At 40.9% G+C, this 72,089-nt stretch overlaps 1 protein-coding gene across 3 annotated transcripts; it reads right to left on the reverse strand.

Moving 5' to 3' along the window:
- Window positions 1–12,072: 12,072 nt before the first annotated feature.
- On the reverse strand, window positions 12,073–35,552 carry LOC121444269 (E3 ubiquitin-protein ligase RLIM). 3 transcript variants are annotated; one of them, XM_041646098.1, is made up of 6 exons: window positions 35,341–35,552; window positions 33,494–33,556; window positions 33,028–33,137; window positions 20,978–21,167; window positions 20,095–20,181; window positions 12,073–18,870 (listed from the first exon to the last, which is right to left on the reverse strand). In XM_041646098.1, the coding sequence occupies exons 4-6, from the start codon at window positions 21,141–21,143 to the stop codon at window positions 17,309–17,311; spliced, it is 1,815 nt and encodes a 604-aa protein (XP_041502032.1). In that variant the 5' UTR covers window positions 21,144–21,167; window positions 33,028–33,137; window positions 33,494–33,556; window positions 35,341–35,552; the 3' UTR covers window positions 12,073–17,308. The 3 variants fall into 3 exon arrangements, with proteins under 3 accessions (XP_041502032.1, XP_041502031.1, XP_041502030.1); XM_041646097.1 differs by lacking the exon at window positions 33,028–33,137 and adding an exon at window positions 34,359–34,414; XM_041646096.1 differs by lacking the exon at window positions 33,028–33,137.
- Between the last annotated feature and the right edge of the window lie 36,537 nt (window positions 35,553–72,089).

The raw sequence follows: 72,089 nt of genomic DNA on the forward strand, positions 1-72,089 counted from the left end.
GGAAATGCAGAGAGTAGGGTCAGCTGTTTATTTCTCAGCTGTTCCTTGGATTTATTAAGCTTTTATCTCAATTTCTGGCTCATGAGTTCTATTAATACTAGAACAATTAAGGTAAATACATTAATAATTACTGAAACACAAACTGTGGCTAAGAACACAAACAGGAAAATAATACTAATATATTATCTATGACCAAAACATACCTCTCAATAGTAACTTTAAAACTGGGGGGATTTATTAAATTTTAAAGTGAAAATCATGGCATTTATTAATTTGTACATACAAAAATTTCACAAAACAGTACATTCAGAATCTTGATTTGTTATGCTGTCTTTGAGGAAAGTTGGAGGATTCAATAATGTATACTATGTTTTTATAATTTTTTGAGATTATAAATTAATTACATCATTTCTCCCTTTCTCTTTCCTCCAGACCTTCCTGTGTACCTCCTTGCTTGTTTTAATTTATGACCTCTTTTTCTTTATTTGTCACACACACACACACACACACCTGCTCAGTCTGTAAAATGTTACTGACTATTTGGCATTGGATAACCAATTGGTGTGCTCTTCCCTGAGGAAGACTATTTTTCCCACTCTGAACATTCCTTAGTTGCCTGTATTCTATGTATAGGAATGAGGCCTGTGAGTTTTTCCCCTTCCACATTCTTTTTTCTTTTGCAGCTTCTAATACCATTTCTTCATTTTGTATACTTAGTGATTTAACTTTTATTTGCTGTGAGACATTTCTTTTCTAGTCTTGTCAATTTGGTGTTTTGTGTGCTTCTTGTATTTGTATACTTATGTCTTTTCTTAGTTTGGGGAAGTTGGTTTTCATCTATGATTTTTTTGGAAGAGCTGCTCAATGTCATTGACCTGGGATTCTCTCTCGTCTGTTTTGATAACTTTGTGCTTTTGTCTTTTCATGATTTCTCGTATTTTCTGAATGTACCCTATCTGTGTTTTAAGATTTTTTTCATATTCTTTGCTTATCTTACCTAGATACTCTATCTTTGAGTTTGATATTCTCTCTTCTGCTTGAGTCATTCTATTTGTAAGGTTTTCCTCTGAGTTTTTCAGTTACGTTATTGGATTTTTGTTTGTTTGTGTGTTTGTTTGTTTGTTTTGAGTCAAGGTTTCTCTATGTAGCCCTGGCTGTCCTGGAACTTTCTCTGTAGACCAGGCTGGCCTCAAACTCAGAAATCTACCTGCCTCTGCATCCCGAGTGCTGGGATTAAATGTGTGGATCACTATGTCTGGTACACACACACCCATAGGCATGCACACACACACATACAAACAGCCAAAACAAACTCAACCAAATAAATAATTAAACAAACTTAATGAATTCAGAAAAATTAAATGAAAATCCATGTATCCTATCTGCCTACAATGTAGCAAAGCTTAAAATTAACAGCAAATGAATCTCTAGAAATTAGACAAATTTATGGAAATTAAAGAACACATTACTAAATGGTGAATGGATCAAAGAAGAAATAAAGAAAACAATAAGAATATTCCTGGAATTAAATAAAACTGAAAGCATAACAGCAAAAACTCTGGGACACATTAAAAGCAGTTCTAAGAGGGAAATTTATGGCTCTAATTGCCTACACTAAAAAAATATGAAAATGTTGTTTGCAGGCCGCTTGTTCGTCCTGGCTGCCCAGAACCGAAATACTCAGCCCAAGAGAGAGAAGTGCGTTGCAGTCAACAAAACTGAAAGAAATGGAAGATCTGAAGAGCCATCTAAGCCCTTTGACACTGGGCAGACAGCTACAAGATTTGGAGTTTGCCCTGCTGGGTTTGGTCCTGCTTTGATCCAGTGTTTACTCACTATGTTCCCTTTCTCCCTTTTGGAATGGTGCTGTGTATATTCTGCGCCATTATATATTGGAAGTATGTGATCTAATTTTTGATTTTTCAAGGGATTAGAGTTAAAGATACTGTCTTGAGTCTCAGAAGAGACTTTGAACTTTTAAACAGTATTGAGACTGTGAATGACTATGTAGACTTTTGAAGTTGGGCTAAATGAATTTTGCACTGTGATATGGCTATAAGCCTATAGGGGCCAGAGAGTGAAATGTGGCGGTTTAAATGAGAATGGCCCCCATAGGCTCTTATATTTGGATGCTTGGTTTCCAGTTGATGGACTGTTTATGAATGATTAGTAATAGGTGTTCTGTACCCTATAATAGGTTTCTCTGCTGACACAGCAAGCCAAATTTAAAAAACTTAGCCAGGAGGTGGTGGTGCACACGTTTAATCCCAGCACTCACGAGGCAGAGGCAGGTGAATCTCTGTGAGTCTGAGGACTACCTGGTCTACAAAAGCTAGTTCCAGGACAGGCTCCATAGCTACTGAGAAACCCTATCTCTAAAAACTAAAATAAATAAATAAATAAATAAATAAATAAATAAATAAATAAATAAATAAAATAATAGAAAGTAAAAGACCAGGTTTATTCTGGGCAAAGCAACTCCCGGGTAACCCTCCAGCCTCCAGAAATTGACGCAAGAGAAGGGGCAGGAAAAAATCATATGGCCTAACTGAAGGAGTGACCTTAAGGACTCTGTACGCATGGGATGATGATATGTCCTCTATAAGGTGGGTTTGTGCCTAATTACAGCGCTTTAGGCAGGGATTGGGCAGCTGGCAGCTTCAAGGGAGGAGCTGCCACAACTGGCAGGAATGCAGAACTGGACTTTTTAGCAGTTTTTCTGAAAGGGCGGGGTTTGGAGAGGCGGGAATGGGGCTTTAGCAGGGGTCAATCTGTTCCAGCCCAACAATTAGGAGCTGAGGTTTTGTTGGAGGAGGTGAGCTACTAGCAGTCGAACCCCAGTATCTCTCTGTCTCTGTCTCTCTGTCTCTCTCTCTCTCTCTCTTCCTCGTGCTTGCAGATCAGGATGTAAACTCACAGGTACTACTCTACTATTATGCCTGCCATGATGATGATGGCCATGAAACTGTAAGCAAGTTTCTTTTCCTTCCTTCCTTCCTTCCTTCCTTCCTTCCTTCCTTCCTTCCTTCCTTCCTTCCTTCCTTCCTTCCTTCCTTCTTTCCTTTTGGTTTTCCGAGACAGAGTTGCTCTATGTAATAGCTCTGGCTAGAAGCAAGTTTCTTACAAAGGCAAAAAGCACAAGTTTGGTACCTCCCATTGATGGAGTTGTGATGGCTCTTGGCAAGCATGACAAGGATATGCTCTTTTATGAAACTGTAAGCAATTATATACTTGAGGTGTCCCCAATATTCTTGGGTGTTTGATTACTTGGTCCTTAGTTAATAGCTAATTGGGGAGGCTTAGGAGGTTTGGTGCTGCTGGAGGGAGAATGTCACTAGGGGTGAGCTTTGAAACATCATTTAGAGTGTGCTATCTCCAGATGTGGATGCTCCGCTTGAAGCGTGAAGCTCCAGCCACCACGTCTGCCACCTGCTATCCTATCATTACGCACATTAACACTTGGCAACTATAAGCCCCAAATAAACTTTCTTCTCTAAGTAGTCTTGTGTTTCCACAACAATATAAAGGTAATTAATACAAGTCAGAAAGACAGATGTTTCATGTTATCTTTTGTGATTCCTATTTCTGAAACATTTTATGCTTACTTACATACATATAATACATACATTAGTGTTTATGTATACACACACAGGCACTCACAAATAAAGTTACTCCTCCAAGCATGAGAAACTTCCCTTTGAGTTGCTCATCAGAGGAGTTCAGGAAACTTCCTAAACAATGTTAACTGTTTTCATTGCCCTAAATTATCTCCCAAGACTTGGATGTAAGATCCTCTAATTGTGAGGTGGTGGTGGTGCACACCATTACTCCCAGCACTTGGGAGGCAGAGGCAGGCAGGTGTCTGTGAGTTCGAGGCCAGCCTGGTCTACAATGTGAGTTCCAGGACAGCCAGGAGCTACACAAAGAAAACCTGTCTCGAAAAACCAAAAACCAACAAAGCAGACAAACAAAAAGACCCTGTTGCTGAAGATAGCAAATAATTCAGATACAAGATTTGGAGAAATTGAACTGGAATTGAAATGAGAAAAATCTACTAGCTAAATCCCGCCCCAGCCTTGGGTAAAAACTGAGGTCAGCCTGATCCCCCACCCCCACCCCCTCGGCACTTAAGGCACTCACAGGAACTTTTGCTAATCTGCATTTTTCTGCTTCTGGAACTGCAAGCCTTTCTACTCCCCAATCAAACAGAAACACAATAGTGACACAGCTGTGTCCTCTTCTTATTAAAAGCTCATATCCTGTTATGCTTGTTAAGAGCCATCACAACTCTGTCAATTGGAGGTACCAAATTTGTGCTTTTTACCTTTATAAACCTCCTGCTCTCTCAGCTAAGACTTGTGCTTGCCTGCAGGTGGATGTGCCTTGCTCAATAAAAACTTCAGATTCATAAAGTTCTTGTCCTGGTCTCCTTTTCTTGGGTGAGAACAGCCCAGCTATAACAGAACTGACCTGGAAACCTCCTCCCAAGGTAGAGACCTCTCATGTGTCTGAAGGTACTGTGCAACCTGCCAAGGGATGAAAGTAATCATTACCCCTACCCAGTGGTAAAACCTGAAAACCACAACAATGACCAGCATGGCACGCTATCCCCAGTGGTGCTATCATGGTTGGTTTTAATGTCAACTTCCTACAAATTATAGTCACCCCAGTGGGAAGACTTAATAGAGGCTGGATGACCCACCCCAGTTATGAGTAACACCTTGTTGTAGCAGTCCAGATAAAAAGTATACAGCAGAAGGAAGATGACTCTCACTTTGCTCTCCTGACCTTCCCTCTTGCCTATGGCTTGATCTACTCTGTTGCTGCTGCTGCTGCTGTGTCTATCATGGCTATAAGAACCAGCATTTCCAGGCTCCTATCATGGACTATGGACCAGTGGCTCTCTAGGGACCCTCCAGAGGTGTTTGCAGATGACACTTAATTCTCAGGGACAGGTTCCAGAAAGATTGTAAGAGCCCGAGGACTAGGACATAAGTTGTGAGATGTGTCTTCTATATATAATAGAAAAACTGCATTCATGAAACTGTCACCTAAACAAGATCTACACAGTGATAACACCCACTGACGTGGCAACATGGACAAGGAAATCTCACAAGGCCCCATCCATATAGATGAGGAGCTACAGAAAATTAATGGCTTCTGAGAGAGGAAAATTCAGTATTCTCTAGGGATGTAAAACAATAAGACAAAGTTATGAAAGGGAGTAGGAGAGACACAGGATTTGGAAGAAAAGAGGCAGGGGGAGGAACTGATGTTAATACAATGCTCATGTGCTCATGTACAAAATTCTCAAAATAATGAATTAAAAAGTTAAAACTATTCTTCTGAACACACCTCCCCACAGAAGACAAAAGAGAGGACAGGGCCAGGGAAAAACAGAACAAAATAATTTCCCTCAATTTGGGCCTTTAGTATAGAGAGGCTATACCAAAGATTTTGAAGAGGGGAAGGAAGAAAAGGAGGGAGGGAGGGAGAAAGGAAAAAAAGAAAGGAAATCTGGGTGAACAAGAATAAAGCTTTTCTTTAAAAAGCAAAGTGTGGAGCCAGTGGTGTGTCCCTCTGGCTTCTTGCTAAGCAGTCAGATTCCTATGGGGAGAGGTTGGAGTCACCTGTACTAGAACTCATCAATCCTCCACCACAGAAACTGTTTCTAGACACCTCAAAAAAGTCCACAACAAATGTTATGACATATTCACATACAAAATATGAGTAAAAGCAAATGCATCAGTCATGTGGGATTCCCCTCTGTATTCTGTGAATGCCATTGGTTAGTAAAGAAGCTGTTTGGGCCTATGACAGGGCAGAATAGAGTTAGGCAGGAAAACTAAACTGAATGCTGGGAGAAAGAAGGCAGAGTCAGAAAGATACCATGTAGCCTCCACAGGAGACAGATGCCTCCACAGGAGCCCGCTGAAACTTTGCAGGTAGGCCATGACCTTGTGGTGATGCACAGATTAATGGAGATGGGTTAGTTTATGATATAAGAGCTAGCTAGCAATACACTTAAGCTATTGACCAAATAGTATTGCAAATAATAGAGTTTCTGTGTGAGGAAACAGAAGCCAGAACATTGCCTGGTAAGCCACAACCTCGTGGCAATACACAGATTAATAGAAATGGGTTAATTTAAGATATAAGAGCTAGTTATCAATACTCTTAAGTGATCAGCTAAGCAGTGATTTAATTAATATAGTTTCTGAGTGATTATTTCAGGTCTAGGCAGTTAGGATACAAACAAGCAGCCTCCGCCAACAAATCAGCCTTTTCCAAACCTCAGTTTCCAAAGGCTTTCTTCATATGGCTGTTAATATTTCACTCCATGTTGCCAAACAAAACAAACATTCAGCAATGGCATCAAAGAGGTTTGGTGTTGGGAAACACTCTCATCAGGGCTGAAGTCTGGTCTGGTAGGTAGCCTTTACTCTCCTGTTGTCTCCTTACCCTGTCACACCCCAGAACACGCAAATGGATAGATCACCACTTACTAACTAAAGTTGAAGGACATTGTAAATACACACTTGCTATTTCTAACAATGGCAAGAATGTTCATCTGTAGCTATTTTATTATTATTATTATTTGTATGGTTTTCCCATCAATTAGGGAAGTAAATCAAGAGGCTCTGAAAAAATTTCAAGTGTCTATTTTTTTTTTTTTTTTGGTTTTTCGAGACAGGGTTTCTCTGTGGCTTTGGAGCCTGTCCTGGAACTAGCTCTGTAGACCAGGCTGGTCTCGAACTCACAGAGATCCGCCTGCCTCTGCCTCCCGAGTGCTGGGATTAAAGGCGTGCGCCACCATTGCCCGGCTATCAAGTGTCTATTTCTGAGGGAAGTGTGACAGCGCTATTGATTAGCTGTCACATTGCACTACAGTTGGACTGGGCTTCCTTAACTGGCTAAGCTCTTTTTCTAATCTTTTAAATTTTCTGTATTATTATTACTAATTATTTTTATTGTTATTACTGTGTGGGTACATACATGTATATGTGGAGGTCAAATTTCCTTACACAATGTTGGTCCCCAGATCAAACTGAGGTCATCTGGCTTGAGTGAAGTCTTGAGTAAATGTGTATTTTGACATGGGCATGGACTGCCAGGGACTCCAAGACATATTGGCATATGATGAATTGGCAAAGCCATTACCCATATGGGCCAGGTTCATGAGTGATGTCAAAGCTTTCCTATGTAGTGTTTATGAACAAACTGGTCAATGTGTGCTAAGACTAACAACTGCAATTTCATTCTCTTGGATGTTTACAGCCTGAGACTGCTCACTTATGGAGACCCTGCTACAGAAACTAGCTAATCTGACCTCCTGTGCAGTATAGAATAAACACACTGAGGTTCCACGTTGCAGTTGTACAAGTTAGAGAACTCCACCTGATCCCAGCCTCGCTATGTCTCTGTTCTTTTTTCATCCTCAGACAGGGTTCCAGGACCCAAACAGAATTAGTGAATGAATCCCCTTAAACTATTTGGTGTTGGTTTTCTTTCCTTGGCTGGGACCTCCTTGGTGCTGATGTGGCCTCTGGGAAATCCTGAAGAATTAGATTTACTTGGCCTTGCATACCCTAGGCATTAATGACTAAGCCTATGTTTATTATTTGCTTTCCTGAACAGACACATTTCTTAGAGAGAGACCATACTAAAAGTTAGATTTTGTGAAACATGAGAAGATAAGGATCAGAAATTTTGTAGATGAGATTGATAGAAATATATATATATATATATATATATATATATATGGAAGGCACACTGAGACAAAGAGAAGATGAAAGGGTAAATGAACCACTGTATCTGTCTACACAGAGGAAAAAAATAGAAGGCAGGGAATAGTTTTAGAAGTCTGGCCCCAAGCAGTTAACTCCATCTGAGCTTTCTGCTGGGCAAAACTTGCCCTCAAGTCATAGTCTTCAAAATTTTAGTGGGCCTGCCTCTTCAGGAACAGGTTCTACAGATACAAAACCCTCTCCAGCACTTGCTGCCTCTCTTTGGAATGTGAGATACATTGAAAATTTGGTCTAGGATTAGATAATGTGATATCTACATTAGATAATGTGTCTAAAGGTTTCAGCCAACTGATGACATACAATTAATAAATACTAAAACACAAGATGCAGGTGGGGCAAATGGTACTTTTAGAGGTTTGGCTGGACATTCTAAGCCAACAGCTTTGGTGTACAAGTTAAAAATGAGGCTTCCTGGGGCTGGAAAGATGGCTCAGTGCTCTTTCAGAGGACCTGGGCTTCGTTACCAGATGGTAGCTCACAACCATCTGTGACTTCAGTTCCAGGGGACCTGACAACTCTTTTCTGACCTCTGAGGGTTCCTGCATATACATGGTGCCCATAAACTCTGGCACACATATATATGTAAAATAAATATTTTTCAACAACCCTTAGCATCGCCTCTGTGAAGTTTGAAAGTTGGTTTTTTAAAAAAATCCAGATAAATCCAGAGCAGGATTTGATAAATCCAGAATGATTATTGACTCCATTTCTTATCCTTTTTAAAAATATATTCCTTTACACTTCCCTCCTATCTGGGTCCACTCCCTTTCTGTGTCTCATTAAAAACAAACAGGCTTCTAAAAAATAATAAAATAAAATATAAGATAAAACAAAAACTTCACTCTTAATGGTCTATTTTGTGTATACATCTTGGGAATCGAATTAGGAGCCTTGGGCATGCTAAGCAACTTTCCTAACTCTTATTCAAAAGGTTAAAACTGGGCTGGAGAGATGGCTCAGTGGTTAAGAGTGTTGCCTGATCTTCCAAAGGTTCTGAGTTCAATTCCCAGCAACCACATGGTGGCTCACAACCATCTGAAATGAGATCTGGTGCCCTCTTCTGGCCTTCAGGCATACAGGCAGAAAGAATATTGTATACATAATAAGTAAATAAATATTTAAAAATAAATAAATAAATAAAAGGTTAAAACTATGAAGGCCAGGTTTTGGTTTCATTCAGGCCCTTGAATACAGTTAATCTTAGAACTTGCAGATAGATTACTAATAGCCATATTACAAATGGATAAGCATTTTCAAGTGTTTTATATTAAGTACTCTATAAATTCATATCCAGTGAGGTGGGCATATTGCCATCCTGCAATCTAGCTGAGTTATAAACACTGACTAATTTGCCACGGGCCACAGGACATTCTACAGTATTTCAATTCACATCTTTGTTTCTGAAGTTCTTCCTTGGACTCTTAATCCTGTTTCTTTATGACCTCATTTATTTTTCAGTATTTCTTCCAACTTCTAGGCTAGCTTAATTGTGAGGTATAATTTCCATAAGACAAAAATATTGTTTTTGACTAGTTTGCCAAGGAAAATTTTAAAAGGACAAATCTATATCCATTTATATGAATTAAGGGATATAAATACCATAAATTTGTTAAATCACTCTGGACATTTCCAAATACACCTTAGGAGTTAGAAATTAAATCAAATGAACATTCGTTTTAGCATGTTAATATGTTTTGGAATCAGTTTTAGGGCAAGTATTTTCCAAAAGTCTTGGAAAAAGTATATATACATATATATACATGTGCCTCTGTATATGTCTACATATATGCATATGTATATATGTGTACATCTATATATATATGGATTATATATGTGTGCATATGTATGTATGTATAACAGGTTGGCCTCCAACTCACAGAGGTTCTGCCTGTGTCTGCCTTCCAAGTGCTGGAATTAAAGGTATGCACCACCACTGCCCATTCATGTTTTGATTTTTGAGACAAGGTTTTTCAGTGTAGGTTTGGCTGTTCTGGAACTTGTTCTGTAGACCAGGCTGCTCTTGAACTCCGAGATCTGCCCGCCTCTGCCGCCAACAGCTGGAATCAAAGGCATGCATCACCACTGCTAGGCCTTATCTGTCTATTTGTTTTTAAACTTAGCAAGAATATTTAACATGGGGCTGGAGAGATGGCTCAGCGGTTAAGAACACTGACTGTTCTTCCAGAGGTCCTGAGTTCAATTCCCAGCAACCAAATGGTGGCTCACAACCATCTGTAATGAGATCTGGTGCCCTCTTCTGGGGTGCAGGTATGCATACAGGCAGAACACTATATACATAATAAATAAATAAATAAATCTTTTTAAAAAAAGAATATTTAACATGGTCTCCAGATACCTTAACACAATTTTGAGTGTATGGAAGAGTCCTAGTTAAGATCAACTGACTATATAAGAACAGCATTGTTTCCAGTCTTTCTACTGAGGTTAAAGGTGTACACCACCAACACCCGGCTTTTTTCTGTATTTGAGTCTATGAAATTTGGGCAAATTTTGATGGTTCCAAGAATTGAATCCAGAGCCTTGTGCAGGATATGTAAGCAGTATACCTTTGAACACCACTAGCAGCCCAAATTGAGCAATCTTTAAGGACCCTCTTAACTCTAATATGAAATAACTACAAAGGATTTCAGTCAACTTTTTAGTATGCCAGTCAGTTTACCAGCATCCAAGCAGATGCCCTTTTAAGTCGGTTGTCTAGAACTGCCATAGGCCGTTGAAGAGTGTTGTCATTGTTTAGAAGATACTTGTTTAAATTGCTTTTGGGAACACCAATAAAGCTTATGAGCACCAATAAAGTAACCCTATTCAGCCGGTTCACATGCTACCTTTCTGGTCAATCTTGGCTGTTTCCAAGAATTACTTTTATCTCAATAGATTTTTAACACTTAAGCAAAACAGTCTAAAGGCAAGTGCAAACAAATCATTTCCAAATAATAGGTCAAGCAGTGTTTGGACTAAGTAAATGGCTATTGAGGAGAGGACTTGAAGATCATCATGTCTCATTCAATGTGAAGCACCAAGATAAAGAGCTCCCATTGTAAGCAATCAGGCTTTTCAGTAGGAGCTGCCTAAGTAGATACTAACAAACCTTAAACAGATGTGCCATAATTATCTCCATTCAAACACATAGCTGAGAGCTCACATATTTGAGTGGAGTAGAGAAGGATATGGGGTGATCAAGGACTCATCTAAATTTCCAGTTTCCTCAGGAAGTAACCATCTCTATCTTAAGCAGTTTTTGAAGAGTGGGTCCTGAAGTCTCTGAAATCCTGCTGAAGTCTCATCGGATGGCCTGACTGCTACAGCTATAGTAGGTAGTGACTACTGTATTGCCCAGTAGAGTTCTAGAATGAGAAGTAATTAAAGTGGGTAGGATGCAAATGGCACCAAGTTTTAAAAGTTTACCTATGGCTATGCAGGCATACCTTGTCTGCTGACCCATATTACATCACAACTAAATGTCTTGTTGAAAAGCGCGCTCGCGCACGTGTGTGTGTGTGTGTGTGTGTGTGTGTGTGTGTGTGTGTGTGTGTGTAGCTCACGATGAGTTCTGAACACCTGGTAATGCAGGTCTATAATCAAAGCGACTTACAGGCTGAGGCAAGAGAATCACCAATTCATGGCCAGCCTGGGGAACAGTTTCAACATTAAAACAAAAATACAAAAAGGTCTGGGAAGTCAAATTTAGCACTAGGGCGCTTGCCTAGCATGCATTGAGGTCCTGGCCAACACACAGTTTCTAATAAATAGAATCACCACACTAAAAGCCCTAGATAAGTAGTCAGGCAAAGGGCCTATTGAATCAAAACTACACTGAGGAAGTGAGTTTGATTTATCAGTGGAGCACTCTGCAGGTGCCACTGCCAGCTCAAGGAGTATAACAGGGAAAGTCCACCCACCTATCAGTGATGTGCTCAGAAAGAGCCATCTGAATGAAGGACTTAACGTTTCAGAGACGTTAGACAAGATGGAGGACAGACACTCCACAAGCCCACATGCATACCCACTCTGAGGTCAAGGGAAGTCAGCCAAGGCAGCAGACACATCTACTTCAAATGTTAATCACCTCTTTCCATCGAAGATTAAGCCGTTCAACAAGATAAAAAACCTTGGCCAAATAATGAACCAGTTGCAGTGGAATCCTCGACTCTAAAAATTGCCTATATGACTGGACTAAGTAAGGTACTAGAACATTGATTAGCACCCACCTTTTAAAACCCCAAAGATGAAAAAGCACAAATGATCACTTCATGCATTTTATTGATAGTCTATATTTTAAGTCTGCAGTATGACATTGTACATAGGGAAAAAGCTTCTTCCTAAAAGATAGCTATTAATAATCAAACCAGATTTAATTAATGACCTTTCAAGGTCTTGTTCTGCATTAAACAAGTTAAATTTTAGCAGGTGTAAAGCACTGTACAAAAAAGGTTACATTCTCAAAATTTAATACAGGGCTTCCCAACCAGGAGTTTGTTGGATCAGATACCGGAGAAGGGTGTTTCATTCAGATTTAAATGGTAAGAAAATGAGAAACCAGACAAAGCAAGCCAAGTAAATTCACTTCCCTTTGTGCTCCTCTGTTGCTTTCTGAAAATGGATTCTGGGTCAGGAAGCCCTGCTATGGCCATCACTTTAGTCTTTACACAGCATGCACACATGTGCTTCATGTTCAAAGATTTAAGGTCTGCCCTTTTCAAAACCTTTCAGGTTCTTATGGGCTTCAGCTTTCCAGGATTGCTGCCCAGTTCCTTACAGGCACTCAAGTAAACATCTGTACCAAAGCAGCTTTTCCTGGCAGAAGACAGACATAGGTCCAAAACCAGGCCAACTGCATACCTACTCCCACCGGGACACTCACAGGGCCCTATACCTTTAAAAGCAGCACCAAGAACAAATGGAGCCATCAAGAGGTAAAATGCAAACGCTGGACAGTTTCCACATATAAAAACCAATCTGTTAAAAACATTAGTAACAGGGCACTGAACAGAGTTAAGGCTGGGCAGCTGGCCTGACTACAGATTGGAACTGGAAACAATCAAGATGAGAAACAAGGCACAGTGGCATGGCAGGCTCACTTTCACTGCGCGTCTCTAGACAGCCGCTCATCCAAATGACACAGAGCAGCTGTGGGACTTTAGCACACAAATCCCTTCTGGGTGCGGTGACACACCTGTAATCCCAGCAATCAGGAGGATCACCAATTCCAGGCCAACCTGGGCTACAAAACGAGACCCTCTCAAAATACCAAAACAAAAAAGTCCCAAGTATCTCACCATAGCTCTGAGATTTGAATCCAGACATCTACATGGACATAAAAACAATCATAAAACTGATACTTAGAAAAAAAATTCCCGGTAGCAATTCTATTCTATGCTGTAAGCTTTCAGATCTAAGGTATGGTGACTTACAGAGGCCACTCACTTCCTGGAGTGTTGGAGAGTATTTAAAAACGTTCCAGCGAAGGGAAAGGAATCCTTATTTCAAAGTGCTGAGCTAGGTTTGGTGACAAGTACCTGTATTCCCAACATCCAAGAGGCAGAGGCACAAGGACTGCCACAAATTTGAGGCCAGTCTGGTCCAGAGAGTTCCAGACCAGCTAAGAGTGCACAGCACAATACCCTACATCAAAACACGGTAATTCAAAATGCAAAAAAAAAGAAGGGCAGATATTGAGGTCACAGCTGTTTTTATTTGCTTACACTGTGACTTAGAAATACTCTTTCCTCAGACCTTGCCACGTGAAGCATGATACAGCAATGTACATTGAAAAAGTTTTCTGAAAAGAACCATTTAGTAGGTAACTCAATTACAACACTGTTACTGAGCATAAACATACTGAACTGTACTGAAGGGGAAAAGCAGACACCCTCACATGTGCGCTCTCTGCCTGTTACAAAGGTACAGAGAGAATACTTTGGAGAACAATCAGAACTGTCTTAAGACCCTAAGTGCTCTGCAAGCATGGCTCCCATGTCCTGCACACTGTTGGTAAGAGTGTGACAGAGAAGCCAGTCAGGAAAAACATTTTTAAAAAAGTCAACTAAGGCAGATTACAAATGATTTCCTTTCACAAAAGAATTAAAAAAGTCTCCTCCATCTGTTTAAAAAACAAGGTCAACTACAAGGTGCTACTGCATTCTAGCAAACAGTTAGAAATGGCCTTTAATAGTCATTTGCAACATTGAACTCTTTATCACGAGTATTTGGAGAACCGACTTAAAGTCAGAGAAGCAGGTGGTTAAATACAAAATATGCTAAATGTTAACCCTTCATAAATATAAGACATTGACAAAAGCAGAGAATACTGGGCACAGAAATAAAGTTTTTCCAGGAGAAAAAAAATTGCTTAAGGTAACAGAGCTAAGCCTTATCCTATCTTGCATGGATTCTGATAATCATGTCCCTAAAGACTGAGTATCTCCTGGCACATTTCCTTATCAATTGGACAATCACCTGTTTTAACACTAGCGTGTGAGCCTCCTCCCTCTCCCCAATGCCACCTCCATTAACATAGTGGAGCAACTATCATCTTCTTTTCAGGGAAAAAGTTCCAACTTCCCAACACAGCTCTCTTCAGTGTTACTGCAAATAGCCTGCCTTTTTTTTTTTAACTTGTTCAACTTGGTTTTCAGCACTAATAAATCTCAACATTGTAAGCTGCATGGAATAAAAACAAAACACTGCAAACCTTCACACTAGTAAGCGGATTAAAAAAACATTTGAAATCTTTAAGGAAAATCAGGCTTTAGTACTTTCCCCTATGCTTTGAACAATGGAATCTCCCAACATTATTACTGCATGAAGTTCAAAGTAGGCCTTAAAGACAGAACCTTTCTGTAATAAAGAAAAGGTGCAAAAATACAAAATGAAATGTAAAGTCTTTTGTAATAGGTGTTTGGACACTGGTGAGTAAAAAGACTTTCACTCTTTACACCTGACTACCTATACGAACCTTATCTTTAACGTCTGCAACACTAGTAATATATAATAGTCATGGACTTGGTAAAATAAAAAAGCAACTCCCACTAAAAATACTTGTATTCATTCTACAGAACCCAAGAGATAGGAATCCTATTCGAAAGGGTCCACATGCACGTCAAACATGTGCATTCTACTGAAGGTTAGAAATGGGAAGATTGATATCCAGTGTCTCTAAAGAGCTTCAATATCTGCATTCATAACTAGCATCCTGCTTAAGTTACCTCTGACTTCAGTACTTCGCAAACGAGTAATATGATTGGGGAGTTCAGGGAGGTGCCTGTTGTCAGTAACTTCATGTTTAGAATGTGCTGCAGCTGTTTTTGAGCTATAGAAAATGAACATCCCTAAGATGGAACATTTTTATCAAGAGGAAAATGGATTTGTTTTTAGTTAATCAGGACTATCCTGCAGATCTGAAAACCATAGAAAGGTGACAAGGAGGCTCACAAATACAAAGGAATCCTGACTTTTACATGGACAATTCTTTTAAAAAGATAAAAATGTATTACATAAGCGCCATAAACAGTGAAATCTGCTTATATTAAAAAAAATAAGTGAAGCTTTGTTTGGACATTATTTCCTTGCAAGAGCAGTACATATCCTTTGTAAACAACTACCATATTTACAATTTCATTTCCTTGACACTTAGGTAGGACTGAGAGCCAGAGGAAAACATGAAAGAATGAACTTTGAAATAATCTGTACTGCTAAGGTGGTATCAGTGAGGGTAAGCAGATTTGGGTAAAATAGTTTCTAGAATCCCGGACTAATCTGGGTAGTTAGCTCATTTGGTGAAAGGCCAGGGATGTGCCTGTTCAATCCAGCTTCTCTTCCGGCCTGGCAGCTTTCTCCAGGGAACCAGCTAAGCTAATCTTAACCCCAATCAGTCTCAAAAGAAAAACCAGGCAAGAGTACTGGGGTTATCACAATCTAGTCTTACCACTAAAAAAGAACAATAAAGTGCATGTCCACAGATGTGAGCTGGACATCTTATCTTCACATATGGGCAACACAACTAGAATTTGAATTTCAAATAACCCAACATGCCTCACTTTCAATAAAATATAATCTCTTAATTTATGAATGTCTTTTAAATGTGGCATGTTAGATCTGCTAGATACAGTAATGAAATATCGACAAGTGTGCACTAGTACCTTACATAAAATCTCGAAAACAAGCAAATCCGAGACTTTTCCAAAAGCACACCCATCTGTACCAACTGAAATCCCTACCTTAGAATTGGTTTAGAAGTCTCTTTCCTCCACCTTTTGTTTCTTAGGAGCAGATCGTAAAAACATCAATTTAACTTATGCTAGGTGGTAGTGGTTTGTTTTTTTTTCAAAGACAGCTCTGCCAAATTTGTTGATCTTCTGCTTCATCTATTCAAGTCGAATACTGGGTCAAGCTGCTGTGGCTGTCACTGTATGAAACCAGTTCAAGTCCATATCACTGTCATCATGAAAACGGTCCATTCTCCAGAGCAGTGTTCTTACCCTCTATCACTTCCTGCCTAAATCCAAGTTAAAATCCATGATTTCCATTGGGTTTTAGTGCAGTGTGATTCTACATGGTCGTTTCCTTTCCATATCACAGTAGCTGTTCTCAAATACATTAAATATAGATATGTTCTGCTCTTGACATCTACACACTTACAAAAGCAGCTTCGTACTTTGTTTGGTGTGTTTGTTTTACTATGCTGGCTCACAAAAAGCAGTTCTCATTTCTAAGCATGGTACTTTACAATTTTGAATGCATTAATACAACAGTGCATTGGAAAAGTACTGAGCCTCTACAAAATAGCTTTACATTTTTAAACAAATGAATGTGATTTTTTTCACTTACACAAGCATAGGCTTTTTAATATTTCCACAAGATAAATATCTCAATTAAACTCTAAGTTCATTCTATTGTGTGCCACAGTGATGGGCTTAGGACAGTTAATACACATAGAAGATCCTAACTGTTTAGTGTTATTTACACTGGTATGTCCATCATCACCTAATGTGGAAGGTGAACAAACAATATTCAGAATGTGACTGAATTTGTGTCAACAACTGGGAATGGTATAGTTTTAATTAATCACTTACAAAACATATAATGGAACTTAGTCTTGAGTGGGAATTTTCTTCATGCCCCTCTTATGGTCTGGAAAACCTAAAAAGAGGTCAAGATGATAAAGGAGCCACTGCTAAGGCAGACCTTATGGTAGGTAACGAAGGGAAAATGACAAGTGTATATGGGTAAATTATCAGTAACAGGTTAGCAATTATCTGGTACTGAAATCAAACACTGAAGTCCTAAAACGTCGCTTCTGAAATATTCTTTCTATCCTGAAAGAGAAACTAGAGAAAAGACATGACTCCCTCAGAAAGCAATGACTCGATTCAGGTTGTGACTTTATATTTAAGCACCACTTAAAAAGTGGACATAAAGCAGGTGATTTTCCGTTTGCCCATCACTATTCCAGCTACACAGCTTCGAGAGTTCTGTTCTCACTACACAACACTTTCTCTGTTCCCAGAAGATAAGACGGCCCTGCGACAAATGGGACAGGTGGAATTCTCCGATAACCAGCGGTCGATGCAGTGGACGTGGTACTCATGGGAGCAAGGTAGCTTACGAAGTTTGTTGCCTTCCGTATATTCTGTAATGCAAACACTACATGTCTTCAATGCATCATTTTCACCAAAACTTCTCATTGCCAGGTTATCAATCTGTTCTTTGGTCAGTCCTCTAGGTTGGTCGTCATCATCCTCATTTAAGAGGAAAAACTGAGCCAGACTAAGGAATGGCAAAGTGCCACTCTCATCAAATATAACTGGGGCCCTATGTCGGCCCTCTCTCCGGGCACCTGGTGCGAGAATTCGGGTTCCTTCATTACTGCCTTCAAACATCTCTGAGCTACTTTCTGAACTTTCACCATTGGAACTGGAGCTGGAGCCGGAACCAGAGCTGTTACCACCAGAGCTCCCTCTTCCACTCCGTGTCTCTATTCTCTCCGAATTTCGAGTGGGGACTGAGATACCAGGCTCTGCGTCACTGTCACTGTACATAAAGTAACTCAGCTCACCAAAACCTGTCATTATCTGCCTTAACATGGTTTGAATTGCAACAGATGTAGTTTCACTCAATCCAGTATTTAAGATTCTACGAATGGGAATCCTGATAGTACTCACATAGGTTCTCACGCCTGCACGTTCAGAACGTGAGAAGGTGCGCCTAAAACCCCCACGTTCACTTTCATAAGTGACCGTGTTGTTTGGGGTCTGAGACCTTGACCGAGTTCTGCTAGCTATGCTATCTCTCTGCCGGTATTCTCCTGGACGAACTCTTCTGACTTGAAGATCAAGGACGATGGTTGGAGGTCTTTGACCAGATCCTGCACCTTCACCATTGGTACCCGTGTCTGAAGAACTTGCCCCTTGAGCGGCAGAATTTCTCGACCCAGAAGCTGCAAAAAGACCTCTACCTAGCAACTCGGGCCCACTTATCTGCTGTCTCAAAGTCACATGGTGACGGGTTCTAGAACTTCCTTCAAGCTCGTTTACTAAAGGGTGCTCAAAAGTCTGAGATGAGATGCTATGATGAGATCTTCGTGGAATTTCATTTGCTGGGTGCAGAGGAGACCTACTTCTTTCAGCTCTGGCTCTGGTTCTCCGGTGTTCTGGGCTTCGGCTTCTTGCCCTTCTCTGACCTCTGGTGGATGGCACTTCTGTTAATGCTTCAGCAGAACTGCGCTCTGACCTAGATGATCTGGCAGATGATGTCTCAGATGCTGAATTTTCCATTTGTCTTTGGCTGCTGCTGTCCATGTTTTCTACACTAAGACGTCTAGCAGATGGTTCATTTTCATTCTCTGAGGTTTGGCTTCCATTACGGTTAACATTTATCTCTAAACTGAATCTGAAATCACCACTGTTTGGATTAGTCCGGCTCACTGCCCTCCAGGACTGATTTCCTCTCTGACCACTTCTTGTTGTATTGCCAGTCTGTCTGACAGAGTTAAGCCAATCTATTATAGAGTCACCATTGGACATGTCATCTGAAGAGTCTCCACCTGTTTAAAACAAAGAAAGGGGAGGAGAGAAAGGAACTACAATAATTAGGACGATCATACAAATAACATTAAAGAAGTTTGCAATTCTGAATGAATTTTACATTTATAGATCTTATATTGTATACAACACTAAGTGAAAAGCCAAAAAAACGTCACCACACCATGAGTGTAATACACACACAGTATTAGGAAGGTTGAGAAGTGCTGGTCTAGAAGAAGCTACAAGAAGCTACGAGACTGTGAGAAGGCTACATGTTTTTTCTAGTCTACTGTCTAAACAAAATCAAACAACACAATTGCTAGTTGTGGGGGCTAGTGTTTGTATTTTCGTTCCAATTATATTTCTACCAAATTCAATCTCTATTACTTTATCTAGGGGCCTAACTTAAGTGCCTTTGATAATATGAAGTTGCTTTAAAATACAAGAATTTTGTAGTCATAGTAAACATATAAACAAGACTAATGGTTTATAACTATTTGAATATTTGTCAATATCAAGATTTTAAACTACCACGAAAATGAAGATCTTACGAAATGAATAGCCTGAACCTGGAGTAACAGCATACCAAGCAGTGTGTTTACGAACTAATGTACCAGCACCAGCTCCTAGGTTATGGTCAATCTCTGTTTCCTGCAGAGAGAGAGGCACCAGTCCTGAGCTTAGAGCCAGCTTGCTTACTTAGCAGCAGCACTGACCCTCTGAGCCATTTAATGCTGGGAACTGTGCTGTGGTAGATCATCAGAATGGCTGGCAGTATAGTTGCCTTCTGCCTGCTAGATACTAAGAACAAACCCTCATCAGTTGTGTCAACCAGTGTCTGCAGTCGTTGCTAATCCCCCCATGTGGAACAAAATTACACCCAGTTTGAAGGCACTGGGGCAGGAAAAGCAGTGTTTCCTTTTTTGCTGATGAAGTCATACTTATAAACAAGTAACTACGTAGTAGGGAATATCAATGGATAATGAAAGCCATGGTTAGGAATCTCATTTAAATAGACTACTGCTCACTGTGGCCCAATTAACACAAACATCCCAAAAGTTGGGGCAGAAAACAGCATGCTGACTTTCTCATTCATACATTAAGAAAATGCCACCTCTCTTTTTATGAACAGTTACTTATCACCAAGTTAACTTGTGGCATTTCTGGATAATCTTTGACTAACATTTACTATTATGAATTTCCTATCATTCCATCAACTGCCCATCTCCCAAAGCACAATATACCTCTATTTTCATCTGAGCTTTGTTGCGGGGGTGGACCCTCTTTTATTTGCTGTAGTCTTCTGAGCAACTCCTCCTCAGTGCTTTCGCCTGAAAGTTAACAATGTTGGTCAAATTACAAATGGAGATCGATCTAAAACTCAGTTTCTGTCTTTTTTTTCCACCCTCAGGACTCGTTTTGAAGGTTTACCCAGGCTGTCTTCAAACTCAACAAGCTCATGCCTCAGCCTCCTGTGCAGCTGGGATCACAGGCACAGTCACCAGGTCACCTCCGGCTTTGTTATCTGCACTTTCATTTGAGTGACTGACTTGCCAGTAACCACACCAGGTAACAGCAAAACCGTACAGAACTGCAGTTAAGATTAATTCTAAAGTCTGGTATTGTTTGCTCAAAATGCTCCACCTAGTCTTGCTAATGAACCCATCCACAGGTTGGTGGAAATAGAAACGGGAAGGAAGACGTAGACTGAGTTCTGACTAGGATCAAATGAGACCTTATCTGCGTGAAAGAGAGTGACTAAGGACAAAGTTGTAGTTGTCATTTTCCCCACGACTAACTCTAGGGTTACAGTTGGGACACAGTCAGAGAATAAAGGATGACAAAATGAGTCTGTCCTAGGAACTAAAATCCTATTAGTTAGTTTATAACTGGATGCATGGCTTGCTAACTAAATTGTTCAGCTCAATTTTATTTAATCCATTTTACTAAAAATTTATATTATGATTGTTCCAATTATTAAAGAATGGAATCGGACAATAAATAGGACAGGCAGTAAATGCCATTCAGCATCTCTTGTATTTTTTATTAAAGAAACATATTATAAAAGAAGCTATTTCTTAAAAACCGAGCAACCTACATATATAACTTTCCTTAGATGTAGCTTACCTGGGGTGCCCAGCAAATTGTTGTCTCTCATAAGTCTATAGTCTTCTTCGCTCAGGTTATTTACAAATTGATAGAAAGCTTCTTCCCGATCCAATCGATCCATCTGACTTCTGCGCTGTGCTGCAGATTGGTCATTTCCTTTATCGTTAGAATCTGAGTTTTCCATCTTGATGAACAAGTGGAGAATTATCTGAAAGAGAAACTCTAATGTGAATGCCATGATGCATTCGACAGTCTTACTTACATGGAAATCTAAAATGCATACATAGAAATGAGTTTTAAGAAAAACAAATGAAACGTAATAGGAAATCTTGGAAAAGCACTAGGAAGACTAGGTCGGGAAGTCAGCAAACTACATGCTTGGGCCAAATTCAGCAATGTAGCCTACTTTTATCTTCTCTGTAATCTAAAACTGGTTTTTACATTGAAGTGCTAGGAACTAAACTCAGGACCTTGCCTGCATGCACTCCATCATGAGCATATAATTCCAATTCCTGGGTTTTAGTTATTTGAGTCAGGGAAAGCAGTGTGTGGTCCAGTTAACTCAAACATGGCTCTCCTGCTTGGGCCTCTTGAGTGCTGGACTTGCTTACAGAGGTGTGTGAAAACTATGGAACACACACTTGGGGGTTCATAGTCTTCCTGGAGCACAGCCACTCATCCACGCTTGTGTTGTCATGGCAGAACTGGACAACTGTGACACACTCTAAGTGTTTTCCCCACTGCTGTGCACTGCTGCTCTGAGCACTTTCAGTTACCTCAACGCAACTGTAACTGGAGAGTAGTTCAAGTATGGCATGTGGATCATCCTGCGACTTTTAAAAAATGCACAAGCACACTCACTGTGGCAACTGAAAAGTGTACTTTGAACACTGCACATAAAGGCACAGCAAAAGATACCTAATATTCACCAGATTAAATGACCAAGGCCACACTTAGGCAGATAGCATGAATGCAGGCAAGGTACTGGGTTTAGTAGTACAAAATTAGACTAAAATACGTGTCAAAATACTCCCAGTACAAGAAACCTATGCTCTACAAATTAGAAAACTCAGGTTGAAGGATTTCATCTAAAACATTTCTTCATAAAAATTTACACACTGGAATATTAATCAGCTGTTAAAAATGAAATTATGGAATTTACAGGTCAATGGATGGATCTAGAAAAATTCATCCTGAGGTAACCCAGACTCCAAGAAAAAGTGTTTTCTCTCATAGTCACACATTATTATCTTTTAGGCCATCCACAGACATGTTACAATCCATATAACCAGAGGCTAGGTGTCAAGTAAGGGACTTTGGGGGAGGATTTTGCTTGCTGTTTGTTTTCTAAGGCGGGTAGAGTTGGGTGAGTGGAGATCTAGGAGTTGGGGGAGGGGAAACCATGGGTAATATATTGTATGAAAAAGTTTCAATAAAAAAATTTGAAAATGAGGATTTAAACCAAGTTTCCAAATGGCTTATTTTCTCCTGAGCAAAAAAAGCTTTTATCAATGGTAATCTTGTTTAAGGGCACAAATGTATACAAAGGAAATAAACTCGTTAGTATTAGCCTTTTGGTTAATTATAGTCCTATATAACGTTGAAGGTACTGGACATGCTGTCACTGACCATACAAGGAATGGAGTGGCTAGTGATGGGTTAACAAATACAACTGACAGCATTCAAGTGTTCCTTTCCCTAGGCAAGTGTTGATTATTCAAGTATAAAGTAGCTGGACAACTAGTCCCATGAACAGTCTACATGAAACAACAAATGAGAACATAGCCCAGTAATTTAGCATAACTTAAAGCAGCCCTGCCAAGATGATTTATAAATGAAATAATAAAAATATATGTGGCGTAGGAAAAAACCTGGTAGAAGTATTTTCAAAGTTAGATAAAAATGCAAGATGTTTATAAAGTTTTTGGGTACCCATTTTATTTTCTTCAAAAAGTACTTTGAAGAAAATGTTAGAACCCCTCATACTACTGAACCAATAGTGTCAATGTAAACCTCATTCTTGTGGATTTAATCATTTTTAGTTGTATGAAATTTTTTTTTTTTGGCAAAAATCGTTTTTTGTTGTTGTTGAGACAGGGTCTCACTATGTAGCCTTGGCAGGCCTAGAACTCACTTTGTAGACCAATGTGGCCTCAAACTCAAGAGATCTGTCTGCGTCTGCCTGAGTGCTATCATAAATTTCCCACTTTGTTTTAAAGATAAGGTCTTGCAGCCTAAGCCTTAAACTCATGGCAAGCCTGTTTCATATGAGCCACAGGCCTAATAGTCTTTCCATGCAGTATTTTAATGGCTTAACAATGGTTAGATTTTATTGTGATTTGTAGGACTTGGGTAAAAGATCAATTTTTTTCTTAACGAGAACCTCAAATACTATACTACCTTCAAACAATAAATGGCTTGAGGAATTAAGTTTGCCTGGTAACTAGTAGAGAATGTGCCTTAATGAATAACAAGACAATCAATGCTGAACTTAAAATCACTGCAATAGTAGGGGACACTGGCATCACAGGCTATCAAAGATATGAGAGTTCCATTATAATCTCTGAGTTCCAACTACAGTTTCAAAAGTGCAAAATGAACTTCCTCAGCTTAAACTTCGCACTAGGGCTGGAGCAACAGCTCAGTTGTTAAGAGCATTTGCTGCTTTAGCAGAGGACTCAGATTTGATTCTGAGCACCAACATGACAGTTCACAACCATCTGGAGCTCCATCTCTATGGGTATCTGACACTCTTTTCTTGGCCCTGCAGGTACTAATCACTTGGTACACATAATACATGCATGCAGGCAAAACCACCTATACACATAAAAAATAAAAATTCATACAGTGTATAGCTGAGGACCTTTTATCTACCCTTCAAGGGGAATAGCCATCCTATGTAATAATATACTAAAAGGTACACTTGGGAACTGAATCTCTAAGAGCAGAATATGCAAATTAAAACCAAGCCTGTGGACTGGTAAAAAGACTGGTAAATGCAAGTGAAATGGCATTTTCAAAGATGAAACATGCACAACCCCTGCCCCCAAATCCACAAATGACACACAAATGAAGATGTGTAAAAATCTCATTTCAAGCTACCCACAGTGAACAAACATTTGTGAATGATCAGTAAGGCACACTAACTTTTAAACTTCTGAAAAAAAATAATTGCTGCCTAAAATTAGGAATACCATTTTTCTCTAGATGAACTTGTATTAGGTGATAATGTGCTCAAGTATTATTATTACATGGTGAAATTTATTAGCAAAACCTTTACTAGACCAGTCATGGTGGTACAAGCTTTCAATCCAGATACTCAGGAGACTGAGGCCAAAGAATGTTTTGGAATTTTTTACACAGGGTTATATGTAGCATAGGCTGGCTTCAAACTCGATCTTTCTGACTCCATGATCCAAGCACCATGGAAACAACTGTGTGTGCTACCATGCCTGACTCTGAGAACAAAGGGTTTTGAATTTCTAGCTAGCTTAGGAAATATAGTAAGATCTCATTTAAAAAATAAGAACAAAAAACAAAACCAAACAACAACAAAACAAATGGAATTTGGGCTTCTCTCTTTCACCTAAGGTTCACGTGCTGAAATCCTAACCCTCAAGGTTATAGCATTAGGAAGTAATGATTAGCACACCCTTCTAAGAAACCCTTAAAGAATACCTTGACTTTTTCATCAATATCAATAAGAATACAGTGAGAGTCATGAAGTCAACCCTTACCAGACACCAAGCTGCCCAGGCCTTGAGTCTAACTTAATTCTTCTGCCTCCTGAACTCTCTTAAGACTTCTGTTGTCTATAGAATATGCAGCTTAGGGCATTCTATTATAGTAGCCCAAACCAACAAAGACAATATGAAAAATTGAAATTTATAATTTATCCCTCCCGACAAATGCAACAGTGTACCAGAATCTTCATAAATCAGTCCAAAGGAACAAAATCCAAAAGCCAAATCTTATTCCAGATTTTGAAAAAAGCACGAAGAGACCTGCTCCTGTCAACTTTTGCCCACTTACTTACCTATAGCTTAAACATAGCCACACCCACATCTCCATTCTGTTTTTGAGACAGGGTTTCTCTATGTAATAACCCTGGCTGTCCTGGAATTAGCTAGACCAGGCTGGCCTTGAACTCAGCCTCCTCCGCCGGCCTCTGCCTCCCCAAGTGGACGCGCCATTATACCCAGATTAGACTACTGTTCTTAAAAATACTTATTTTTGCTAAAGTCAATAAGATGAGCATGGCAAGGAAAAAGAGGATAAGGCCATAATAGTTTCAGTTTCCTACTCTCATTACTAAGGTTCTTTTTTTTCCTATAGAAATTTCTGGCAAGTGTTTTGATAACTTTGATGCCTACGGGAAGACTAGAAGTCAAAGAGTGAACAGTTATGAAAGTCACATGGGCCAAGTATGAACAAATGTAAAAAAAAAAACAACACAAGCTACCATTTTCCCTACAAGTTACCTACAAGTTGGTATTGGTAATGGTAGCAGTGACTACTTTTTTTTTTCTTCAGTTTTTCAAGACAGGTTTTCTCTGTAGCTTTGGTTCCTGTCCTGGAACTAGCTCTTGTAGACCAGGCTGGCTTCGAACTCACAGAGATCCACCTGCCCCTGCCTCCCGAGTGCTGGGATTAAAGGCGTGCGCTACCACTGCCCGGCCAGTAACTACTTTTTTAAAACACAGAAAAGCACAAAGGGAAAGAAAACAAAACCCTCAAGCCATAAATAATTTCCAAAAGAAAGCACCACCAATGTTTAATTAACATTCTTAAAGTAGTCAATGTTCTGGACACTATAACAAGTTAGGACAAAATCTACTTGTGAAAAATCAGTAAACAATCCCCAAAATAACTGCCGGTTGAATAGTTTTCGAAAGTATAAATCTTCCAAAGAAGGCAAAAACATCTGGTAAGTTCTGACATTTGAAGGACATAAACCTAAGGTAAAACTCACATGCCAACGAAAGAACAGTGTGCCACCGTGTTAAGAATAGCACCAAGGAGATTAAACCTGAAAGAAGCAGAAACCTTTGGAAAAAATGGGGAAGATATAAAAACCAGTATCTGAGATCAGCGTGTTGGCACACACCTGGAATCCAGTACCTAAGAGGCAGAGGCACATGGATCTCTGAGTTTGAGGCCAGCCTGGTTTACATAGGCCAGCCAGGGTGGCTCTTAGTGAACAATAAGGATGATGGGCTAAAATAAAAATGATAAATGTCAAATATCAAAGGCAATAAGTCAAAATAAAGTACAACAAAAATGGAATTCCAGCACCAAGGAAGCAGTGACAGAAGCAAATGGATCTTTGTGAATTCAAGGCCAGTCTGGTCTATGGATAGTGAGTTTCAGGGTAGCACTGAGACTCTACTTTTAAAGAAAAAAGAAAAGGAGGAAGAGGAAATAGAAAGATGCCTTCCAATAGAAAGGTGTAACACTGAAGAGAATACAACCATGGTGTCAAACTAGAGCCAAGAGTTGACAAAAATAACAGTTTAACAAAACTGCCCCAAAATGGAGATGTAATTAGCAGCTAAAGCAAGTAAACCGCCTGAATGTATAGTCGTATCATGTGGAAGTTAAACAGAAGTTAGAACAGACTGAATTCAAAAGACCCTCTGAAATAAAATGACATTAAGGGCAGGTTATGTCTCCCCCTGTTCTGGGGCTAGTGTCATATTGAGCTATATATTCCAATGATACAAAATTCCACCACTTTCTTGGCAAGGCCTATGGGAGTAATGAGACCCTGCCTCAAAACAGACCAAAAAGAGCAGCTCCAAGCTCCTTTTACTTCCATGACATGCTGTTCTACAGTTCCCTACACGCATCAAAACATATTTGGGTAATCTCTCCACATATTTCTGCAACATACTTTTACTCCAAAACTGCAAGCAAACTAGGAATGCCTTGTTAAAAAGAACACAGTGTTGCTAAAGTAGAGACTTCCATCAAAGAAAGTCTGTTCTTTGCAGTTATTTTGGGGACAGGGAGAAAAATATCTGATTTGATTCAGTCCCTACTACTGCCCCAACTCTCAATCCTTTTGGCTTTAAAGTGTGCAATGGTTAAGAGTAGAATAAGTGAAGAGATTTAGGCACTGGGAAGGCCAATCCATCCTGCAGGGGCAGTCACATGGGGGTTTATGACTGCAAGAAGGTCCCAGAGCCTGAGGTGACTGCTTACAATTTGAAAGAAAAGGAAATTCTGAATGCAAGCAGTGATCTCAATGGCTGGTAAAGCAATCTTACTCTCAAATACTCAATGAACCTGGCCTCATTTTAAGGCAGGAGTCTCGCACTAGCTGTGGTCCAAGATGAAGAATGGTAATAAGCATAACTCACAAGTTCTACTGTTTGATGAGTGAAAGAAGAATATTTTAAAGGTGAAGGTGTATCAAAAATGTTAGGGAACTCTGATCCAAATACAAACTTTTCTCTACCTTAGTATGAAAATATCAGGAAGAAATGTTTAAAAAATGTTTTCAGACATATATGATAAAAGGAATTGTGATCATGTCCAGTTGAACTAGTAACTGGAGAAAAAGGGCTGGGGCATATTGCTCAAGGACAGAGTGCTTGCCTAGTATGTATATGAAGTCCCAATTTCCTAAGATGAGTAGAGGGGACAAAAAGGCCACCCTGCACTCCTTCCACATCATCAGAGAAGATCTTTAATTTACCACCTCATTCTCAAGGTTTAATATTTATGACACAGATAGTATACTTGTACTTATGATTAGCTTCAGACATTTTCAAACAATAATTTCCTCAAACGATTGATTACCAATAAACCGAGCAGTGGTAGTACACACCTTTAATTTCAGTACTCAGGAGGCAGAGACAGGCAGATCTCTGAGTTTGAGACCAGCCTGGTCTACATAGCAAGTTTAGGACAGCGAGGACTACACAGAGAAACTCTGTTTCAACACCCTCCACCCCAAAAGATTACCAATACAAGCCTACTGTAGAGAAAAATCCAGTTCTTCTTAAAACACTTAGCTCTCTACCATGGTTATAAAACTATATCTATATATATCTATATCTAAAGATCTTTTTTAACAGTTCTACACTTGATCCTGACAATAATCTCATAAAGCAGGAAACCTCAGTTTCACAAGTATGAATCCTGGTAATGGAAGGAGTAAATTGTCAAAGCCCTGTGGACAATAAATGGTCAGCAACTAAATGCAGGTCTACTAATTCCAAAGTCAATCAATTTTTCACTAAATGACTAGTCCCAGTATATCCTGGATTGTGTGCTTTAAAATACAACCTTTAAATTCCAATAGGCTTGGCCACTGAGTCCCATGGGCTTTTTATACCAGTGCTTGTATAAACACTTTTGAACATGAAAAAAACTTTTTTGCCGTGCAGAGGATTGAACACACACAAGACAAGCACACTACCACACTGAACTATATCCTCATCACTCTTGGAGACATTTTCGCTATTAACTTCCCACCTTTAGCCTCCACAGTAGCTGGGATTGCAGGCCCACGTCATAAAGCCCATTAACAAAACAGTTTTCAAATGGTAATAACTCTTCTACTGAGTTATACTCTTGGCCTGCAAAACTCCTTGCACTGGCACAAATAGCCAAATTTTCTATTTTCTGAACTGCTTTGGAGGGGCATGGGCTCCCTATGTAGCCTAGTCCCATGTTGCCATGCTGGTTCTGTAATTTTCTTCAACAGTGTTAGGAATGAACTGTGCATATTAGGCAAACACTCTACCACTGAGCCATCTCAGTTTGTATCCTAGTCATTTTGTCAGCTTTATTTTTGTCAACAAAGTATTAGTTCAATAATACTAACACCAAAAGGAAAAAAAAAATACCTGTTTGTTCAAACATAGTCAAATATGGTGATGGATACCTTAATCCCAGCACTCAGGGCAGGCAGATCTTTGAGTTTGTGGTCAGCCAGAGTTAATAGTGAAACTGTCTCAAAATAGTTTAAACCAGCTGGACAATGGTGGTGCAAACCTATAATCTCAGCAATCGGAGACAAAGGCAGGAATATCTCTGTCAGTTAAAGACAGCCTGGTCTATAAATGAAGTGCCAGGACAGCCAGGGCTCTATTATACAGACAACCCCTGTCTCAAAAAACCAAATTAAAAGGCTAAAGCATGAGATAGGCTGTAATCCTAGCCAATAGAAAGACTAAGGTAGGAGGATCACAAGTTCAAGGCCTATCTGTGCTACAGTTAGTTCCAGGGTAGCCTAGGCAATTTTATGAGATGTGATCTCAAATCACAAAATAAAAAGCACTTGCCTGGAATGCATAAGACTCCAGGTTCAAATTCCAGTTCCACCAAAAATAATATAGAAAATGAAATCAAATGATCTACTAGATTTGAAGTCAGGATAAAAAGGACCATTATGTATGTAGATACCAAAAGTGTTAAGAGTTTTTCTTTGTAGAATTTAAACAGTTTAAAGTTCATTAAATTTATAATAGATAAATGGATGGAAGTTTAGCTGTGTTGTTCTGTCATCTCTCACTTTCAAAAATATAAAGCATTTACAAAAACAACAAACAAACAAACAAAAAAAAAAACAGGGCACTGGGCATGGTGAAACATACCTTTAATTCCAGCACTCAAGAGGTAGCAGGCAGAACTCTCAAGTTCCAGGCTAGACAGGGCTACAAAGTGAGACCCTGTCTCAAAAACAACAAAAAGACAAGGACAGAGGGACTAGAGATGGCTATATGATGTAGAGTACTTGTTACTCTTACAGAAGACCTGATTTGATTCCCAGCACTATGTAGAAGCTCACTACCATCAGTAACTTTGGTTCCAGGGAATTGAACATCCTCTCCTGGCCTAAATGGGCAACAGGCACACACACGATGCATATACATACATACATACATACATACATACATACATACATACAAAGTACTCATACAAATAAAATAATCTAATTTAAAAAGAAACAGGACAGGGTTGTTTTATTGCATTTATTTATGGGAAGACAATGCTTACCAACTATATGACTCGTTGAAATGTTTCCAGAAGTAGACTAGTAGAATATACAGTGTATTCAGAACTATTGAGACAGCATAGCAATGAGCTTACAGATGACCCAGATAGTAACCAACACTTAGCTTTGCTTATAATTTCCTATCTTTACCTCTTGTAGAGGGCAGATGAAAAATCCAGAACAGATTCAGGAATGTCCCTTATGTCTAACCTCTTCACAGGAAGAGGACTGACTTGCAGTTCACAATTCCGACTACAAGTCTCTAAAAACAATTCAATCGAAAGAATATTAAGAACTATAAAGTAAATGACAGAAAACTCTGCTATGCTATCAATTTATAGGATCAAGTTAGTGGGAAGCCAATATGATGACATTTCATCCCACTCAAGTAATTCAGAGAATGAATTTAATCTTCAACCACCATTCCATGTTCTTTTATTATTACTCTACCTCATTATATCAGAATTTGTTCTCTATAAACTCAATTTTGAATTGCTTCTTTTAAAATAAAAAATATAGCTGGGCAGTGGTGGCACACACGTTTGATCCCAGCACTTGGGAGGCAGAGGCAGGCAGATCTCTGTGAGTTTGAGACCAGCCTGGTCTACAAGAACTAGTTCCAGGACAGGCTCCAAAGCTACAGAGAAACCCTGTCTCAAAAAACCAAATAAATAAATAAATAAAATAAAATAAAAAATATTTTCCCTAAAACACCTAGAGGATTAGACAGGAGGAGTTTCATGAGGTTGTTATATAATTAGCTCCACTAGATCTTGCCTCAAAAAAAAAAATCAAAAATAAAACAACCAAAAAAGACTGGCATATCACCTATATCAATCACTTAATTTTAGTTGAGGAAAACAACTTTAAGATGAAACATGATGACAACTAAATCCTTCCTGAACCAGTGTTCCTACCCAGAAATCATTGAGGGCAGCCCTTTAACCCTGGTCTGACCCATACACTAAGAACCTTTTATACCTGTACTTAGGCTATCATTAAACACAAGTATCTCTCTCCACCCAGAAAGAATCATTCTCATCAAATTCCTTTAGACTGTCACAGGTTGCAAGGACAGTATAATCTGCAGATGTGCAGTTATTACCTTTAACCTAAACTCAAACACAATGTGTTGCTGTCTACTACAGATATTTGTCCAATACATATTGGTGCTGTTATGATTAATGAAATTAAAATCTTAAAGCATTGTAATATGAGAAAATCTAGAGCAAAAATTCTGGTGGGAAACCCTGTGTTCAAAAACATATCCATAATTGAGGAATCCATCTTTGAAGAAAACCTCAGTTAATTACAGGGGTAGGGTAAGTGGCTTTACATCCCTATTCAAAGCTGAGAAAAAAATAATGAAGGAAAAAACAGACAGGAAACTATTACTATCTATATAAAGTGGGACCTGAGGATTTAGAAATCTCTGTTATCCAAAAATGTTAAAGAACTACACTCACAAAAGAAAATGTCTTCATCCTGGCACTAACCCAAAAATGCTGCACCTCATTGGTCTGGTTTTGATTATTATTTGCTACCCACTCAATGGTAAATCAAACGAACAGGATGCTAGTCACTGAGGTATTCTATTTCCCAGTCCTACAGGATTCTGGAAAAAGTACATGTAACACAATTCTATAAATGCAAATGGTCTACTTGACTTGCTCTTACTGGAAGCCTTACTACAATGTTTTTTTTTATTGATATTTATTGAGCTCTACATTTTTCTGTTCGCCTCCCTGCCTCTCCCTTCCCTCCTTCAACCCTCCCCCAAGGTCCCCATGCTCCCAATTTACTCAGGAGATCTTGTCTTTTTATACTTCCCATGTAGATTAGATCCAGGTAAGTCTCTCTTAGTGTTCTCATTGTTGTCTAAACTCTCTGGGATTGTGGTTTGTAGGCCTTACTACAATGTTTACTGAAAGATAGTGGCCAACATTTCTAAAGACTTCATTGAGCTATTTCTTTAAAAAGAGTATAGATTATAATGTTTTTTCTTTGAGTGCCTTGTGATTTGTTTTTTTTTATATTTTATTTTTTTAAATTTATTTATTTAAGGATTTCTGCCTCCTCCCCGCCACCGCCTCCCATTTCCCTCCCCCTCCCCCGATCAAGTCCCCCTCCCTCATCCGCAGGAAGAGCAATCAGGGTTCCCTGACCTGTGGGAAGCCCAAGGACCGCCCACCTCTATCCAGGTCTAGTAAGGTGAGCATCCAAACTGCCTAGGCTCCCCCAAAGCCAGTACGTGCACCGCGAGGGGTACGCCCACACACTGAGACAATGGGGATGTTCTATCGGGAACTCACCAAGGCCAGCTGGCCTGAGTCTGAAAAAGCATGGGATAAAACCGGACTAGCTGAACATAGCGGACAATGAGGACTACTGAGAACTCTAGATTATAATTTTTTTTGAGACAAGGTCTCTCCCTATGTAGAATTGGTAGGTCTAGAACTCACTGTTTAGACCATGCGGGTCTCAAATTGTAGTGACCCTATGTCTGCCCCTGCCAATGCTAGCATTCCAGATGTGGGTCACTGTGACACACACTGATTTTATAAAGGATCTCTATCAACTTACACCAAGACCAGAAAAGTTGAAACAGAAACTACAACAAACCACCCAAATAATGTGTAGATTCTGGACAACTCTCGCCTGTTCCACTGAGGCAAACTATTTTTAAGAGCTAATGACAGTTTTGGATGCAGAATAAGTTACAGATTACCACTTTAACTTCCACTAGCTTTCTGATGTAACTGGATAGCAAATAGATATTAAAAGTTTGGTGACTTGATGTTGGACAGACCTGAGATAAAATGAAGGCTCCACACACACTAATTTTTAACAAATCACTCAACTTTCTCAGAGTAGCTTGTTTCCTCTTTAAACTAGAATATCCTCACGAAGGCCTGACTGAGGATTATGAAATAAGACATGCCAAAGCCAGATCCTAGCACACACTCCTTCAAGAGAAGTTTGTTATAAATGTAGCCCAGTTACTATCCAGCAGAGTTTGCACCTATTTCCTAGGAATACTTATTAATAATGTTCTACTTACTTTGAAGTGTCCTGGTTAGTGTAAGCTTTTATGAGGTTATCTTACAATGTTGATAATAGTGACAGAATTAATTCCAACTAGAGTATGTATACCAATATGGCTTCTTGAATCTTGAAGGGGGAGAAAAATAAAATGGCAGATAAAATAACTCACATTCTATTGAGATTTCATTTAGCTACTCACCAAACATTTAAAAGCATGTTCTTATACCCAGGTATTTCCAACAATATCTTAAAGCAGCTTAATATTTTTCTTTTAGTGCTATAAAAGTTTGGCTAATTTTAGATTACTCAATAAAACCCATACCTAAAGCATAGGTGATTTTCAGGTACCCTTTGAATTCACAGTAAAAAAGCACCCACCCTCATCGTGAAGAACCCATTCAACCACAGGGACTATAGAACACAACATATATTTGCAAATATATTCTATGTATACATCATCAGGAGACGAAACAAAAAATTACCTGTCTGTTATGGCATAGTACTGAAACCCAATAAGCTGGATTTTCAGTTTTCTTCACTGCGCTCTAGAAGAAAAAGAATTCATTAGTCTTCCTGTTAGAAGATCCACATTTTCTTTTTAATAAAACAAATTCTCAAAAAACACATATCATATGTATTTTGGTTACATGCATCATAATCCAAATTAATTCAATGTTAGTATTAGGATATTTGGGGAACCAAGGAGGTCAGAGGGAAGCAAGAATTAGATAAAACATTTCCTTTAAAGGCCAAGAGGCAACCTACCTTTTACTATTAGCTTCTTTAAAGCAGGCCTTTCCTTATCAGACTAGTCATTATTTTCAGATTCTAAAAGTTACTTTCAAGGACTTCTTTGGTACACTACACCAGCCTAAGGCAGAAACTATAAGGAATAAAACCATCCGGACATCTTAGGCTAAAGAATGTTAGCGACCTTTTTCAGTAAGAGGAACTGCCGAAAAATAGCCCTCTAAAGGGTTGCTGGGGTTCGTCTTTCTACATAGTTAACCTGTATTTCAGAAACTGATTTGAGAAAAAGGCCGACCTGTAATTGTGCCTGCCTCTGCAGACGACTCTGATCTAATGGGAAGATGAGTAACTTTGTAATTATTAAGAATCAAAGGAATGATTAGCACTACATTTGTTATTTTTCGTCTTCAAGCATCTAAACGCACTGTGGTTAATTATGATTCAAGAAATGTAAGCAACTGATTTCTAGCAAAAAAAAAAAAAATATCGTGAAGCCCGCCAGTGGTGCGTGAAAATCTGATATAAATCCTTTTGCCCCCAAAAGAAAAAAAATGACCTTAATAACTAGGCTGCTAGGCCTCAGACTGCTCGACTAACCTGTGGAATAAGTATGGTGAAACTGTCCAGGGAAAGAACGTGGCTGTCTCCTCCATCTTGAAATTAATCAGCATAAGGGGAAAAGGGACTGAGTATTCAGGAAGCAGAAGCCCAACCGGTTAATACTAGTTACTAAGCTATGGCGTACGTGGCAGGTACCGCCCGCAGAAGCCGAGACCCTTAGGGGTTTTTCTGAGTGGGGGAGGGGCGTGACTGCTGGCAGATCACACGGACATTAACTTGAAAATAATTTGGCTCAGTTCCCACACTTACCCAGGGAAAACAACCCGCAACGTCTTTTCCCTCCGTTTTTTTTTTCTTTCTAGATGAGGGGGGAAATCCTAGTAATAATCTAGCCAAGGATACAGCAGGGCTAAAGGAGCAAGGAAGCAAATCACATTTGTCCCCGATCCTCAGGGAAGACTGTCATCGTAGCCCCAGAGGACAACTAATTGCTAATGCCCTACAGAAAGGTTCAAAATGGGGCTTTGCGAATCCCAGGAAAATCTGAAGGCCCAAGAGCTCCTAACATCTAACTTCGAGCCCCTCCACCCCACTTCCCCAAAGCCTAGCCCGATCCGCAACGCGGGGCGACGAAGTGGGGGGGGGGGGGGAACTCGAGGAAAGAGAAGGACTGGAGACGCTTAGCTTCTCACACCCGAGGCCCAAAGTCCAGGATGGCTTCTCGGGCCGGCGTTCCCAGCTTGGGAGAGCGGGCCGGGCAGCGAGTCCAGGGCCCCGGGAGGAAGTCCTCCCCACCTCCTTCCCCTCCTTCCACGAGCCGGCCGCCACCCGCCACCCAGCTAAAATGGCAGCGGCAACTACGCCACGGAGCCCCCCGGAGCCAGGAGCCCGGGGCCGGGGGCCGCGCGGGGTGTCTCGGCCGCAGCCGACCACTCGGGCCATTTTGAAGAGCCGCGGCGCCGCTGTCTCGCTCCAGCCCGACAGCCCGTTTCTCGGGGTACCCCATGCCTTCACTTACGCGGAGGTCCGGCCAGGAGCTGACTCGCTGAGCTCCGTCGCCGTCGCCGCCGCCGCCGCTGCCACTGCCACAGTCTCAGGAGCGTCGCTGCGTTGTCGCCGCCCGCTTTCAAGCCCGCCTCCGAATGCCTGAGGGAGACCCGCCTCTAGCCTCGCAGCTACCGATCGGAGACGTAGCTCAAGCAGCCATAATCTTCCCCATTGTTACCTAGCTGTGACAGGAAACGACAGCCCACAACAGGAAGTGATGATGTCGCGTCCCGGTTTCACAGGCCCAGTCCCAGACTGCTAGCCAGCCAATCCCAGTTGATTCCTCGAAAAGCCTTAGTGGGCAGAGGCGGGGACCGGGAGACTACGACAAGGCGGGTGGCGGGTGGGGTGTGGGGGGAATGCTGCTGTGACGCCCACCATGTGACAGGCCCCACCCTCCTTCGCCATTTTGAATTGTGGCGAGAAATTCGCGTTCTGAGAATTGTGGGAACCTTTGCGTTCCCATTTTGAAAGCTGAAGAACGTCACGTTCGGGCCGGCTGAAGCCTGTTTTTCAGAGAACAAGAATGTGGTATCAGTGTAACTGCCATTGATCCACACAGCCCAGACTCCTGTAAACGGCAGCCAACATTTTATTTAACATATATTTAATGAGTGCCAACTGTAGATCAAGCATAATTGTCGATGTTGAGAAAGTTGAGCCAAGCCGGGCGGTGGTGGCGCACGTCTTTAATCCCAGCACTCGGGAGGTAGAGGCAGGCGGATCTCTGGGAGTTCAAGGCCAGCAGCCTGGTCTACAAGAGCTAGTGCCAGGAAAGGCTCAAAGCTACGGAGAAACCCTGTCTCGGGGGGAAAAAAAAAGTTGAACCAAAAATAAGGTTGATATAGGCTAGAAATAAAAATTCTCAGTTCCTAAGCGATTTGGTAATCTAGAGTGAACAAAAATTTTAAATATATTACGTGTTGCCCAATACTGGAGCTTAAAAGAGCGGGAGGGGGCGCACCGTAGGGACAAAAGTAAATTTGCAATGTTTGAAAGTGGCGAGGAAGGACGCTAAGGGTCTCTAACTTGAGTACTTTAAAAGGGGGCGGTGATTGTAAATGGATGGGAAAATCTGATAGCAGGGGAATTCTAAAAAGGGCGGTTAAGGAAACCTTTCTTAGCTGCTAATGACGAAAGGAAGGATCGAAGGGAATGCAGCCTACAGCTTCCAATTCCCATTGAACAGTTAAAGGGGAAAAGAATCTTAAGCCAGTGTTTTAAGGGTGTCTCTGTGCCCCCATCCCCATTTTTCTGTTTTCTCTTAAAAGCATAGATAGAGTAGCTTGTTTATTGTTTTTTCCAAGGGATCTAACTTAGCCCAACTCAGGTGTTTAAACTAATCCGGAAGCGGGGGTGAGGTGGGGGGGGGATGGGGTGGTGGCAGCAGCAGCTGTGCGTGTCTCTAGTACCAGCGCTTGGGAGGCAGAGGCAGACAGATCTCTGAGTTCGAGGCCAGCCTGGTCTACACATCGAGTTCCAGGACAGCCAGGGCTACACAAACACACAAACCAGACTGGAATATTTTTCTTTGATATTTTTGTATTAATCATCTAACCTCATCTTATCTCTCAGAGAAACCTGTGATCATCCAATTTAATCTAACAACTTCTCTTAAACTCTTTTCCATACCATTTAAGAATGCAATAAAACCCCCAGAACTGAGGAGGCTGAAGCAGGAGAATTGTTGAGAGTTGGAGGCCATCCTAGGCTACATAGTGAATTCCAGATCAGTCTGAGTTAAAATGTAAGACATTTTTTTAAAATGGAGAATCTCTCTATGAGACCCAGGCTGACCTTAAATCTACAGTCCAGCTTTTTCTTCCCAAGTACTTCCTGCTCCAAATTCATGGATGTCTTAAAGCCTCAGTATATCCGGAAATGACAGTGTCTGTTTGGTAAAGTGTGTCAAAAGCCTCAGTATATCCGGAAATGACAGTGTCTGTTTGGTAAAGTGTGTCAAAAGCCTCAGTGTATCTGGACATGACTGTGTTTGTCAGGTATGCCTGTACCTAAACGAATAAAGCAGGATTGCAACAAATTCAAAGTCAGTCTGGGGCTACATAGTGTGTTCCAGGTCACCGTAGGCTAAAGTGAGACCCTGGGTTTCTTTTTTTAATGCTAGTCATAGTGGATTTTTTAATCTTTAAATTACATTGCGCGCACGCGCGCGCACACACGCTTTTGCCCCACCCCCACCCGGTGCTGGGAACAGGCCTTAGGCAAACATTCTTCCATTAAGCTAGCCCAACTCCTAGAAAGAAGTTGGACATACATGGAAGTAAAGTGTGATCATTATTAGTCATTTACCCATCTTAATTTTTTCCTATATTGTCTTAAACATTTTACAATATACATGTGTTAATAGGTTTTAGAAGGGGGAGAGGCATGTTCATTCAGAAGAAGTATTTAAATGTAAAAAGAGAAAAAGAGTTCCTATCCATTTGTTCCTTCCACAATCCAAATACACACTTTGCCTTTCTTCCTGTTTTTCCCGAGCTTTTTCATAAGCATGAAGCTGCTTCAAGTATGTAGGAAATTATTCACTTTATTGTCAAACTTTGAATGCAGCCCGTGATGCCATTGAGTACACTCTGGAACCATTCAAAACAAACACTGAATACTTCTGTGTCCGCCTACTTGTTTGTCCCACGCAACACTGAAATGCTTCCTAAAAACCTCTTCTTGATTACATGGTCTTTAGGAAAAAGAAAAACATTTCCTTGTGTTCCTCTCGATGGTCTGCCGATCTCTACTCAGATCTACCAGTAGCTCTCGGCACACGCCTGGACTCTGCAGTAGAACAGACGTCAAGCCGGTATCAGTGTAAAGAACATTGCAAAGGAGACTAGTGTGCCAATGGAAGTACTAAGAGAAGCTGCTATTTGTGCCTGAGATCTGAAAAGAGGAAGGTACTTCAGGGAAATAAAGGAGGAACCCTGAGAAAGGAGACAGCCTTATTTAAATATCCTGGGGTGAGAAAATGGAGCCTGTGGTCCTGAAAGGCTAGATGATTTTTTCCAGCAAAGATTCGATTTTATTTTCTTCACAGCGCTCACACATTAGAGTTTATCTGGTCCATTTGCTTGCTTATTGGTTTTATTTATATGTTTATAGTACGTCAGTCTTCCAGCTGGCTGGCTCCCACCCCTCTGAGAGTAAACATCGTGGGAACTGAAGCTTGGCTCCACCCCCTCACAGCAGTATCTCCGGAGCCTAAATTACTAACAGGCACTCAATATTTTTTTTTTTAATGAATCAACAGGTTAGTGTGTAGTTCTTGTTGCAGATTTAAGATCTAGCCTAATAACCATGAAAAACGTTAGGTCTTTAAAGGGAAGAGCAATAGAGCAATACTATCTGATTCAAGTTGTTTTTAAGGTCTTTAATGGATGCTATGTGTTTGATTCTGATTTTGCCTTCTTAAAAATAATATTCAAATAAAGGTCTAACAGTTACAGTTGTTGTGTGTTTGTGACTTCATTTTTCCCTTTAGAAACAGCCACACTGTTTTAAAATGTAATAAGTAAATACTGTCTTTAAGGCATTCCAAAGGTTGTGTGGAAAAGACGGCTACAGAATATTTACTTGGGTCCGGACTGCCTCTAATGTCTTTTTAAATTCTTTTTGAACAAGAATCATGTGCGTCTTTGATGGGCACAGTATATGCCACCTTGCCACTCCACACACAGAGCACTCTGTGGGCCTCCTTCAGCCTCTGTCTCTGCCAGTGCTCCTGGTCAGGTTTCAGCTCAGGTGAGATCCCAGCAGGGAGAGTCACTCTCCCTGGCACGCCGTCTTCACTTGGCATGTCATGCACCTGTTTTGCATTTGTAGATGGCATGTCCTCAGCGAGAATGCCTGTTTCATGAGAACCAACACTGCCTCTTTTGTCTGCTTCTATATTCCAGGTGCCTTGAAGATCCCTGACCCGTAATAAATACTCTGTAACTATTTGAATAAACGAGTGAAAAAGAAATCCATTGGTCAAAATAGTTTAACCAAAAACCATTGCCTATTTCTCAGTGCTTCCAGTTACCAGTTTGCTCCTGTAGTGGTTCACGGTGAAAATTAAGATATGAGCAAACTCTAAATGCCTTTTTTTCAGTTGTTCTGAGGAAGTGGCTAAAGATACACAGGTAAATATTCAATAATGATTTATTTAAATAAATAGGTTATTTATTCATTTATTTTGGCATTAGAGATCAAACCGAAGGCGTCTAAAGTCTTAAGAACACTAAGCAAGAATTCCACCACTGAACTACATCCCTAAATAGCTAATTTGTTCATTTATTCCCTTGATTAAGTCATTCGTTCAATAAATTCTGTGAGCCAATACTGTGTGTTAGGCCTTGGGGCTTTGTATACAAACGTTGCAGAGGAGAAGAGAAGCATCTTGGGAGGATGTAGTTTTTTGTAAAGGTGTGTGTTCATTCTATTGACTGCCCAGGAGACACTCTTTAGTTCATTCACATGTGTAATTTGTTTGAGGATACAGAAGACATTAATATGATCAAAGTAACTTATACGTATGCATGAAAGTGTAAAACAGTGATAAAACAAGAAAAGGTCAAAATACAGCCCATTATTCTCTAATAAAACAGAACAAAAGCAAGATTCAAAAGCGAAGCACACTTGACCACACAAAGCCTGTGGAGGGCATTTCAAGCCCCTCAATCTTTAAAAATAGTAACTTGTGGGTCAGCCTCTTCCGTGGCACAGATTACAATTCCTTTTACTCTAACAACACAAAGGCCCGTTTTAGCTGGGCCTCTAGGCACGTGCCTGTCAAGTGTCCTGTTTATACTGGCATTGTTATTGAAAACTGTTAGATCTTGAGAACTATTATCTCCGCAAAGTTCATTGTGCTGCTTATTCTTTCTCTGGCAGACCCCTGGAACTTAATTAACTGAAGTTGTTATCCCCAGGAAAATAAATTCTAGAATAGGAAGTATTACTGCAAATGTTTGGCATACTGGAAAGAAAATGAGTTCTGGCTAATTGCATTAATATTGAAGGGATTCAGAGTAGATTTGTAGTCAAACCCCTCCCCCCAGCTGTTTTTGCAGCGATCTCAGGTTTTTCTTGACACTCTGCTGTCTGGGAATTAAAAGGCAACTTGCCCTAGCAAAGCAGTAGGATGCGCCTTCAGTATCGAAACAGAGAAGTTCAGAGCCGGGACACAAAGCACAGGACACTTTTGTATTTCATGCCAAAGCAACTAGAATGTAGCCTTTCTAGAACAAATTAAGAACAGGGTCATAGAGAGAGCACAGAGCTGTGGATTTAGAGAAGATGCCTTCTTGCTATCTCTGATTAGCAGCTCATTTCAATAAATAAATCCTCTTTTGTTTAAGTTATTCTAACTGTGAAGAAGAAAATGTTTAAAGCTGGCTCAGGTTAATTGTGGGCTATCATCTCTGAAGTCAAATACACCAAGTGTCTCTTTGGAGACAAGATACCCAGGTCTTTGCTTCTTATCTTCAGTCTCCTCAGTCAGCAAAAAATTACTATCCACCAAACCCCGCTTTCCGCAGAGGTCTGCTGTAGGGCTTCTACCATGGCGATCCACACTTCCCTTCGTGCAGGCTCTATGGACTTTCTCTGGGGAACCACATTCAAAAAAAAAAAAAAAAAAGTCACTCCTCCGCCTTCCAAGTCTCTTCAGAGAAGAAAGGCTCCTCCTTCCAGCACTTTGACCGGAAACTGCCAGCTCCCAAATCTTCCCCTCCCCCAAGAACTCTAGGGAAAATCCCAAGGCCACACCAGGAGTTTAGACTCCTTAGCCTCCCAGGGAGAGACAGAAAGGAAGCTTGTTTAGAAAAGCACAGGTTCCATCCCCTACCCTATGATTCTCATTTAAATGCTTCAGATAGGAACTTGAGAAGTGTCAGGTTTTAAATGGTATGTTTATCAATGTAAATTACTTTGAGGGTTTTGTTGTTCTGTTTTGTTTTCCTCGGTTAGGGTCTCTAAGCAGTCCTGTCTGGCCTGGATCTTGCTTTTGTGGACCAGGCCGGCTTCAAACCTGCAGCTGTGGATTTCTTGTCTCTGCTTTCTGGATGCTGGGATTTTAGGTGGTCACCACCACTGCACATTAGAAAGTTTCATTTTAAATACTGCTCCTGCCCTCAGCAAAGATTCAGAGCCGGACTATTTGCAGAGAAGCACTAGGAAGGCCTCCTTTCCTTGAAACAATAGGAGCTGTCATTTACTAAAATATGCTGTATTCCATGATAAAATATAATGCCATTAAATGCTCTTAGAAGAAAATTTAATAACAGAAAATATTTATAAATAAATACCTTATCCATTAAAATGAGATAATCCTATTTAAAACAATGTTTTTATGTATGCTTGAAGATTTTTATACAATGTATTTTAATCATATTCTTTGCACTCTCTCAATTCCTGACTGCCAGACCCTCCCTACTGCCCCACCTTCCAACCTCCATGCTTTCTCTGTATCTTTAAAAAACAACAGTCAGGCAGTGGTGGCACAGGCCTTTAATTCCAACACTTGGGAGGAAGAGACAGGTGGATCTCTGAGTTCGAGGCCAGCCTAGTCATGAGTTCCAGGACAGCCAGGGTTGCGCAGCGAAACCCCCATCTCAAAAATCCTACCAATCAACCATCCAATCAAACAAGCAAGCAAATCCATGGAGTGCAGTCTGTTTGGCCAACTATTTCTCGCTGCGAACCTGCTGTGAACTGGGGTTCATATATCAAGTGTCACTCCGCTGAGGAAAACTTTGCTCTGCAGCAATCAGCTGCCAGTAGTTTCTCAGCTAAGGGAGGGGCGTCATACCTCCCTCCCTTCCGCTGAGATTTTGTCTGGCCCGAGCTTGTGCAGCTCTTAAGCTTGCAGTCATAGCCTTTTCCTGCATATGCCCTACTGTGTCTGTAAAACACTGATTCCTTGAAGTCAGCCAGTATTTCTGACTCTTACAATTTTTCTACCCTATCTTCTGCACAAATCCCTGAGCCTTGAGCGGGGGGTGTGATATAAACATTGAAATGGATCTATAAAATATGCTGCGGATGGAAGCTGGGAGACTCAGGGTGCAAGCAGGAAGGAAGATCTGCCTGCCTCAGCAGGGGCGGGGAGGGAGTGGGCGTGGGCTTGTCTCTTAAAGAAACAGAAGAGATCATTACAAACATCTCGTTTAGGACCAAGCAGTCTGCCATCTTTTATGCTCTGCGTGTTTACCAGTTGAGAGTCTTTGTGTTAATTAGTGTCTCGTGCAGGAAGATGCTTCTCTGATTAGGGTTGATCTACATGATGAAGAGTCATTTTAATTCGATGCCAATTCAGCAGAATAATGGTAGTAGGTTTTCCCCTAAGGACTATGACCTGCTGAGGAATATAATAATAACTTCTATCCACTTTCTTGAGTTTTACTTTTTTCTTCCAAGACAAGGTTTTTCTGTGTGGCACTGGCTGCCCTGGAACTCACCTATAGACCAGGCTGAACTTGACCTCTCAGAGAACCTCTAGCCTTTGCTTCCCAAGTGCTGGTGTGCGGCCACCACCGCCTGACCTTCATATCTCATTTTCAACTGGGTTAGTTTTATTTTCCTTTTTAAATAAATATGACTTTTTAAAAATAATTTATTTAACTTTATATTTATGTGCATTGGTTTGAAGGTGTCAGATCCCCTGGAACTGAAGTTGCAGACAGTTGTGAGCTGCAATGTGGGTGCTAGGAATTGAACCTAGGACCTTTGGAAGAGCAGTCAGTGCTCTTAACTGCTGAGCCATCTCTCCAGCCTCGGGTTATTTGTTTTTTTTTTTAATATTTAGGTTTTTTCAGCTCTTTGTATATTCTAGATACAAACCTCCTGTCAGATGTATAGTTTGTTATGATTTGTCCCCATTCTGTAGGTTACCACTTTGCTTGAATGGTGGTGTCCTTTACTGTACTGAAGCTTCATTAGGTCCTGAAAATATTTTTTTTTATTTTATGTTCATTGTTGTTTGGCCCGTATGTATGTCTGTGTGAGCAAGTCAGATCCACTGGAACTTGAGTTACACTTGTGAGCTGTCATGTGGATGCTTGGTAATTGAACCCAGGTCCTCTGGAAAAGCTGCCAATGCTCTTAACCATTGAGCCATTTCTCCAGCCCCAAGGTCCTGTTTATTAAATATTGGTCTTAGTGCTTATGCTAGCAATGTCTTTTTCAGAAAGTCCTTTCCTGTGACAGTGAGTTCAAGTGTATTTTCTTTCTTTCTTTCTTTCTTTCTTTCTTTCTTTCTTTCTTTCTTTCTTTCTTTCTTTCTTTCTTTTAAAATCAGATTAAGAGTATTTATCAGGAGTTATGTTGAGGTCCTTGATTCGTTTGGAGTTGTAACTAGGTTGAAAGAACCTAGTTTCAGCTGGGTGGTGGTGGCGCATGCCTTTAGTCCCAGCACTTGGGAGGCAGAAACAGGCAGTTCTCTGTGATCTGTGAGTTCTAGGCCAGACTGGTCTACAGAGCAAGTTCCGGAACAGCCGGGACTTTTACACAGAGAAACCCTGTCTCAAAATCAAAAGCCCAAAACCAAACAAAACACATCTGTAAACCCCTGCAACAAAAAATAAAGTTTCATTCTTCTACATGCAGCTATCCAGTTTGGCCAGCACCATTTGTTGAAGATGCTGTTTTCTCTACAGTGTGCATTTTTGGCTTCTCTGTCAAAAATTAGGAGTCTGTAGGAGTGTAGAATTATGTCTGTGTCTTCAGTTCTGTTTCATTGAACAATGTGTCTATTTTTATGACAATACCATGATGATTTTATTTGACTTGCACATATCGAACCATCTCTGAATCTCTGGGATGAAGTCAACTTAACCACATGAATAATCTTTTTTGATATATTCTTGAATTTGGTATGTAATGCACCTATGTTCATAAAACATATTGGTCTTTAATTTTCTTTCTTTCATTTTTTTTTACTGAGTCTTTGTTTGTTCAAGGCCAACCTGGTCTACAGAGCAAGTTCCAGGACAGCCAAGTCTACACAGAGAAACCCTGTCTTGAAATTAAAAACAGAAAGGAAGGAAGAAAGAAAGAAAGAACAGATGTTCTTCAAACAGGCTTGCATTTATATGTGATTTAGTATTTTTCACTTGCAGCTTTCAATACCCTTTGTTTGTTCTTTGCATTTAATATTTTGATTATTTGTCAAATGACATATATCCTTTCTAGTAATGTCTATTTGCTGTTCTGTATGTCTCTTGTACCTTGATAGGCACCTCTTTTTAGACACAGGAAATTTTCTATGATTTTTTTGAAAATATTTTCTGTGCCTTTGACTGGGTTTCTTCTCCTTCTCATATACCTATTATTCATAAATTTGGTTTTTTCACAGTGTCATAGATTTCTTGGAGATTTTGTTATTGGGTCTTTTTTAATTCAACATTTTCTTTTACTCAGTAATTTGTTTTTACCTTATCTTCAAGGTCTGATTTTCTCTCTTCTACTTAGTCCAGCATGTTGCTGAGATTTTCTTTTGATCTTGTTGTTTGACTTCCCAAATTGTTCGTTCATTCATTCGTTTCTTCCTTTTTTCCTTCTTTCCTTCCTTCCTTCCTTCTTTCCTTCCTTCCTCCCTCTTTCTCTTCTCTTTTCTTCCACCCCCTCTCTCTTTTCTTGAGACAGGGTCTCCTGGAACTCACTATGTAGACTAGACTGGCCTAGAACTCACAGAGATCCTTCTGCCTTTGTCTCCCAAGTATTAGGATTGAAGGTATGCACCTCTATGCCTTAAATGTCCCAAGTTCTTTTTCACTTTTATTTCATTTTTCCTCCCCCTCCACAAAATCTCTTTTTTTTGCATTCAATTTTTGTATCTTGAATTGCTTTTTACTTTTTATTATTTAATTTAACTGTGTTTTCACCATCTTCATTTAGATATTTATTCTCCTTTGAAAATATTCATAGTTGCTATTTTGAAGTCTTTGTCTTTACATCAGTGAAGTGCTTCTATTTGTGGGATATTGCAAATGGGTGCTGATTTCTGGAGGAGCCATATTATCTTAGCTGTTCATTGTCTTAGTTTCTTTTTGATTTCTATGATAAGACATCATGACCAAGACAACTTATAAAAGAAATCTTTTAAATAGGGCTTGCTTAGCGATTCAGAGAGTTAGTCTGTGACCATCATGTCAGGGAGCATGACAGTAAACAAGCAGGCCTGACTACGGAGAAGTAGATGAGTGCTTATATCTAATCCACTTGCACAAGGCAGAGGGAAGAGAGGGAGGGGGAAGATGGGGGGAGAGGAAAGCTAATTGAGAATGACATGGGCTTTTTAAATCTCAAAGCCTGCTCTCATTGATGGATCTCTTCCAATAGGGCCATGCCTCCTAATCCTTCCCAAACAGTTCCACCAATTAAAACCAAGCATTCAAATATATGAGTCTATGGGGGCCATTCTCATTCAAACCACCATATTCATGGTGTGTGTGTGTGTGTGTGTGTGTGTGTGTGTGTGTGTGTGTTTATAAGATCTATGCATCTGGAGTTAGGACCATCTGTGGTGTTTCTTTGTATGAATATTTACTTTGGCATTTGTTTAATTGGTGTTTACATCTTTGTTGTTACTCCAGCTTCTTAGATTGTAGACCAGATTAATGATACTTGGGTCTAAGTCTTGGGGATACTTTGAGTTCTGGGTTCAGTCTCCAAGTGGTCTCAGATCAGAGTAGTACATAGGGTGGCTGATAGCTCCGCAGGTGGGTGGGGAGTATACTGCCTTTGGAAATCTCTAACTGGGGTTCTGAGTCAGCTGTGCACTGTCTTAGGACCCAGCAATATGTTGGGTACCTGAGAGTTAGGCAGATTGGTGGGGTAACTCTGGGAGCTCTCTCCTGGAACTCAGATTCAGATGCAAATTTTATACTCTAAAAGGTCCTGGCAAAGTGTGAGGGGTGGGGTGACTGACATTGACAGGGAGGGAATGTATTGGCTCTGTGAGTTCCTACCTAAAGTCACAGTTTGGACTCCAAGCAGTCCCAGGTATGTATGGTGGATGGGATGCCTATCAGATGAGGGGATGAGTAGGGCACAGGTTCTGGAAATTTCTACCTGGAGTTCTGAGTTCATCTGTCCAAAACTGGGGGTCCAACAGAAGATGGATGTTTGACAGTCTGATGTTAGTGCACTGGCTCTGAGAATTCCTACATGAAGTTCTGGTTTGGATTCTAGGTTTAGACTCCCAGACTAGGGTGTTCAGGGTGATGGCTGATAGCTGAGCAAGTGGGGAGAAGCACATTGGCTCCGAGTGTCTCTGTCTAGAGCTCTGCATCAGAATTCATCTCATCTGAGGCCTAAGGGGGTGGGGTGTCTGACAGCTCAGTGAATTGAGTTTGAGAAAATAATTAAAAAAAAAATTATACACACACAGCTACAATTCACTTTGGTTTTGTGTGTTTTAAATGATCATTTTTTTTGCTTATTTTATATATATTGATATTTTGTTTCCATCTATGTTTGCATATGCCTGGCCAGAAGAAAGTCTAAGATTTTTGGAACTGGTGTTACAGATGGTTGTTAGCCACCATGAGGGTGCTAGGAATCGAATCTGTGTCCTCTGGAAGAACAGTCAGTGCTCTTATAACTGCTGAACCATCTCTCCAGCCCCTCTTTGTTTGATTTTGAGACAGAGTTTCCCTGTGTAGCCCTGGTTGACCTAGAACTCACTCTGGAGACCTGACTGGCCTCCAGCTCATAAAGACTGCATGCTCTGTCTCCTAAATGCCAGGATTAAACACATGTGCTACCTGCTTTATTTGCCTTGCGTTAAGATGTCATGTAGCCACTACTGGCCTCAAACTCATTATGTAGCTGAGGATTGCCTTGAAATCCTAAATTTCTGCCTCCAGTGCCTGAGTGTTCAGATTACAGATGTGCATCACCCTGCTGGGTTCCTCCTGTTTTAAGTACATTTTTATAAACATTAAAAAGGTATGTCTTCAGGATGTATCATTAAATGCTAATATATATTTCTGGGCACTGGCATTACCGGTGATTATTTTCTAAAGTTTTTACAAGAAATATTCACTACTTTTGCACTTGATTGAAATAAAGGTTACACAAGAGAAGCTGTTCTCTCCAGAGTAATCAAGTTTTGCTCATCATTCTATGCATCACAAATTATCCATTAGACTGTAACTATCATGTGGGCAGAAATTAGTTTTTTTTTTTAATTTCCCCTGGTACTTCCTGCCACACAGTGTTCTGCATTCAATAAATGTTGACTAAGTCCACTCGTGCATACACATACATATAAGCCTATGTACCCATGTGGGCACGCATATTTAAATATGCTGCCCTCTTTCTCATCAGTAATGAGAAAAAAGCAAAAAGCAGCTTTCTAAAAAGAGCTAATGGGCCTTTTGCCATATGTTGGGAAAAGAACGGTGCTCTCTACCTACCAAGGCTGAGTACAGAGTGACCACTAATTATTTCTGGTCACCGCAATCAAATTTGTCCATTTCTGCCCACGCAATTATTTTCTTGTACTGCTTTTGGTGAGATTAGGTCCAGCTCTCCAACAATTCTCCTAACTAGCCTGTCTGGACACTTTATTGAAAATGTTTACATGAAAAGCTATGTACTAAGACAAGTGGTAAATGGACTGTCTGTACCCACTCTGCCCTACTTGTTGCAGCCCCTGTTTAATCAGCTGAGATGACAAGGACCTTGTCCTGTTGAGAGGCAGGCGAGCCAGACAGGTTCACTGGTCTCCAGGCTCATCTCATTTGCTGCGCCTTCAGAATTCCGTGCATCAAAACCGAGAGAAAAGTACAAAGTTTGTACTTTGGGTTATCAGCAGGTGCCCAAGGGAGAATGAGTGTTCAAATCCCTCAAACCACTAAATTATTAAAAAACCCTCGAACGGGCTCTTCAGAATCAGACAGCAGGGCTGAAGGATTTACACATTTGATATCAGAAATAGGAGGACAGGATAAAGAGCCAATCTGAGCTCTTGATGATTTGATTTTTAAAAAATAGTTCCTGCTGTGTAAAGGAAGGCACAGAACGTGGAGGACATTTTAAAGACAGATTATGGATTATCCTTAATTATGGCTGCTGCAGGGCTAAGGAGATGGGTTGGAGCCTGATCATGACTCTGGCCTTCCCTCAGAGACCCAGCAGGCAACAGGGTAGGGTTTCTTTTGCTTCCTCAAAGTCACTGATGGAGAATTATTGATTCTGAAATCTCCTATAGGAAATTTTTACGCTGAAAAGTGGAGCGTTTAGAAATCTGAGCAGATCGACCAACTGTGAATTTATACTGCCTCATTATGTTAACCCATTGGAAGCTCTATCTGGGGACACACTAGCGCCGCTGTCTTCTTACATATTTATTGGGCTGTCAAGGTATAAAATGCCACTGTTAAAGTCAGAAGCACCATGCAGTGGACCGTGGCTTAAAATTCCCTCTGCTAATCACAGCAGAGTCCTGGCAGCAGTATCCCTGCATTCAGCAAATAGTGAAGAGTAGGAACACTCGTGCGGCCTTAGGAGATGCTGCTTTACTCTTTATTCTCAAATTATCCAGAATTTCACATTTGTAAATAACTAAAACCCTAGCCCTCTCTGAGGCACCCAATCATGTAAGATCTTACCTTGGGAGTGTGATCCAAAAAACAAAACAAAACAACAACAAAAAAAAAAACAAAGAAAAAACCTGTTCTGTTTTGTGTATTGGGGAAGGTGCAAGAGGTGCTCTTGGGAGGAAGAAAGGAGATTGGCAAAGAGTAACGGGAAAGTTTAGGATTTATAAGCAATGCATTCACTTTCAAACATTTTCTGATTGAGAAAAAGTCAACGTCATCGTATGCTTATTCTCCCTATTCTGTAGGCAAAGTGTGTACTCATAAACTTGACTCACTGATAAAATCCCACCAACTTCGTTCCCCATCTTTGCATTGTGGAGCCAGCACTAAATATACATTTCTTTGTTAGAGGAATGAAAACTGGATCTCAAATGATGGCACTTTTTACTGCCTGTATGGTGGTTTGAAGGAGAATGGTCCCCATAGGCTCATATATTTGAATGCTAGGTCCCTAGATGATGAAACTAGTTTGGGAAAGATTAGAAAGTGTGGCCTTCTTGGAGAAGGTGTGTCACTGGGGATGGGCTTTGAGGTTTCAAGAGCTCACTCTTCCCCTACTCTCCTGTCCGTCCCTCTCCCTCTCTCCTTGCCTCAGGGTTCTGGATCAGGAAGTGAACTCTTAGCTCCAGCACCACATCTGCCTGCCTGAGGCCATGCTCCCTCCCTGCCAGGAATTTTAACCTTCTGGAACCGAAAGCAAATCAAACCCCCATTTAAATGCTTTTTTTTTTATAAGTTGCCTTGGTCATGGTGTCTTTTCTTTCTTTCTTTTTTTTTAATTTTTTAATTTATTTATTTATTAAACATTTCTGTCTCTTCCCCGCCACCGCCTCCCATTTCCTTCCCCCTCCCCCAATTAAGTCCCCCCCCCCCCTCAGCCCGAAAAGCAATCAGGGTTCCCTGTCCTGTGGGAAATCCAAGGAACCCCCACCTCCATCCAGGTCTAGTAAGTTGAGCATCCAAACTGCCTAGGCTCCCACAAAGTCAGTGTGTTCAGTAGGATCAGAAACCCATTGCCATTGTTCTTGAGTTCTCAGTAGTCCTCATTGTCCGCTATGTTCAGAGAGTCCGGTTTTATCCCAGGCTTTTCCAGACCCAGGCCAGCTGGTCTTGGTGAGTTCTCAGTAGAACCTCCCCATTGTCTAAGTGTGTGGGTGCACCCCTCGCGGTCCTGAGTTCCTTGTTCGTGCTCTCTCTCCTTCTGCTCCTGATTTGGACCTTGAGATTTCAGTCCTGTGCTCCAATGTGGGTCTCTGTCTCTGTCTCCTTTCATCGCTTGCTGAAGATTAATATTCAGGAGGATGCCTATATGTTTTTCTTTGGGTTCTCCTTATTTAGCTTCTCTAGGATCACTAGTTATGTCTTTTCATAGTAATAAAACATCAACTAGAAGAGTCTGCTAGTGTTAAACTGAGTATCAGTGAGACTCGCAAATGTACATCTTAAAATGTACAGCCTGCTGCAGAGGGTGGATCCTGAACTGACCACTGAGTATCCAAGCATTTTATCATAGGTATTATTGCTTGTACCTGATACTAAAAGTGGTAAATTATGAAGGGAGAAATTATTTTAATCTCCTGATCTAAGTAAAGCCTCAGACTAGGGGCTGGGAAGATGACTCAGAGGTTAAGAGGTCCTGAATTCAATTCCTGGCAACCACATAGATGGCTCACAAGGATATATGATGGTATCTGGTGCCCTCTTCTGGTAGGTAGGGATGCATGCAGGTAGAACACTAAACAAAAATATATAAATCTTAAAAAATCCAAAACCTTGGACAAAAATATATTCTCTCTCTGTGTGTGTGTACACAATTTTAAGGAATCTCTTCTTTTCCTTCCACCTTGGGTTAGGAATTGAACTCATCAACTCATGGATCTCAGGCTTGCGACAAAGTGCTTGTATCTGTCATTTTGACAGCCCAGAAATTATATTACTTCTTATTTTGAATATTGTATTTGGTAGACCACATTCAGGATAATCACCCAGGGATTAAGTTGAATGTAGACGTGGTAGAGAGATGGAGATGCGATTTGGACCACAGATAAGAGTTGAACTGGAAAAGTCACAATATTTTCTGTCCTTCAAGAACACATTTCCTACTCACTCATAATTGGTTTCTAGACATAAATAAAGGTCATTGAGTCTATAATTTGATATCCTAAAGAAGCTAAATAAGAAGGTGAACCCAAAGAAATCCATATACCTATCCTCCTGGTTATGGGAAGTAGACAAGATTGCCGGGCAAAAAATTGGGATCTTGGGGGTGGGGTGGGAGGGGGGTAAGGGGAGATGGGGAGAGAAAAGTGAGAAGGGGAGGATGGGGGGAACTTGGGGAAACGGGATGATTGGGATAAAGGAAGGTTGGATAGGGGAGCAGGGAAGCACATATCTTAATTAAGGGAGCCATCTTAGGGTTGGCAAGAGACTTGGACCTAGAGGGGCTCCCAGGTGCCCAGGGCGATGTCCCCAGTTAGTTCCTTGGGCAGCTGAGGATAGGGAACCTGAAATGATCCTATCCTATAACCATACTGATGAATACCTTGCATATCACCATAGAACCTTCATCTGGCGATGGATGGAGATAGAGACAGAGACCCACATTGGAGCACCAGACTGAGCTCCCAATGTCCCAATGAGGAGCAGAAGGAGGGAGAACATGAGCAAAGAAGTCAGGACCACAAGGGGTGCACCCACCCACGGAGACAGTGGGGCTGATCTATTGGGAGCTCACCAAGGCCAGCTGGACTGTGACTGAAAAAGCATGGGATAAAACCGGACTCTGAATATGGCAGACAATGAGGGCTGTTGAGAAGCCAAGGACAATGGCACTGGGTTTTGATCCTACTTCATGTTCTGGCTTTGTGGGAGCCTAGCCAGTTTGGATGTTCACCTTCCTAGACCAGGATGGAGTGGGGAGGACTTTGGACTTTCCACAGGGCAGGCAACACTGACTACTCTTCGGACTGGAGAGGGAGGGGGAGAGGAGTGGGGGGAGGAGGAGGGAAATGGGAGGCTGGGAGGAGGCGGAAATTTTTTTTTACAATAAAAAAAGAACACATTTCCTCAATTATTCTTGCCAGAATTAAATAAACTTTCTTATATAATAACTTCTTTTCTCTTCCTTTTTTCTTTCCCCCTCTCTTTCCTCACTTTCCTTTTTAGAGACAGTGTCTTGTTCTGTAGTCCAGGCTTATCTAGACCTATGTAGCCTAGGGTGGTCTTAAACTCACAAGCCTTCTGCTTCAGCCTCTCCAGTGCTAGGAGAAAGTATTACAGGCATGCACCACCATACTTGACTTCTCACCTTCCTTCCTCCACTGCCTCTTTTGCTTCCTTCCTTGCCTGCCTCTCTTCTTTCCTTTTATCTTTCCTTTTGGGAATTGAACCCAGGGCTTTGTGTGCACACCAGGCAAGTGCTCTACCAATAAGCTGCATCCCCAGTCATTCTAAACATTGTTCTAACATCTGAGTTACAAAATATACAGGCAGAAAACTTATGGATTGTAGTCCAAGATTTACTAGGATATTATTGCAGATTGCAAACAATGATAGTTCTTCTTCTTTAAGATAAGAGAAGGTGGACAAAAATCACTAAAAAGAAAGGCATGGAGGCCGAACAGACGGCTCACCAGTTAAGAGCACATACTGCTCTAGCAGAGGCCCAGAGTTCAGTTTCTAGTACCCACATCAGGTGACTTACAAAGGCTTGGAACTTCAGTTTCAGTGAGACCCACCACTCTCTTCTGGACTACGTGGTCATTGCACTCATATGTGCAAACCACACTCACATACAACACATATAATTTAAATATAAAATCTTGGGCTGCAGAGATGGCTCAGTGATTAAGAGCACTGACCGCTTTTTACATAGGTTCTGGCTTTGATTGTCAGCACCCGCATGGCAGCTCACAACTGCCTGTAACTTCAGTTCCAGAAATCTGACATCCATGAGCACCAGGTACACATGTGGTGCATAGACTTGCATCACTCAGGCAAAATACCCAAATACATAAAAGAAAGAAATACACCTCAAAATATTAAGAATAACATTTTAAAAAATAAAGACATGCTCTTATCAAGTTTGACAGTGCTAGCTTTTTTTTTTAGGACACAAATTCTAGATGTTTCTATTTTTCTTTCTTTTTAAAGACAGTGTTTCTCTGTATAACAGCCCTGGCTGTCCTGGAACTCACTCTGTAGACCAGGCTGGCCTTGAACTCACAGAGATCCACCTGCCTCTGCCTCCCGAGTGCTAGGATTAAAGGTATGCGCCACCACTGCCCAGCTAGTTGTTTTTCTTTTAACAGTCCAGCTTCTAAGTGAAGCCATCTACTTTACTTACTTTTATTGCTTATCTCAAAGATTTTAATTTTTCTGAGACACGGTCTCACTATGGAGCCCTAGTGGACATCAAACTCAATCTTGACTTAGCCTCCAGGATATTGAGATTGCAAGTGTATGTTACTGTGCCTGATGCATCTTTTATTTTGTGTGTGTATGTGTTTCAGTACATAAAATGACATCATATTACACTTTTCATTCTTCCATCAGTGCTCTGCTTGAAAGCTGTTTATAGCAGACACACTATTTCTTCTTCTTCTTCTTCTTCTTCTTCTTCTTCTTCTTCTTCTTCTTCTATTATTATTATTATTATTATTATTATTATTATTATTATTGAGACAGGGTTTCTCTGTGTAAGCCTTCAGTGTCCTGGAATTCACTCTGTAGACCAGGCTGGCCTTGAATGCACAGAGATCCGCCTGCCTCAGCCTCTCAAGTGCTGAGATTAAAGGCGTGGGCCACCACTGCCCGCCCAGCTATTTCTTTCTGCAGTATGGTAGTCCATGCTTTGCATGTACTGTCGTACATCTAGCTCCTTACCACCAGAAACTGCACTGCAGTAATCATGGCCATATTTGAACCCATAGGAAGAGTTTTTTTTCCTTTTTAAACATTTTAGGTGTCATTTTGTAGTTCAAGAGGGCCACAAACAAACTCAACAGCCCTGCATGTCCTTCTCAATTGTCAACATCACAGTCATGTGCTACTGTGTCAGGACAAGAATTTCCTTAGGAAACCAACTCAGGAGCAAAACTGCTGGAACACGGAGCTATGTATCAATTGAACTGAATGCTTCTGATTAGTTGTCTGGAAGCTCCCACAGAAATTGCTTGCTTGGGGCTGCTCTTACTGAAGTCGCTGCCTTGGACCTGCTCTGGCAGTGGTCACTGGTTCAGGCAGGCCTGCTCCCTCAGAGGTTTCTGACTTGAGCCCGAACCTGCAGAAAACTCTGGTTTGGGCTTGCTTCCTCAGTGGAGGCTACCTTGTACCTACTCCTGTGGAGGTAATTGCCTTGACCCTGCTCTGGTGGAGGTCACTTGCTCATGCCTGCTCATGTGGAGGCAGCTGCCTTGGGCCTGCTCTGGCTGACGTAGCTGCCTCAGGCCTGCTCTGGCCGGAAGTAGCTGCTTCAGGCCTGCTTGGGTAGAGGTCACTGCCTCAGGTCTGTTTCCACAAGGGCCTCCTCCCTTGGAGGTCCCTGATGGCGTCAGGTCCCACAGAGGTCTCTGGCTCCAGCCTGCTCCCTCAGCAATTGCTTCCTTGTACCTGCTCCTGTGGAGGTCACTGGCTCAGGTCTACTGCCTCAGAGGTCTTTAGTTTGGGCCTACTCCCTCAGTGATGGCTCCCTTGTTCCTGCTCCTGTGGAGGCCATTGCCTCCTGCCTACTTCAGCAGATGTCCCTGGGTCAAGCCTGCTCCTGTGGAGGTCACTGCCTTGGGCCTGCCCCTGCTGAGATAGCTGGCTCAGGCCTGCTGAAGCAAAGGTTATTGCTCAGGCCTTTTCCGGCAGATGTCCTTGGATCTGGCCTGCTTCTTAGGTAATAGGTCCCCTGTCAGTATTTTATATTTTTTTTTAAAGATTGATTTATTTATTATATATACAACATTCTGCCTCCATGTATGCCCACATGCCAGAGGAGGGTGCCAGATCTCAGTACAGATGGTTGTGAGCCACCATGTGGTTGCTGGGAATTGAACTCAGGACCTCTGGAAGAGCAGCCAGTGCTCTTAACTGCTGAGCCATCTCTCCAGCCCCTTTAATTTTTTTTATTGATTTTTATTGAGTTCTACATTTTTCTCTGCTCCTCTACCTTCTCCTCTCCCCTTCAACCCTTTCCCCAGGTCTCCATGCTCCCAATTTACTCAGGAGGTCTAGTCTTTTTCTACTTCCCATGTAGATTAGATCTATGTAAGTCTCTCTTAGGGTCCTCATTGTTGTCTAGGTTCTCTGGGATTGTGATTTGTGGGCTGGTTTTCTTTGCTTTATGTTTAAAAATCACTTATGAGTAAGTACATGTGATAATTGTCTTTCTGGGACTGGGTTACCTCACTCAAAATGATGTTTTTCTAGCTCCATCCATTTGCCTGCAAAATTCAAGATGTTGTTATTTTTTGATGTGTAGTACTCCAATTGTGTAAATGTACCACATTTTTCTTATTCATTCTTTGTTCAAGGGTCATTTAGGTTGTTTCCAGGTTCTGGCTATGACAAACAATGCTGCTATGAACATAGTTGAGCACATGTCCTTGTGGCATGATTGAGCATCCTTTGGATATATACCCAAAAGTGGTATTGCTGGGTTTTGAGAAAGGTTGTTTCCTAATTTTCTGAGAAATCACCACACTGACATCCAAAGGGGTTGTACCAGCTTGCATTCCCACCAGCAATGCAGAAGTGTTCCCTTTTCCCCACATCTTCTCCAGCATAAGTTGTCGTCAGTGTTTTTGATCTTGGCCATTCTTACAAGTGTAAGATGGAATCTCAGAGTTGTTTTGATTTGCATTTCTCTGATGACCAAGGATGTTGAACATTTCCTTAAGTGTCTTTCAGCCATTTTAGATTCCTCTGTTGAGAGTTCTCTGTTTAAGTCTGTACTCCATTTTTTTATATTTTTTGCTTCTTTGTAAAAAATCAGGTGTTCGAAGGAGTGTGGATTAATATCCAGGTCTTCAATTTGGTTCCATTGGTCATCCTGTCTGTTTTTATGCCAATAACAGGCTGTTTTCAGTACTTGTAGCTCTGTAGTAGAGTTTGAAGTCAGGGATTGTGATGCCTCCAGAAGTTCTTTTATTGTACAGGATTGTTTTGGCTATCCTGGGCTTTTTTTTTTTCCATATGAAGTTGAGTACCATTCTTTCGAGGTCAGTGAAGAATTTTTCTGGGATGTTGATAGGCATTGCATTGAATCTGTAGATTGCTTTTAGTAAGATTGCATTTTTACTATGTACCACTTTACTTAAAATTTTCTGATTTGTAACCAGCCTTCCCTGATTTATTAACTTTGAAGTTTCTTAATGCTAAGGAGAATGGAACAACGGCAGCAGAGAGAGACATTGGATAATAGAAAAAAAACCTTCTGAATTAGATCTGTTGGTATATTTCAAGGCTGTATTGACCTTAGTAACGTAGCACCAGGAAATGTGCTACGTTGGGGAAGGGATTTTGCTCTTGTTTCTACAGGAGAAGAAAAGCTATGGATACCTTCAAAATTAATTGAGATTCAGTTGAAAAGGAAAAACCTCTTGATAAAGAGAAATGACAGCTAATTCACAGAGTTGGCAATCTTACAGGTTGTAAAAAAACCTCATAAGGGTTGGGGCATGGTTCTGTTCTTGTCTTTGCAGGAAAATACCCATATTTGAAAAGTCATGAGACTTTGTGCATCTAGACGCCTAAAGAAGAAAAGATACCTATCCAGAAAGAATCACCAGGGAAAGAGAAACATGACTTCTGATACCAATATCCTAGGTAGGGTAAAATCTCACTACCGAAACATAAATAACTCCCTACTTGTCAGTTCAATGGTAGTCACAACTCAGTTAAAACTCAAAGCTGGCTTTGGAGTTAGATGGTGGCTCTCCTTCTCTAAACCCAAACATGTTGTTAAAATTCAGAGTTTCTGTCTCATATCAGGAACCATCTGTTGTGGGACAGAAGGAAGATAAAATCTAGGGGCTAAGGTTACCAAAACTCTCTTTTCAAAAATTTTACTTCTCCCCATACCTATTTTCATCTCTATGGTACTTTTTTTCCTCTCACATATAAATCTATATTTTTTAATTTTTTATTTTTTTTAGACCCAAGAATAAAATTTAATTTAGAAAATTCATGAGGAAAACAAAAGTCTAATATCTTCCTCCTATTTTTGATCTGTGTTTTGTCTTCCCTCCTGTTCCACAAAATTATTATTTTTTTGTTGCTGCTTGTTTTTTTTTAATTATTTATTAAATATTTCTGCCTCCTCCCTGCCACCGCCTCCCATTTCCTTCCCCCTCCCCCTTGGACTTCCCATAGGGCAGGGAACCCTGATAGCTCTATGGTACTTTTCTTTGAACAAAAATGTCTATTGAAATTCTAGCTTTCTGGTCCTCAGATTGAACCCCAATATCTATCTCTGAATTTTTATTATTTGTACTTCAAAAGTAGAAGACTTTCCCCGTCCCATTTCAATTCTGAACAGTTGGAAGTTTTTAGGTGCAACAAGTTATGGAGTCCATCTTAAAGAGCCAAAGATGCTTGAGTTCTTACATTTTGGATAAAGTTGCTTACAAGATATAATATAGACTATCACAAATTGAATTTACAATTGTCTTGCCCTAGTCTTCTAAGGGCTGATATTACAAGTGTATGACCTCATTCTTAGCATTTTAGTTGTTTTTTTTTTACACAAAATCAATTCAATGGACAATTGATAATCTTTTCAATAAATGATGATGGAATAAATGGATATCTGTCTAGGAAAAGGGCATTTTGATCAATACCATATATTGTTTTTTTAAATTATTTTCAATTTGAAAGAGTAGAATTCTTTTAAGAATATGAACCAAGGACATTGAGCCTATAATTAGTGATCCTAGAGAAGCTAAATAAGGAGAACCCAAAGAAAAACATATAGGCATCCTCCTGAATATTAACCTTCAGCAAGCGATGAAAGGAGACAGAGACAGAGACCCACATTGGAGCACAGGACTGAAATCTCAAGGTCCAAATCAGGAGCAGAAGGAGAGAGAGCACGAGCAAGGAACTCAGGACCGCGAGGGGTACACCCACACACTTAGACAATGGGGATGTTCTCCTGGGAACTCACCAAGACCAGCTGGCCTGGGTCTGGAAAAGCCTGGGATAAAACCGGACTCTCTGAACATAGCGGACAATGAGGACTACTGAGAACTCAAGAACAATGGCAATGGGTTTCTGATCCTACTGAACACACTGACTTTGTGGGAGCCTAGGCAGTTTGGATGCTCAACTTACTAGACCTGGATGGAGGTGGGGGTTCCTTGGACTTCCCACAGGACAGGGAACCCTGATTGCTTTTTGGGCTGAGGGGGGGGGACTTAATTGGGGGAGGGGGAGGGAAATGGGAGGCGGGTGGCGGGGAAGAGACAGAAATCTTTAATAAATAAATAAATTAAAAAAAATATGAGTTCTGCTAAATATTTGGAATCACCATAATATCATGCTTATCAGAAGCCCACATTGCTTGTAAAATAAATAAGGAATCTCAAATTGACTTTTAAATTATCTTTTGGGTGACTTCCCTGGAGCAAAGTCTAACTTTTGAAGATCACTATGGGCAAGCAGGAGAATCAATACCACATATTGTAAACATACAAAAACGAATTACTCAGTAACATAAATTAATAAGTAGGAGGCTTGAAATATAGTTCAGTGGTAGAACATTACCTAGTATGCATAAGGCCTTGAGTTTTCTCCCCGCACTGTAAGAACAAAAATAAAACAAAATAGGATCTAGACTTTCAGGAATGTGGAACAAGAACTCAAGTTCTCTCTCCTTCCAGTTTGTCCCAATAAACTGCTGTATAGTATTCTCTGGCACATACTTCAATTTACTTATTTCATGATGTGTAAATATTCTTCTGATAAAGATGAAGAAGGTTGTATTTGGGATTAAGCAAAGGGCCTTGTGAACAGATGTGTGCCAGTGTAATAGGCCCCAGAGATTACCTGTTTTGTTTGCAGAAATGGATCAGCCAAATGTATATCTTCTGAGTTATTTGCTCTATAGGAAATTCCACTCCCTTGCATCTGTGTGTATGTTACAGCACAGGTGTTCATATACAATGAAGAGTAGGGTAGGGCCTACCTAAATCTAGATTCTGAGCTTTCCCATGTGCAGCAAATCATTCCCACTCTCACTCCCTTCTAGGTTAGGGTGGATTTTGCAGGCTCAGGTCTACTACCTCAGAGATCTCTAGTTTGGGCCTCCTCTCTCAGTGGTGGCTCCCTTGTTCCTGCTCCTGTGGAGGCCATTGCCTCCTGCCTACTTCAGCAGATGTCCCTGGGCCAAGCCTGCTCCTGTGGAGGCCATTGCCTCCTGCCTACTTCAGCAGATGTCCCTGGGTCAAGCCTGTTCCTGTGGAGGTCACTGCCTTGGGCCTGCCCCTGCTGAGATAGTTGGCTCAGGCCTGTTGAAGCAAAGGTTATTGCTCAGGCTCCATCTTCTTCCTTGAAACTTCAAAGATTATTGTAGGAAAAGGATCTGTAGGAAAATCTATTGTTCATTGTGGAAAACATAAACATAATCCATAGAGACATACACTCAATAAAGATTATGATATAGTCAAAATAGACATGGAGAAAATAAAATTTTTCCTAAAGTCTTCCTTCTGTCCCATACCAGATGGTTCCTGATATGAAATAGAAACTCTGAATGGTCCTTTTAACAACACACTTGGATTTAGATAAGTAGAGAGCCATTGACCAACTCCAAACTCAGCTCTATATATTCATAAATATATATCTACATTTATATCTATTTAAATTCCTTTTTCTAGGTGATCCTTAGTGGATAGTTATTTTTCCTTCTGTCAGCATTCAAACATCCAGGGTCTCTTGAATTTTTGAAGATGTGTATTTTCCTGTAAAGATAAGAGCAGAACCCTACCCCAACCCTATATGTTTGTCACCATTGTGGATGAGCTGTCATTTCTCTTTTTCAAGAGGTTTCTCAGTGTGTGGGTGCACCCTTCGTGGTCCTGAGTTCCTTGCTCGTGCTCTCTCTCCTTCTGCTCCTGATTTGGACCTTGAGATTTCTGTCCGGTGCTCCAATGTGGGTCTCTGTCTCTGTCTCCTTTCCTTGCCTGATGAAGGTTAATATTCAGGAGGATGCCTATATGTTTTTCTTTGGGTTCTCCTTCTTATTTAGCTTCTCTAGGATCACGAATTATAGGCTCAGTGTCCTTTATTTATGGCTAGAAACCAAATATGAGTGAGTACATCCCATGCTCCTCTTTTTGGGTCTGGCTTACCTCACTCAGGATAGTGTTTTCTATTTCCATCCATTTGCATGCAATTGGGAACTCACCAAGGCCAGCTGGCCTGGGTCTGAAAAAGCCTGGGACAAAACCGGACTCGCTGAACATAGCAGTCAATGAAGACTACTGAGAACTCAAGAACAATGGCAATGGTTTTTTTTTTTTTTTGGCAATGGGTTTTTGATCCTACTGCACGTACTGGCTTTGTGGGAGCCTAGGCAGTTTGGATGCTCACCTTACTAGACCTGGATGGAGGTGGGTGGTCCTTGGACTTCCTACAGGGCAGGGAACCCTGATTGCTCTTTGGGCTGATGACGGAGGAGGACTTGATTGGGGGAGGGGGAGGGAAATGGGAGGCTGTGGAGGGGAAGAGACAGAAATCTTTAATAAATAAATAAATTAATTAATTAAAAAAATTAAAAAAAGAGGTTTCTCCTTTTCACAGTGAATATTTTTTAATTTTGATAGTATCCATAGCTTTTCTTCTCCTGTGGAAACAAGAGTGAAACCCCTTCCCCAACATAGCACATCTCCTGGTTTCCATTGTGAGGTCAACACATCCTTGAAACACAGCGGTTGATTTAGTTCAGAAGTTTTTTCCATTATCCAATGCCTTTCTGCTGCTGTTGTTCCTTTCTCATTAGTGTTAAGGAAATTCAAGATTAATAAAGGATTATGCAATTTATTTCTGGGGATATTTTCCATCCCTTTCTGTTTGTTCAGCATAACATTTATAGTATGATTTGACTTTTCAATAACTGCCTGACCTGTAGGATTATTTGATATACCTGTAATGTGCTTTATATTGTAATAGGCAAAAGACTTTTTCAGTTTTTTAGATACATATGCTGGACCATTGTCTGTCTTTATTTGTGCAGGAATGCCCATGATGACCATAACTTCTAATAAATGTGTGTTACCGAATCAGCCTTTTCCGAGCTCAAGGCCCATTGGAAACCCGAGTACGTGTCTATGGTGTGGTGTAAATATTTTAATTTACCAAATTCTTCAAAGTGAAACACATCCATGTGCCAGATTTCATTCCTTTGAGTACCCTTAGGGTTCCTCCCTGGAGCCAATGGTGTTTGGTTATAGAACGAGCAAGTAGGACATCTGTTTATTATCTCTTTAGGTTGTTGCCATGTAATAGAAAACTATTTAAACCTTTGCTATTGGCATGATGTTTTTTTATGAAATTCAGATGCCTGCAACACACTTCAAATGAATAATGGATCAATTTCTGCATTATCTTGTGCTAGAGGACCTGGCAGACCCATATGGGATTGGATGTGTGTTATGTTTATAGTACAAAGTCTATTCCTGATTATGTCTCACACCTGGATGAATAATGAAGTCAATTCCATATCATCTGGTATAAACTCAGTGGTTTTAATATGCAAGACAACTCTTTCTGCATATCGTGACTCAGTAACTATATTGAGAGGTTCTTTAAAATCCCTTAGTACCATAAGAATAACATATAATTTTGCCTTCTGGACAGAATTATAAGGGCTTTGTTCCACCTTACTTAATTCTTTTGATTTGTAACCCGTCTTCCCTGATTTACTTGCATCAGTATAAAATGTATGGGCTCCGTTTATTGGTGCATCATATACAATTCAGGGGAGAATCCAAGAAATACGCTTTATAAGGTTAAGTCTATTGCTTTTGGGATAATTGCTATTAATTTTTTCCAAAAAATTAGCACAAGCCCTTTACCAGGGTTCATTGTCTTCCCATAACTTTTTTATTTCATCAGCAGTAAAAGGCACTACAATCTTTTCCGGGTCTATACCTGCTAATTGACAAAGTCTCAATTTTCTTTTTATAATTAATTCTGACCATTTTAAAGTAGGGCTGTTAGTATCTCTGAAGGTTTATCAGTTGCTTTTTGTTCTTGTACAGCCCAAATGGCTGGTGACTGTCATCTACAATATTTTCTAATATTTTCCCCAGAAAAATAAGTTTTTGGGGCTGCAGGAATGTTAATCTGGGTATTCCATTGCTGCAATAGGTCATGACCCCACAAATTCACTGCAATATTAGCTACATATGGCCTCAGTCTTCCTCTCTTTCCTTCTGACCCTAGGCATTCAACCCATCTTGTGCTTTGTTTTCCTGAGATAGGTTCGAGTTTCTAGGAACTGAACATCTACCTCTTGAAGAGGTGAATTAGGATGCCAAGATTCTGGAGTAATGATACTTACATCTGTATCCATGTCTAGTAAGCCTTCAATAAAAAAGCCATTTATACAATAAAAATGCCATTTATACACACTCTTAGTTTGGTCTTTGATCATTTGTAGATGTCTGTCAGAATATACATTTTCTATGTACTACTGGAGTTTTTGACTCATCCTCCACATTTAACCCATCATTCAGGCCAGTATTGTTTTTTATAGCAAGCATTGGATTTTTTAATTTTCCAGGTGAGACACGTTCTCCACAGTAACTAGGAATGACTGGATCACATTTGTCATGGGGGCCTGTGAGAGGCCCACCACAGCATTTCCTGATGGTATCAGGTTGCCTTGTCTGTCTTTCGTTGACCTACATTCATTGGTCCAGGGTCAGTCTTTGACACATCTCCTACATATACCTGAAGGCTGAGTCCTCCTATTTCTGCTATTCCCAGAGGAGGCATCATTCCTAGGAATCTGTTGTCTACAATCCCTTCTCAGATGTCCCATTCTACCACAATTAAAGCATTTGGTATTTTGATGTCTTACCATTGGAAATTGCTTCTCCTAGCCAAGCTTCAGTACCATAGTCAAGTGTCTCAACATTCATTGTATGCAATACCCATTCATTCATCCATGGGTACTGATCTGATCTTTAAAGGACCAAGGATCTTTTTCATTCTATGTTGGCATTCTTATAATCTAAAGGTTCAATTATTATACATCTAGCTTCTGGGTCTGTTACCCCTATTTGTACAGCACTGGTTAGTCTTTGTAAAAAGTCACTAAAAGGTTCTCTCTGACCCTGTTTAACCCTAAGATATGATTCAACTCTCTTTTCTTGTTCCTGAATCCTGTCCCAAGCCTTTAAAGTTGCTGTGCCATATAAGGGCAAGGTGTGGTCATCATAAAGAGCTTGATCCTGAGGATCAGAATAAAGTCCCTTACCTAGAGTTTGATCTAGGGAAATCTCAAATCCTTTTGCTTTTTTCTGTTGCTCTAAAATTTTAGCTTCTTCCTTAAAACAGCACCTCAAAAGCAACTTCAGTCCATTTTCTGGGACTGCTGAGATTAACTGAGTCCATTCTTATGTTGTTGTTTTGTTACTTGAAGCCTACATTTTGACCATTTCCCTAACAAATGACAAATGTAGTCCATAAGCTACAATTGCTTATTTAATTTCCTTCAGATCAATCATACATATGGGCTCCCATGAATATTCTTTGACAGCCTCAGGGTACTTGGGGGCAGATACTCTTTCTGATGTTATTACCAGAAAGGCAGGCAGAACTTTGGGGAAGCTATCCCAGAGATTTTTACATAGCGTAGATGAGGCTAAATTTTGTCTTTGTACCTTTTGTCCATGGTCGTCAAATTTGATAAGTTCCTCAATCTTTTCAAATCTATTTACCTTTTGTAAAGTCTGGATCTCCTGTCCAGTGTTCTATTCCAATGTCCTCATTGAGGATTCCAAGGTATGTAGTCTTTTCAGTAGAGATAATGTCTCATCCTTGGACATAATCTTCATAGCATGCATATTGCCTTCTTGGAGAGACATTTTATCAGTCAATCTGTTTACCCCTTTGACAGAGTCTGATTAATACATTCAACAGTACTAATTTTCTCAAATAATGTTTCAACACCCACTGTCATTGATTGGGTTTTATGTACCAAATTGGCTGTATCCTTCTCCAGAGTGTTGAATTTTCCTTTAAATAAATTACTATCAGTCTGTACCATTTCTAAAAGTACTCCAGTTAACTGAGTTTTGTTAGTTAAATTGTTCATATCCTTCAGAGTTCTGACTTCTTTTTTGAGAAGCTAGGTATCAGTCTGTAAAGACTGTCCCATTTCTTTTTTTTTTAAATTTACTTAACTTTATTTTATATGCATTGGTATATGTTGAAGGGAGCTGCGGACTGCATTCCTGCCACCCAGCTCCCAGCCGCCTGGCTAGCTTATGCCCCAAAATAACGACACACAACTGTATTCATATAAACACTGCCTGGCCCATTATATCTAGCCTCTTCTGGCTAACTCTCATATCCTGCCTTAACCCACATCTAATAATCTGTGTAGCACCAGTCTTACTGAGAAAGATTCAGCATGTCTGATCTGGTAGCTGGGAGGACAAGACTAATCCCTAGAATTAAAAATAGTGATGTAGGAGGGAAATCATGTAAGTCTTGTAAAACCTCATACATGGTTTAAGTAAAGGGGCTATTGAAACCTTGGATGGTTAGGTTGTCTGACATATTGTCCTTTTAGATTATAAATTTATTGTCATGGGTTAGTTGTAATTGCCTATATTACCAGAAAAATACGGTCCTAGAAAACCCAGTGCTGCAGTGTTGAGATGGTGAGACTATTAAGATCTGGGGACTAGTAAGAATTGGTTAGGTCATTAGCTGTGTAATCTTGAAGAGGATTAATTTATCTCTTATGAGACTCTGACTAGTTCCTGAAGATTGAGACCTGCGCCTTAATTTCTCTCTGGCTTCCTGCCTCAATATGTGATATCATCCATGAATGCTTTTTATCATTGTGATGCTATCCATAGGCTGAGCAGATAGAGGAGCCTATTATGAAATTTCAGTCCTCAAAAATGTGACTTAATAAACACCTCTCTTTACAAAGTAAAAAAATTATAAATTTATAGTTTATATTTCAAATTATAAATCTTACCTATGTTTGATTTTGAGCTGGAGTAGGTGCAATAACCATTACCTGCCAGTAGGTGCCACAGGCCACCTACAAAACAAACCCAGCTGGGCATAGTGGTGTACTTGGAGTCTCGTGGCTGGTTTGAATCTGGTTTTGGAGTGAAATGCTGAAAGACATGCTCAGATTAAAAATACTTATTTAATAGAAATCACGGTCTGTGTACTCTGCAGTGGTTCCTGATTGGACAGCAGCTGCACAAGGACAAGAATAACAATATAACAGAGGGACCCCAGAAAACCCGTGCTCCATCTGAGTTTTCATGGTGCACGGCAGTGGGGCACAAGCACCGGGGAGAGAGCGTGGAGACTTGAAGCCACTCCAAGCTGTGTAATGAGAAAATATAAAGAATCACAGCTTATCTGCAGCAAGAAAAGCTGCTGCTTGAGAATTCTATATCCAAATGAACTGCTGACTCTGTGCACAGGCCTTGTCTGAGATGGGCTGACTGAGGACTCACATGAGCTGGGCACCTAGTGGCGTGCAGAGCTGAGGGTTCTAAATCCAAATGTTTGGGTGCCAGATGATGGTGGAAGTCACAAAATAATCCCATACCAGTTCAGAATTATGAATAATAAAGAGTTATTTATTTAAGGGAAACTTACAGATCACTGTCCTAGATAACGGTCCTCTGCGTGAATAGCAACAGAGTCTAGCAGTCAGAAGCGAGAGCCAGAACAAGAGAGCGAATGCACACTTTACAGCTGCATTTACAGTATAAGGCACCACACCCAAGTGGGCTGGTATCTTAAATGCTATTGGCTAAAGGGTGGAATGTACTCCCACAGCAACAGAAGCAGGAAGCTGAGGGCTAACATCTCAAACTGTAAGCACAAAATAGAGACAGTGAACTTCAAATGGCATGTGTAACCACAAAGCCCACCTTTGGTGACATACTTCTTCTAATATGGCCTCACTTCTTGATCCTACCCAAATACCACCTCCTACTAGGAACCACCATTCACATGCCAGAGACTGTGGGGGGCATCCTCATTCAAATCAACACAGTCCATGAAGGTGGGGATGGTACGGTGGAGCAGTCCGCAGCATTCTATTCAGGACGCCGAGAATAAGGAATATAGACAGTAGTGAGAGGAATATCCCAAAAAGCCATGACTCCAGTGACCTCTTTCTTCCAATTCAGCTTTATTTCCTACCAATTACCACTTTCCACTAATGCCATCATATTATGTATCCATCAAGGGATTCACCCATTCATTAGGCCAGAGCCTTCCTGATCTAATTGTCTTGGGAGATGAACTCACAGAGGTGTTCTTTAATAATCTCCTATGCATTTTGTAATCCAATCCATCTGACAATGAAGATTAGCCCCATGTAAGCTAATTTATTCTTTCCCCACAACAGCAAGGATCTGTAATATTTCTGTGCAGTTCTAGGACTGAAACCCAGGCTTCTCACATGCAGTCAAAGTGTTCTACCACTGATATATATGTAGGGGAATGTGTTACAGTTGGAGTGTTGCAGAGATATCCTGACTTATTGGGAAGCTAGGCTATACTTAGAGCTGCAAGAGAACAGCTCTGGAGGGGTAGAAAGCTGCACTAGGACAACTCTTGAGGCTAGAGCCCCAGTAGGATAGTTCTGGAGGGGTAGAGCCACAACAGAACAGCTCTGGAGGCTGGAGCCACAGTAGGACTAGCTCAGCCCTAGAGGTAAGGTGTTCTGACCACTGGGAAGCCAGGCTACCTGAAGATGGGCTGTGGTGGGGCATGGTCTCCCCACAGGATATCGGGATCCTGCTCTTCTCCTGGAGAGCCACTACAGCTGAGTTCTGCTCTGCTCTCTTAATGGAATGTCCTAGTAGAGTCCTCTGCTTCTTCTGCAGCCCAAGATGTTTCTTCTTTTCTTCATTTGATAACACTAGCTAAAGGGGAAGCTTCTGCAGAAATGAGAGAAAAATTGTTACTTTTTCTGCTTGGCCTTTCTCAGCCTCCCTTAAGGAGCATCCTAGCAAGGTTCTTCTTTCTGCTCCACCATGCTCAGGCCCCATAGGGAGCTCCTCAGCAAGGTTTGTCAGCTCAGTCCCCTAAGAGACGTCCCAGCCAGGTTCTTCTATTCTGCACTGGTGAATGAAGATCATCACCCAAGACTCCTTTGAGAAAGAGGTTTATATGGGAACGAGAAGTTCAAGAGAGTGGCTGCCTTTGCCAGGGAGGGATAACTGAACCAGCAGAGAGGCTTATATAGGGCTTCTTAGGGGTGAAGTTTTCCCAGGAAGAAGGGGGATTGGTTTTCTCTGCTCAGGGATTGGTCAGTTTAGTTGGTCAGGGGCAGAGATGGCTCTGCCGTCATGGTCAAACTGTGTTTCTTTCCCTGGTTCTTTTTAGCTTTTTGACTCTCATCTTAGGACCAGGGCACATTTCTCTCACAGACTCTGATTCTAGGGACAAAGTGTGTCCCTGTGACCCTAGTTTCAGAGCCAGGGCACATACATGTCTTTAGTTCTGAGTTCAGGGATAAAGATGTTTCTTTCCCAGGCTAAGGTCTCAAAAATAGGGTGTGTTTTTTACACTGTCTCTGGGTTCAGAGTCAGGGTGCTCAGTGATTGGTCGGTTTCCTGCTCCAGTTGTCCTTTTTACCCTACATCACACCTCTAGCCATCCCTAAACTTCAAAGTTGTAAACTCTGATATCAAGTGAAAGCCAAGTCATGCTCCTCAGAACAAATGATAGCAAATGTAGCTTTCTTATTCATAAGTATCAAAGTTCTCTTCTTTTGGGAGGGGGTCTATGTAGTGCAAGCTGACCTCAAACTTATGATCCTTCAGCTTCAACTTTCTGAGTAGCTGGGATTATTACTTTATGCTCTGATCTTATCAGCACCCTACATCCTACCAGAGTCTGGGCATCTTTTCACCAACTTCTTTAGGGCCATATTTTGTTCGCAGAGCACACAGGTCACCAGAAAAGTCTGAGCAATGCTAAGATAGAATCAAATATCTAGTTTTACATTTTAGAGAATTTTTAGCATTTGAGATTGTAGCTGATTGTTTTAGAAGTAATAAATAAAAATTAGGGACATACTGAGATAAAATTTGAATTACAGATATTTTATAGCTTGTATTTTTGTATTTATAAAAATACATGCTATATTGAGATGTAGTGGTACACATCTTTTATCCTAGCACTCAGATGGTGGATCTTTGTGAGTCTAAGGCTAATGTGGTCTACACAGCATGTACCAGGCCAGGCAGGTCTGCATAATGAGATTCTATTTCAAAAACACAAATAAACAAAATGTGTAATATATGCTGTATGTACATACACCACATATAATGTGTCATTTGTTATCATGTACATCATTATTTATTGTGAAATTTCAATATTGATCATTGTTACCTGAGGGCTATGCCTTTGGTATTTCTTTCTCTTCCTATCTTTCAACTTCTTTATTTTATTGTTTTTGTTTTACAAAACAGGGTTTCACTGTGTAGTCCTGGCTGTCCTGGAACTCTGTAGGCCAGGCTGGTCTCAAACTCAAGGAGATCTGCCTGCCTCTGTCTCCCAAGTGCTGGGATTAAAGGCATGTGCCACCACCACCTGGTCTTCTTTTTTTTTAATTTATTTATTTATTAAGGATTTCTGCCTCGTCCCCACAACCGCTTCCCATTTCCCTCCCCCTCCCCCATCAAGTCCCCCCCCCCCCTCATCTGCTCGAAGAGCAATCAGGGTTCCCTGACCTGCGGGAAGCCCAAGGACTGCCCACCTCTATCCAGGTCTCCTAAGGTGAGCATTCAAACTGCCTAGGCTCCCACAAAGCCAGTACGTGCAGTAGGATCAAAAACCCACTGCAATTGTTCTTGGATTCTCAGTATTCCTCATTGTCCGCTATGTTCAGCTAGTCCGGATTTATCCCATGCTTTTTCAGACCTAGGCCAGCTGGCCTTGGTGAGATCCCAATAGAACATCCCCATTGTCTTAGTGTGTGGGTGCACCCCTCGTGGTCCTGAGTTCCTTGCTCGTGCTCCGTCTCCTTCTGCTCCTGATTTGGACCTTGAGATTTCTGTCCGGTGCTCCCGTGTGGGTCTCTGTCTCTGTCTCCTTTCATCGCCTGATGAAGGTTAATATTCCTGAGGATGCCTATGTGTTTGTCTTTGGATTCACCTTATTTTTTTAAGACAGGGTTTCATATATGCTATGCTATTAACAATGTAGCCAAAAATAACCTTGATACTCCTACCTTCACTTCTGGAGTACTGGGTTTATTGGCATGTGACACTTTACATTTTATGTGTTGCTGGAGATCGAACCTCAGATTTCTTGTATCAGTCCACCAACTGATCTATTTTACCAGCCCCTCTTTCTTGTTCTCTCTCGCTCTCTCTTTCTTTCTCTGCTGATATTACTGTGCACGAGAACGGATCACAAGATATACAACAAAACCCACTTTAAGAGTTTTTATTAATAAAGAGAAAGGAAAGAGGGGGTTGCACAGATCTGTCTGAAAGAAACGTAGTGAAAGAGAGCATGGGTCAGGCATGTCCACTTTTCATAGGTAGTTCAGTGCATGTGTAAAGGGGCTTAAGTAGCTACTCCATGCATACGTATAGATTACATGGCCACGCTGTGCTTGTGGATAGATTACAGGGAGCACAAGGCTCCATAAGGATGATTAGGCAATTTGCCTGAATGCTGATGGCACATGCGTGGCTGTGGGGACCTGGAAATGATAGCTCCCAGGGTGACTAAGCATTTTGCCTGAATGCTGATGGCGGTGGGACCCTAGGTGTGATGGAAATGACAACATTTCACCCTTTTGTTTATTTTAAAAAGTGGGGGATTAAGGGTAGCAGGTGGCTGGGAATCGGAGTGTTGGGTCTCACAAAATTGCTTCAAGATGACTTGTTGGGCATTGGTCATCTCTGGGGGGCTTGTCCTGAGGTGGCTGTGTCTTCCGCATTGTTTGAGCTCTGTCTGACAGCTTGGGCCTGACAAGATGCTGGCGAGACATAAAATGAAGTTTAGAAAATTTTCCTTAGATCCTGGAGGATCTGAAGGAGGGTCCTAAGATGGAGGGTGGTTCCCCAGGGGTCCCAAGATGAGGGAAGAGGGTCCCGAGACCAGGTAAAAGTTGAATGATACGTATCATGAGTGAATCTGGTCTGTTCAGGTGGGTCCAATGTGACTCCCTGGAGCTTACAAGAATTTTAAGTTTATAAAAGAGATAAGTTTTTAGACACATAAGAAGTGACCAAAGGGGCTGGAGAGATGGCTCAGCGGTTAGGAGCATTGCCTGCTCTTCCAAAGGTCCTGAGTTCAATTCCCAGCAACCACATGGTGGCTCACAGCCATCTGTAATGAGATCTGGTGCCCTCTTCTGGCAGGCATATACATAGAAAGAATATTGTATACATAATAAATAAATATTAAAAAAAAAAGAAGTGACCAAAGGAATTTAAAATCCTGAGCTTGTGGTGGAGTGGAGTGTTTAATACTATTATAGAGTTGGGTTAGCAGCTTATTAGAATTTTATTCGTTAGTGTTAAAGTTATGAACACTAACATAATGACAGAGAGAGGAATTACTAATTAAACTTTTTAATTTCCACATGAAACAAAACTTAAGGCACCTGTTCTTTTTTCATCACCATAACATCCGGGAGACACAGGTGGCTGATTGCAGAGGGCAGTTAATAATAATAAACTTGTTATATTAAAATCTGTTTTGTGAATCTCCCTTCTGAGTCAGGGGATGTGAATGTGTCTGGAGTGTTACTGTTTCTTACCACCTGGACATCTCTGATAACCTTTGAGCCTCTGACTTTGTGGCTGATGGTGGTCTCTGTAACAGCAACTCAGTAGTTAATTAGAAATTTGAATATGTCATTGGAGACATAGAAGGGAAATTGATGAAGCAAGGTATGTTAGGTAGAGACAGGAGAAAGAGGAGGGAAGATCAGGAAGGAAGACATGTAGTGTTCTTAATCCAATAGAGTTGAGTAGGTTGTGGGGTGAGACTTCCTTCATCCTTCTGGGATTGGAGACAAAGCAGTTGATCTCAGTGTTCTCTGGAACTTAAAGGAACGGGGCCCTGTTTGAGTCACTGTGTATGAAGAAAGATTGTCCTGAGGTGGGGGAGTAAAGGGTTTTGAGGTGAGAAAGGTGAATCCGATGAGGAAGGCCCTCAAGCTTCGTACTTAGGGGCCCTACCATTTAGGTTAAAGGAGTGAGGGGTGTTGGTCTGTAGGAAGGGGTAGGACCTGATCCCCGATGTTGATTGGAGATGGACAGGGGCTGGCACATGGTATAGGTAGGGAGTGGTCAGTAAAGTCCCAAAGAAGGGAATGGAGGTGTTATAGTAATGGGGTGAGTAGGTGATCAGGGTGAGGTGAGGGCTCAGATGAGAGACTGGAGGTTAGAACCAGCCACCCATGAGTTCAAAGGGTGAGATGAAAAGGAGTCATTTGGGGAGAGCCCGGAGCTGGAAAAGAATGAGAGGCAAGAGTTTTACCTCGTCAAGGTGAAGTTCCCGTGACATTTTAACAAGAATATTTTTTTAACAAGCTGTTAGGTCGTTCTGTCTTTCCTGAGGATTGGGGATGGTATGGGATATACTGGGGATGTTGAGAGCTTTAGATAAGGTCTGGGAAATTTGGAAGGTGAATTCAGGACTGTTGTCAGACTGGAGAGAGGCAGGAATGGCAAATTGGGGAATAATCTCCCAGAGAAGAAGACAGTCTGGTCCCTCCTGTTAGAGGTTGGAAATGCTTCTACCCACCCGAGAGCATATCCACTAAGACCAGGAGATATTTAATACAACTGACTGTGGGTATGTGAGTAAAATCAAATTACCAGTCAGTCCTTGGAAGGAAGGCCCTGGCCTGGTGGGTAGGAAAAGGGAAGCTACAATA

Source organism: Microtus oregoni, unplaced genomic scaffold (assembly GCF_018167655.1).
Source record: "Microtus oregoni isolate MIOR12 unplaced genomic scaffold, Mior012 000119F_ref0000445, whole genome shotgun sequence".
Taxonomy (NCBI): Eukaryota; Metazoa; Chordata; class Mammalia; order Rodentia; family Cricetidae; genus Microtus; species Microtus oregoni.

Excerpts from the sequence above, each read along its gene's own strand:
- LOC121444269 (XM_041646096.1), bottom strand. The coding sequence starts at position 21,143 with ATGGAAAACTCAGATTCTAACGATAAAGGAAATGACCAATCTGCAGCA. Across the intron at positions 20,182-20,977 it reads CAATTTGCTGGGCACCCCAG|GCGAAAGCACTGAGGAGGAG; the intron begins GTAAGCTACATC and ends GTTAACTTTCAG. Across the intron at positions 18,871-20,094 it reads AAGCTCAGATGAAAATAGAG|GTGGAGACTCTTCAGATGAC; the intron begins GTATATTGTGCT and ends TGTTTTAAACAG.